The following is a 72,089-nucleotide window of genomic DNA, read 5'->3' as shown; positions in this document are numbered from 1 at the left end:
ATCACAGGACCAAACTCGCGCTCTCGGGACCTCTAATCCCACCAAACGAAGTGGTGAAACAGTCCCCTGAGCCCCCAAGCAAAAACCCTAAAAATTCTGAAAAACCAGGTTCAGAAGGCTGTGTAGCGCTAGACTCAGAGACTCAAACCCCCCTACAGAAAATACAGCCTAGTGCTGTAGCGCTCCCAACCTAGCGTGCTATAGCGCTACAACCAGAACATGCAAAATTCTGGGTTTTTCTCATCGAACTTTCCTGAGCCAAAGCTCCAAAAACCCACTCCCATCATCAACCAAACTTAAAATTGAACCCATAATTCACTATAGCTCACCCAAACACACCCAAATAATACAAAAATCTGTCTAACCACCTCATCAAACAAAGAAATCAAAATTGAGCTCTGAAGCTCCAGAACACTAACCAAAACCAGAAAACCTAGACAATTAAGGCCAGAAATTATTACCTCAAATGGATGAATCTGACCCTAGGTTGCACTCAGTGACCTTCCAAGCTTTAACTCCTCCAATTCCCAAGCTTAAGTCATTAAATTCAATCCAAAATCCAAACTAAAAAAGCATCCTCAACAAAACTCAGCAAACTCAGAAAAACCTTAAACGTTACCTCAACTTGGAAGCTAATTCCAGCTGAACTCCTTAGTTACTCCAAGGATCAAAGCCCCAAAGCCTAGCCTAGACTTCCTTTTGAGTTCTTAGCTTCATAATCCTCAAGGGAAAAATCGCAAGGGAGGGAAATGGGTTTGTTGAGTGCCTCTATTTTCCTTCCCTTGAGTCGAGCTTGACTTCAGTGGCGAGTGTACATGTCCAGCTAGTATATAGGAACTCTAAACCTTGCCATGCTCTGATACCAAGTTGTAATGCCTTGGTTACCCCAAGACCGTTACTGTGGACTTTAAATAGTGCTTAACTCACTAAATGAGTCATTAGGTTATAAACATGCATCTATGTGTTATTAATAGGCTAGGGTGAAAAATCTCGGTCAAAAGGAATGGATATATTTTATTTAGAACATTAAACTGTAAATGGGCCCATAAAAGTGTTTACAAAGTTATTTACAATCCAAAATGTTCATTACAATATAATAATTACAACCCATCGACCTAAGTGGAAAAAACAGGGTTAACCCTTAGTTCCTCTAGAAACACCTTGGTCGTGGTGGTCAAGTGGCCGCATATGTACACATTGCCACCTAAGCTCTCCACTCAAGACTAGGTGAGCTTTTCTTTCCCTTTACCTGCACCACATAGCACACGTGAGCCAAGGCTCAACAAGAAAAGTTATTACTGCATTTATGTAATATCAATAAATGATCATGTAATCATTCTGAGGCTTGCAGCCCTAATCAGATAGGAGACTAATAAGTCACTCCCTGAGCAGGTGACTAATGAGTCACATTCTGGATAGGTGACTAATGAGTCACACTCTGTATAGATGACTAATAAGTCACACTCTGTATAGGTGACTAATAAGTCACACTCTGGGGGTCTACACCCTAAGCAACGTGACGTTTCAGTCACTTGAGCCTTTTGGTCGTGGCTCTAAGTAACTAGCCTTTAGACTAGACAAACGCTTTAGTTTTCTTCGACCTTTAGGTCGGTCAAGCATTTCATGCTCATGTTGATTAGATCTAATCATTTTGGCCTGTGTTAAACACATTAATGATGTTCTTGACTCTTAAGCCAATACCATACGACCAGTGCTCAGTACTACCGCTGATCTTTACTGATAAGTCACAGCTTCACGATCAATACTAAAAACCAATGTCGTTCCTTGACTAATAAGTCAGTGCCATTCACAAGTAAGCAAAGCTTCTATGCATTTACAATGCAATCAATGTCCATATATAGAGAACTCAACATGCCTTATCAATAACCATGCATGTCACATATTGGGTACAGTTTTCTTACCTTTGGTTTGAGCGTGAAATAATAAAAGAACGACCCTTGAGAACAATCAGTCTTTAAGTCCCTTAGAAGTCACCTAGTCATAACCAAATATGAAATCTCATTAATAAAATAAATCATAAAATGTTCATGGTCTAAAACCTCATTCCTGGGACCTCGAATCGTACTAAAACGGTTAGTAGGTTCGATCCCGAGCCTTAAGAAATGAATCCCCAAGCCTAAAAACTCTTGAAAACCATCCTGTCACAAAAGGGAGAGGCGGGCCGTGGCGTGCCCCCAAGACAAAAGCCCCTCTGTCTGGGATACCAGGGACGGGCCACGACTTGACCCAGTAGGTCGCTGCATGCCTACAATACAGAGCCCAAGGGAGGCTCTGGAATGGGTCCACGTCGCGACTTGCATGAACTCAATCGCGACTTGACCCTGAGTTCCCCTGCCTTTCTCTTAATTCAAAACCAACCAAAATCTCAACAAATCAATCCCACAATTAAAACCAAGCATCAACACAACATATCCACCATTTTAACAACAAAACCTAAGCCTTAAAGAACTCATAACATCAACGCATACCCGATTCCAGGATCAAAACCTCAAGCTGTAAACTAAACTTAAAAACACAGTGAAAACCAGGAATTTAAACTAAGATCCTTACCTCAAACTTGAATTGAACCCTTTCCAATGGCTGAACACAACCCAAAACTCTTAAGCCTTAGTTCCCAAGCTTAAATCCTCAAGTTTAGCTTCAAAAATCTCAACCCGAGAGAGAAAGAAAGATGATCGAGAGATGGAGAGAGAAGAACTCTGTTTTGCTGCCTAAAACCCTATAGCCTTCTAACTTTAAAACATATCCTATGGTCAAAAGACCAAAATGCCCCTAAGCCCAATTAAAACCTTTACAAGGGAAAAACAGTCATTTCCCGTCTATTCCGTTAATTATAATTAACGTCCTCCAATTCCCGTTACTCCCAATATTCTCAAATAATAATTAAAGCATATCCCATTACCCATTCATTCCTGGTAATGTACTAAGCATCAAATTACCCCTAGACTTACCCCGCGCCTGGAAATTAATCTCGTTATGACCAAACTGCTAATCTTGCAACATAAGATCGTCTGATGCCGAATAACTTGAACATATCCACATAACAATGAGGTCTCACCCTTAAATCACCAACATGCATATAAATATACAATTATGCTCTTAACAGATCAAAATTACAAAAATACCCTTCTAATAAGATGTGGATCCACATGAATGCAATTATCATCATGTAATAATATAACACACATAATCATGCATATACTCACATAATTGCATAATAAACAAATTATGGCCCTCTTGGCCCCCTAATCCCAGGCATTATGCTACATTAGGGAATTTGGGACATTGCCTAGAACCACTGAAAACATCACCAAACATCCAATTACACATTCAAACATCAAGCTTATAAACCATCTCAAAAAGAGAGTATAACTCAAAATTTGAAGCTTAGAATCCTTACCCCAATCCTTGAATTAACAACTTTAGTTGTTGATCATGATCCTAAACCCTCATTCCTTAAATCCTTAAGCTTCAATTCTCTAGCTTGCTTCAAAATCCCAACCAAGAGAGAGAATGTAGTAATCGAGAGAGAAAAAGAACACAACTCTGTTTTTTGCCTTAAACCTTCTACAGCCATCCAACTTAAGCCTGTCTGAAAACCCAAATGATCAAATTGCCCTTAGAACTAATCTAATCTTTCAAAGCCATCCAAGGTATAATGGTCATTCCCCACCTATCCCGTTAATCATAATTAACGCCCTCCAACTCCCGTTACTCCAATATCCTCAAATAAATATTAAATCATATCCCATTACCCGCTCATTCCCGGTAATGTACTAAGCATCAAATTACCCCTAGGCTCACCCCGAGCCCAGTAATTAATCCCGTTATGACCAAACCGCTAACTTGCATCCTAAGATCGTCTCATGCCGAATAGCTCAAACATATCCACATACTCGCACATAAATATACAATTATGCCCTTAACGGGTCAAAATTACGAAAATGCCTTTCTAATAAGAAGTGGGCCGACATGCATGCAATTATCATCATATAATAATATAATTCACATAATCATGCATATAATCACATAATCGCATATTAAATTAGTTATAGACCTCGTGACCCCCTAATCCGAGCACTAAGCCACATTAGGGAATTTGGGACATTACAAATATTCCCTCCTTACAGAAATTCTGTTCGGGATACTGACTCTGCATATCTGACTCCACCTACTAGGTCGCTTCCTCAACTTTGATGTTCCTCCAATGTACCTTAACCAAAGGTATAATTTTATTCCCAAGGACCTTGTCCTTTTTGTCTAGTATCTGGACTGCCTGTTCCTCATAGGAGAAATCTGCCCCAAGTTCCAGATCTTCATAACTCAACACATGAGTCACATCTGATACATACCTTCGAAGAGCTGAAACATGAAATACGTTATGCACAACTGACAATGTCGGTGGTAAGGCCAACCTATAGGCCACCTGACCAATCCTCTCCAGGATTTCAAATGGACCTACAAATCAAGAGCTCAGCTTGCCCTTCTTCCCAAATTTTCTCATCCCTTTCCATGGCGAGACTATAAGGAAGACATAGTCTCCCACTTGGAACTCCACGTTCATGCATTTGGGATTTTCATAACTTTTCATTCTGCTTTGAGAAGCGAGCATTCGAGCTCTAATCTTCTCAATGGCCTCATTGGTCCTCCGAACTGGCTCAAGTCCCTTTCTCCTGTCTCATCCCCGAGGTTAATTAGTAAAGGCGGATTGGGAATTCTGTTCAAATTTCCTTTAAGCAAAAATTGCTTATGGTGAAAGGACAAGATTTATGTTTCTTTTTTTTTCAAGTAATTTTTCACAATTACACTAAAATATGATAAAAGACAAAGAAAAACAAGGTAAAATTAAATAAGACTATAAAAAATTAGGCAAGAGTAGGGAGGCATAGCATGCAATTAACCATAACAAAAATAAGGTAAAAATTAGGAGGCACAAGTGCCATCAACTAAAACATAAGATAAAGGACTAGGAGGCAAAATTGTCATCAACAAGCTAGGAGTCAAAATTGTCGTCAACTAGTAACTTGCAAAAATAAAATAAAATAAAAACTACAACAAGATAAATAAAGAAAGTTACAACAAAGGTTAGGAGACACAAGTGTCGTCAACTAACCAAGAAATATAAGGAATGAAAATTACAACAAAATTAGGAGGCACAAGTGTCATCAAATATAAAAATAAAAAAGATAGATTGATAGGAGGCACAAGTGCCCTCAACTAAAAAAAACAATAAATATAAATATATAAGTAAGTTTTTTTTATGAGTGGTAGAACCGTCCCAAATTTTCTTTTTATCTTTTTTTTTTTTTAGTTTTTATAGTTTTAAATATATATTTTTTTCTATTGTATATATAGTTTTTTTGTGCAAAAATTAAAATAACTAGTAGAAGAATTCACTAACCTTGAGATAAATTTTGTTTCTTTTCTTGCAACTCCACAGCAACGGCGCCAAAAACTTGATGGACTCAAAAGGGGTATGTTTTAAAAATTTATAATTCGCAAGCGCACGAATCGTATATAAAATATAGTGTTCGTGTAAGCACGAGATCGAACCCAAAAGAGTTGTCTAAAATAAAAAAGAAAACTATTTTAAACCAAAATTAATAAATTATAACCTAGCTGCAAAGATTGATGAGATTTAATGTCATGAATATAAAATAAAAGATTTAAAATAAAGCTATTTAAGAGAATACAAGTAAACCAATATTGATTTGAAAATAAGTGTTAAAAGGAAAGATTATTAAGATACTAGAATCCACATAATGTAAGTTTAATAATACTTATTAGTATATTGATTCCCAAGTTTTAGTGATAGTTAAAATAAGTCAAACTATCATTTTCCAAATAGATTTATAATTTTAAGCCCAAATTACTTCTAAAAAGATAGGATTTTTCTTCACTTTTCAAAAAGTATAATTTCAAAGTATTTAATGTGAATCAACCTAATGAAACCACGAAAAATCAAATAACATTATTTATAAGGCAAAACATAATATTTTTTATCTAAGCATTGGATGTGTACAATTTAATGACACATCTTACACAAAGAATATTATGTTTTGCAAAATGAAGAACAAAGTACATATTATCTAAAAATCCAAAATATGAGATATTAAAGATGAAAGACAAATATGATGAAGAAAAATCCATAAACTTTGTTGCATTACAAGGGAAATCAACATACAACATAAATATTATCTAGTTACAAGTTGCTTCATCATGATCTTAATAATCTTATGAAAAAGATTAGAAACACATAATTAGAATAAAAATTACAAAATAAACAAAATACATACTTGAAAATCCTCTTGAAAAACCCCAAAATGGAAGAGAGAATGGTATAGAGAAAATGGTAGAAAAGATGATGGTTATCCAAAAATTAAGCACCCCAAAATGGTCTTGAAAACCCTTATTTATAGCCAAAATGAGATTATTAAAATAATCAATTTAAATTAATTAAACAAAGTAAATATGGCATGTAGAGGTAAATTATAGGGTGTAATGATGATTTTTGTGGTGAAATATGTGGTAAAATTGGGTAAAATGTTGGCATTTTTAAACATAGGGGGACAAAAACACATTGTGGGCTCAAGAGGGGTGTTGGTGGCTGGGCAGGGTGGTTCAGGCGGCTCGGAGGCTGCTGAGGCAGCTGGGTTCGGTTGGGAGCTGGCTGGCCCAAGGTGGAGCTGGGAAGGGACTTCGTGTGGGCTGGTGAGGTGCTAGGCGGCTGGAGGCTTGATTGGGCCTGGGGAGGCAGGCGACCTGGAGGAAGCTTGAGGCATGTGGGCTCGGCTTTGGGCTGCTGGCAGCTAAGGAAAGAAACGGACCTAGGCCGAGGAGAAGCAAGCATGGGGGCTGGGCAGGTGACTTCGACTGGGCCAAGTAGCTGGGCTCGTGTGGCTAAAGGGAATCTACTACTTGGGCCTTAGTTTTCAGAATTACCACACATTTTTTTCCTTCTTTTTCTTGGCTTTCAAGAGCTAAATACAAAATAATCCCTACAAAAATAAATATAAATTAAGTCATGATAAATTATTTTCAATTATAAAATAAATCATATTAATTCTTTGAAAATATAACTTAATTTAATTAAACAATTAAGCTCAAAAGTGCATCTTTTTACTTCTAACTTAACAATATTAATTACAAATAATTAAACTACAACATATTATAATAAAATATCTATAAAAACATATAAAAATCTAAAAAATTATAATAAGACTAAGAAATTCAAAAATTACTTAAAAACTTAATAAGTTTCTTAAAAACTCAAAGACTAAACAACAATTAGCATAAAAATGTGGTAAAATAACTCTATTTTGTAGAGTTATCACCATTACCCGCTCATTCCCGATAATGTACTAAGCATCAAATTACCCTGTAATGCCCCAACTAATTCTAGACCTTGGACCATTAAAATCTACTAAACATAACTACTATTTTGGAATACATACATACATAAAATAGTAGAACTTTATTAAAAATCCAAAATACAGTATGAAATGCAAAATAAGGTTTGTTTAGTACTTAAAACATAAAAACATAAACGCTAATCAATTGTTTAAATACTAAGTACGGAAATACATAAAACATAAATTAAAAGACTTGAAAACAACGTCATCCTCGATCCTCAGACTTACTGGCCTCTTTCTTACTAACATTTTCCTGGAGCCTCTCCTCCTCTATAGCATTTCTAGAGCATTGGCGTAAGAAGTGGTTTTGGGATTTGCTAGCTTGACTCCTAGCTCAATCTTGGGTCTGAGTCCCTTAGTGAACTTGGTGACCCTCCAGAAGTCGGTTGGAACCAATTCTAGCACGAACTTGGCTAGTCAATCGAATTGTCGAGCATACTCGACTACTGTAAGATTTCCTTGCTTCTGACTGGCAAACTCTTCTACCCTTGTAGCGATGACTTCCGAGTTGTAGCACTTCTTGTGAAAGAGCTCCACAAATCTAGTCCACGTCATGGTGGCGACGTCGTGTGTTTACTATACTAAATCCCACCAGATTTTGGCATCCTTCTTTAGAAGAGACGAAATGCAAGATATGCGATCCGCTTTGCTGAGGTTCATGTGTGCAAGTATCGACTCTACATTCCTGAGCCATTCTTCCACTTCGAAGGGGTCGGTTGTCCCTTTAAATTTTGGAGCGTGCTGCTTACGGAAATGCTCATAAACTTGCTCTATGTACTGAGCTGCATAAGGTGCATAGTTCCCCATCGACCATCCCCCATATGGACCTACTTGTTGGGGCGCTTGAGCCGCTAGCTGAGGCTGTGGTTGTGGCTGGGGCTGAGTCTGAGGCTACGACTGAGTCTGTTATCATTGTTGCTGCAACAATTCTTCCACTTGTTGTCGTAGCCGGACAATTTTAGCAGTGTTTTTAACTGCAGGTGGCGGTGCATTTCTATTGGCAACAACATTGGTAGCAGGCGTTCCCCTTCTTCAGACTGGAGGGGCTTCATGAATCTCATTGGCGGTGCTGGAGGCATTGTCATTTGTGCATGCAGACCTAGGTTCTAAGGCAAAACTTAGTCTAAGCAAACATAACTCAGACCTATCAGTTATGATTTCTTATGAAAAAATTAGGTAAGCCTTCTTTATAATTGGGGTGTGTTTCTATACATAGAAAATCAACCATCTTTATTATTTTCTAAGTCTGTTTCTAATCATCCTATATGACTTAATTCTCAGGCTCAAAACTCGTCGTTGTTCCAAAGTTAACCATATTGAGGGTGGGCTGGGATCAGTAAAATCGTTCCCACTACTATGGCCCCCTAAACTCTCAATACAGGACCCGGACCATTGATTTGTATCCACCCTCACTGAACTCAGTCATTATTTATTTATTCCAAATTTATTATGATTATAAAAAAAACAAACTCATACATGTCATTCAAAAATAACAACTTTATTCATTTGGAAAAAGATTTTCACTAAGTACAATCATAAATTCAAATAGTAAATAAATAACAAAAATAAATAAACTAAACTAAAAAAATAACTAGGGTAAATATAAAAATCAGGATCTTCTACATCTGACCCTTCATCTAACATATCATCATCTATTTCTTCATAACCATTATTATCTTGAGCCTCAAAACTACCCCAGGAAGATTCATGAAGATGCTATGCTTATGTTCATTAATGAATTGAAATTCAAACTTAGAGGTGAACCTAAGTATGAGAAAATAATATCTCATGGCTACCGGTAAATCATCTTCATCATCTATTGTCTCCCATAATTCTTCTAATGTTGAAATTACAGAAGGAAAATCCTTAAAAAGCCTAATTACTAGGATATATTGTTCCGTAGCTCTCATCATAATTTGCTTAGTAGTTTGAAGGTGAACTATCTCCTTGTGAAATAAGATCAATCTTTGAGTGATTCTTTCTAACATTCCTATTGTATTCCTTGGCTCTCTAATCCTTTTCAATGCCTTAATGGCTCAGATATCTTGATAGGTCAAGGCTCCATCCATTCTTAACTGAAAACATTATGATTAAAACGTTAGCTATAAACATAAACATAATGAGCATAACATAAACACTTACATTGGCGGTTGGATCCGGATCATGTGCATGTGTATCAAGGAGAACTTCATGCATATGAACTGTGGGATCTAATACCAACTACAATGCCTCGACTAATTCTAGACCTCAGACCATTAAAATCTACTAAACATAACTACTATTTTGGAATACATACATACACAAAATAGTAGAACTTTATAAAAAATTCAAAATACGGTATGAAGTAAAAAATAAGGTATGGGTACCCATTGTTTAGTAAATAAAACATAAAAACATAAACTTTAATCAATTGTTTAAATACTAAGTGCGGAAATACATAAAACATAAATTAAAAGACTTGAAATCAACATCATCCTCGATCTTCCAGCAGTCCATTCAATCAATCCATCCTCAATACACATGCCAAGCTGCCACGAATCTGTGCCGCCTTCCAAGTTCATTTTCCTGCATCATCTAAAATAAAAGGAATGAGCCTAATGCCCAGCAAGGAAAGTCTACTAAAAAAATATATCATAAATCATAAGACTATATCATAAAACATAGGATGTAAAAACGTATATCATATAGGAATACAATGTTAATGGCCATTAACTCATTACTGTGGTATGTGATAAAACCATCTAGGTCCTCGGTCTACTAATCGGGGTAGGTTAGATCACAAAATAGTATATGATAACCCATCTAGCTCCTCAGTCTACTAATCGAGGTAGGGTAAATCATAACTCTAAAACACGATAATGATAAAAACCTTGGGGTTTGCTATCTAAGCAACTATAAGCCCCAAGTGACTACAAAACATATTCATATACATATATTAATAACACACACTATAACATATAAACATATCATAACACATCATATAAATACATATAATCTAACCTATTTTCCTTACCAAAAATTAGGATATGGAGACAAGAGCGAGATTGAAACACTCCTAAAACCAACAGTAAAAACCATGAGTTTCTAAAGATATAGAGATGAAACAGAGAACTAAACCATCAAAGTAGAAACTTACCAAAAAATCTTAAGTTTCAAGGAACTTAAACACCTAACTAAAAGGCATAATAATGAGTTAGGATCTGAAAGAAAAATGGAAGAAAATAAAAGAACTATGATGGATTAAACCTGAGGATAAGAATACCTTGGATGATCTAGAACTCCGATCTACACCTCGATATCGAAAACTAAAATACTACAAGCTACTACTATTACTATTCCTAGCTACTACTACTACTACTGCTATCTAGCTAAGTAAAATTCTAAGACGCTACAATTCTACCCTACTTAAAAGAATTTCATCCCCGAAATTTACTTACCAAATTACCCCCAGCCTTACCCCGAGCCTGGTAATTAATCCCGTTATGACCAAAGCGCTAACTTGCATCCTAAGATCGTCTCATGTCGAATAGCTCAAAAATATCCACATAATAATGTGGTCCCACCCATATATCACATACATGCTCAAAAATATACAATTATGTCCTTAAAGGGTAAAAATTACAAAAATGCCCTTCTAATAAGAATTGGGCCCACATGCATGCAATTATCATCATATAATAATATAACTCACATAATCACATATTAAATAAGTTATGGTCCTCCTGGCCCCCTAATCCAGGCACTAAGCCACATTAGGGAATTTGGGATATTACAGTAGTAGACTGAAAAGTGTGATTAAATCAAAAGAAAGACTTATTTAATGAAAATTAAGTATAAAAGAGTTGGTCATTCATTAAAATTATAAAAGTGTTACATTGGGATCCCAAAATATTGTTTTGAAATATATTTACAATCCAAAAATGTGAGCACGACCTAAGCGCAAAATCGAAGGTTTACAATGTGTCCCTCAAAATAACCACAGCTGTGGCAGCCTGTTAGGCCAAACATGTACGTACCGCTCCTTGCCCTCCAACTCATGGTTGATCGATCATTTCCTTGCCCTTACCTGCACCATAGAGCACCCGTGAGCCGAGGCCCAACAAGAAAACTTCACAGCACAACCTATAATAATTTTTTTAACAAATACATAATTAATCAAACACGTCAAACAATTTACAAGTTCCTATCTGCATTCGTAATAGCACAATAGAATAACAGCACAACATCATAGCAGCAGAACATCACATAAGCACAACAGTGGCCCTCGTTGATTAGGGTGCATTACCATGCACCAAGTCCACGGTATTAACTGAGCGGGTGAGTACAGTACCTTTAAGGTCTCACCTTGGCAGCCTGCATTCAACATGCTTAACACTGATCTCGGCCTTTGTCCTTCCCTTTGCGGGTCTCACCCTGGCGGCCTGCATTCATCATGCTTAATTTCGATCTCGGCCTTTGCCGCTCCCGGCCTTTGTCGTTCTCGGCCTATGCCATCTCCGACCTTTTCCGATCCCGACCTTTGCCAACTTCAGCCTTTGCTGATCCAGTCCTATGCCGTCTTTGACCTCTGCTGTTACAATGATAGTGCTAAGTGAGAAAGTGGGAAAACAAAAGACGTGGTGGAGGTGTGTGAGGTATCACCGGTGTTATCATATGGAATACTTGATTCAAGCTTTAAGCTACTAATGATTTCAATAAGACTTTGTGGTATTTTCAATAGGAAAAATTTCAAACCGAAAGTCACTTTATTTTATGCACCAAAATTGTTTAAGCTAGAGAATGTGGCTTGTATTTAACCAAGTGGGGGATTGTTATGATTGGTAAAATACAAATGATAAGTGTTAAAATACAAGCAAGGTATAAACACTTAGTAGAATTCACATATTGAATATGTGAATTTTAGTTTCAATTGTAGGCACTTATAAAATGAAAATCTGGGTCCAATGTGATACATGATTGTATCTAAGGGTTCCCAAAAATTTTGGTAGCATTTAGAGCAATTTTGGGACCTTTGGAAGTGTCCAAAGTTAGAGAGGATGGCGATACGTCGCCACCCAAGAGGCGAGACATCGCCTGAAAGCTAGGGTTTCCAGAAACCCTAGCAGGCGATGTGTCGCCTGCTGTATTACATGAAATATCGTAAATGCTCTAAACGATGTGTTTTTCTAGTCAAATTCTATTTGTTAGACATAATGATGATGCTTGTTGTATATAAGGGTCAAAATTAGTGTTTTGGGAGACTTGATCACTCTCTCCAATCTCTCTCTACCCTCTCTCTCTCTCTCTCTCTAGTTCCAAAAATATCTCTATGTTTTCTCCAAGAACTCTCCAAGAAAGGGCTTAACTTTGAGAGTTGAAGGCTTGTTCAATCTCAATCCTCATTTCCTAAAGAGATGGCCTCAAGCATCAATGGTGTCTGGGAAATAGAGTATTAGGACAACGTTTTGCAACGTGTCTAAGCCTTGGTTTTGTGTTTGGTTTGCTCAAAGTGGTGATTCTATTTAATTCTCAATCTTTTTTAAGTCTTCTTCAATCCAAATTTTGTGTAGATTCTATTTCTTATGGTGGTGTTATTTCACTCTCCTCCAACACTTATAATTTTATCAACCATCATAAAAGTAAATAATTTACCTTAGAAAATTAAATTAATGAATAAACGAATAAATAATATAAAAAAATAAATTGCTTTTTTTAATTCTTATTTTCATCATTTTTTAAATTCTTATTTACATCAACTAATAGTATATTTGTTTTGGAAAAAAAAAATATATTTTAACAAACTTTCATTTAATGTTATTATTAAAAAAAAATAACACAAAACCATAACAAAACTATATAAATTTGGAAATTCTTTAAGTTTTTTCCAAGTCAACATTTTCCCCATTTTTTTAACTTATAGCTAACAAATACATTAATAACATTATTGTTGACCCGATATTTGGCCAACGACACTGAGTCAAGATGACGATATAAATTATGAGAATTGAATTAAAGCAATATAAAACACACTGATTTATAATGCATCGGCCTCGCTGATTGGTAATGTAACGCCCTAAACTCCAGGGATTGTTACGGTGTGCATTTTTAAACAGTGCTAAACTCGTTAACCGAGTCATTTGGCCATAATTGTGTAACTAAGTATGATTAGTGGTTTAGGATTAAATTTTTTGGATAAGATATAACGTTTCACTAAAACGTTTACTGTATACATTGGGATCCCAAAAATATAATTTAAAGGTTCATTACAAGAAAATATTTACAACCAGCCGATCTAACCGGCAGGGTTAAACCCTAGTTCCTCTTCAACCCTCGGTCGTGGCGGACGAGCAGCCGCATATGTACACATCGTCACCTAAGCTCTCCAACTCAAGGATGGTCCAGCTTTATTTTGCCTTTACTTGCACCACATAGCACCCATGAGCCGAAGCCCAGCACGAAAACTCAATATGCTCATGAACAGTAATATCATGTCACAAAATCATAACTGGCATGCCTAGAATTTATAGCCTATTCAAGCATGGAAATGAGTTTAGACAATGCTGGGGAATCTAGGATAAGAAATCATGCCCTCCTAATTGGATGACTATCAAGTCAATCCTAATCAGATGAGTGATTTAACACTGGTGGTTCTGTTAACCATAATGAGTGACTGATAAGTAAGTCACCACGGGGCTCAGCACCCACAGCCATGTGAATGATGATTCTTATGATCATACAGAGCTTATAGCCCTGGACAAATGAGTGAATATCACTTTGAGGTTCTGTTAAACCATAATGAGTGACTGACGAGCAAGTCACTAGGGGCTCAGTACCCATAGCCATGTGACGAAGCAGTCACCCGGGCTTTCTGGCAATGGCTCTAATCAGATGAGTGACTGACGAACAAGTCACTACGGGGCTCGACCCCCACAAACATGTGACGAAACTGTCACCTGGGCTCAGCACTCATAGTCATGTGACTAAACAGTCACTGGGGCTCTTTGGCCCTGGCTCCAATCAAATGAGTGACTGCTGGGTAAGTCACTCGGGCTTAACACCCATAGCCATGTGACTAAACAATCACTGGGGCTCTCTTGCCCTGGCTCTAAGTGACTAGCATTTGCCTAGACAAACGCTTTTAGTTTTCATCGAACTTGGGGTTGGTCCGACATTAATGCTCATTCGAGTCATTCAATGCAGATGTCGAATAGATCTAATCTTTGTCGGCTTGCGTTAAACACACTAAGACCGTTATTGACTTTTTAGTCCATACCATGTGACTAGTGCTCAGTATTACTGGCGAACTTGACAAGTAGGTCACAACTTCACAATTAATACTGACACCATTGCCAATTCTGACTAGTTAGTCAGTGCCACACACAAGTAAGAAATGCTACCAGGCATATATCATATGTCAAATATCCAAATGTAGGGCATTCAGCATGCTTACTTAACAATTGCTAGCATAATTAGGATCATGCACAAACACAGAGACTCAAGCTCTGATCAATCTCATATTCAACATTCATGGCATGCCCTAATCACATGTTTCTCGTGCATCACATGCATCACATACTAGGTGCAGTTTTCTTACCTCTGGTTCGAGCAACAAATAACAATTGAACGACCCTTGAGAACGATCGATCCTTTTATCCCTTAGCGGTCACCTAGTCATAACCAAATATAATCTCCATTAATGAAAATCAACCATAAAAGGGTCTTGACCTAAACCTCACTCCTGGGACCCCGAATTGTACCCAAACGGTGAGTAGATTCGATCTTGAGCCTTAGGAATTGAAACCCCGAGCCAAAAACCCTTAAAAACACTCAAAACGAGAATCCTGAAAAATAGGGTGGCGCTATAGCACTATCCCCTAGCGCTTGGGTCCTACAACCAGAGCTAAATCTACCCTGGCTAGCGCTGTAGCGCCCATAGGTGGGCGCTACAGCGCTAGCCAGGGTAGATTTAGCTCTGGTTGTAGGACCCAAGCGCTAGGGGATAGTGCTATAGCGCCACCCTATTTTTCAGGATTCACCAGCTAGAACCGCCCTGGTTCTTCCCTCCTTCGATTCCGCCATTTCCAACCTAATTCAAAAGCTTCCAAACACCATTTAAATGCCCAATTGAACCCAAATATCATCTACACATAACCTAGGCATCATAACCCAAGCATCCCTTGCCAAAACTCTCATTGAATTCTCATTATCCAACCCAAAACCGGCTGAAACTCAAATAGAAAAATAGAGCAAGAACAAGAGTTTTAATGGATAAAAACTCACCTCAATCTAAGAATCACACCCTCTTCAATGGTAGAGCTTAACCCTAGATCATCAAGACTTGGTTCTCTGGCTTGATTCCTCAAAAAGAGCTTGAAAATTCAAAGAGAAATGGGAGAGAAAAAACTGTCGGGAGAAGGAGGAGGTGGTGCTCTGTTTTTTCTTAGCTTTCCACAACCTTCTAATGGTTAAATATAAATTTAGGGTGAAAAGACTAAAATGCCCTCAAGTCTAAAATAAAACCTTAACAACCACCAAGGGCAAGACCGTCCTTTCCCTCCTATTTCGTCAATTATAATGAACACCCTCCAATTCCCGCTATTCTCAATATTATCGAATGCAAATAAATCATATCCCATTACCCTTTAATTCCCGGTAATGTTATAATCACCAAATCACCCCGAGACTCACCCTGAGCCCCAAAACTAATCCCATTATGACCAAACTGAAAACTTGCATTCCATGATCGTCTCATGCCGAATGGCTTGAAAAAATTCACATATAATGTGGTATTATTTATAATTCACCCACATGCATGGAAATACACAATCACGCCCTCAACGGGCCAAATTTCCAAAATGCCCTTATATTTAAAAAATGGACCCATATTCCTGCATTTATCATCATATCATAATATAATTCACATAAACATGCATATAATCATTTAATGGCATAATAAATCAATTATGGCCCTCCCCACCTCCTAATCAAGGTCCTAAACCTTATTAGGGATTTTGGGGCATTACAGGTAATGACCTACGTCCACTTAGTACTCTTATTTATGTAAATTCCCAAAACCTACAATCAGATGACTAGAGGCAACCAAGTTTCACAAGCTAAGAGAGAGGATACAAGAATGTATATAACAACACTAGATTCATATAATTCTCTGAAAGTAAATAATTACAGCGTAAAAAATAATGAATCCTTGAGTCCTCTATTTATAGGCTCAAGAATGTACATAGATGGGTCATAGGCCTTGCGTAATTTGTGCAACAAGTAATAATAAAATAATATGTAAATAATACACTTTATATTTAAAATAACAGATATTTCGCAAATATTTATACATTTAACTAAATTTGAGCTTTAACTGTATTCCATCGAGCAACTTTGGTCGCATGCCTTTTGTCAACTTCTTTTCCTGCTGATCTGCATAAATTTTGAATGTGTCTGATAGCATGTTTTCTTCTCCCATCTGGTCGTGAGTTGACCTATCCTCTATAAATATCTTGTCATGTGTCTTTCACGTTCCTTATGTTTGTGCCATGTCATCATTCTGATTTTTTTGGAAAACAATTATTATAAATAATTCATCTTTATTCAATTTTTTCTAACCATTTAATTAATTATATAATTGTAAATCCTAAAATTGGCATATTTTATAGAAATATCTTTTTATTTAAAAGATAATTTTTACTTTCCCTTTATTGTGATTGTCGGAATATCACTTTCCCATTATTGTGATTTTCGAAATATTAAGATTCCTTATTTAGCTTAATTTTATCACAATATGATTATAAAGGGAAGTTGTATCTTAGTTATATAAAGCAAATATTCGATACTTACTCGAAATCATTTATGGAATATTTGTCTTTAATTTTTCGTACAACTCAAGATAATAAATTTCAAGAAACTGAATCTTTGATGTAATTAATCATTATTTCTATCTTGAGAAATTTGATCTGACACAGGTATTAGCTATCCTCACCAAATTCATATCTGTCGGATCCGAATCTTCTAAAAAGGAAATTCTTCATCAATCAAGAATATCTTCAAATATTCTTGCTTTTATTAGGAGATTCTTTCTCAACCTTTCTGAGCACGAATTGGACTCTATAAATAGGCTTCTAAGGCATTGAGAAAAAGTGAACTCATTACTGCATAATTTGTGAGTGTATTGTAATATTGTAATATTCACGTGATCTTGTAGAAAAATAAGTGTTTAGTTTTTGTGGTGAGTTTATACCACATTCATGAGTGAGTACACATTATAATTTGAACACAACTTTTATAGTCTTCGGGAGAGAATTTTTACAAGTCTTGTGTCAGGAGGATACAAGCACTCGCTGGCCATTGAAGGAATTTCAAGTGGTTGAGCGTTTCAATCAGAATGAGATTAGTGAAGAGAAGTACAACAATGTTACGGAAAATCTCAAGAGGGAGTCTTGTTTTGTTTAAGTCAATATTTTGTACTTGTGATTCTTTATTAATTGATTTTATTCTCTGGGCGTGGCCCCAAGGAGTAGCTTATCCGAAAGGGTTTCTGAACCTTGTAAAAAATTGTTGTGTTCTTTATTGTTTTTGCACTTTCTTTTTATTGTGTTCAGTTTCTGTCATGACAAGTTCAGATTCTGTACTAATTGAACTAAAATCTATGTCAGATTAATTACCATTCCGTACCTTAATTAATTCACATGGTTTAATTAATTTGGTAATTATTAAAAACAGAATTTCAATTGGTATTAGAGCGGGTCACTCATTTTTGAGTGTGATCTTGGTTTATTCCGTTTGTTGTTCTTGTTCATGCAATGTCTTTTTTCACAGAAAGAAGCTCCATAACTCGCCCCCCTTTTCTCAATGATTCTAATTATCCATATTGGAAAGTTAGAATGAGAGCCTTCATCAAATCTCAAGATGAAAAGGCTTAGAGAGCTGTTTTGAGTGGTTGGACTCCTTCAGCAGAAAGAAATGATATAACTAAGGTGAAATCTGAACTTGATTGGACAGATGTTGAAGATAAACTATCCAATTACAATAATAAAGCATTACATGATATTTTTAATGGTGTTGGTGAAGGTTACATTAAATTGATTTCTTCATGTGTTTCAGCCAAAGATGCTTGGCAAATCCTTCAAACACAATTTGAAGGAACTGTTGATGTCAAGCGTTCTAGGCTTGTTATGCTCACAACAAAATTTGAAAATGAATGAAAATGAAACCCTCACTGAATTTTATGAGAAATTGCCAGATATTGCTAACGAATATTTTGCTCTTGGTGAGAAACTTGAAGAGAATGTTTTGGTTCAAAAAATTGTTAGAGTTCTCCCTGATAGGTTTCAGACTAAACTAATTGCAATTGAAGAAGCAAAAGATCTGGACAAAATAAAAGTAGAAGAATTGAACGGTTCACTTCGAACCTTTGAACTAAACCAACAAATCAGACAAAAAGGTAAAACAGAAGAAATCAAGGAGAAATCTATTGCCTTGAAATCTTCCAGTAAAAAGAATGGAAGTTCGGATGATGAGATGGCTTTGTTAACAAAAAAAATTTCAAAAATACATAAAGAAATTGAGAAACAAAAAGGCCATATCCAAAATCCCAAAAGGTAATTTTTCTAAACCCTTTGAAACTAATAAAAAGGGTATTCAGTGCAGGGATTGTGAAGGATTTGGACACATTCAATCTGAGTGTGCAAATACCTTAAAGAAAAAGAAAGTCATGGCAGCCACTTGGAGTGATCAAGACTCTGAACAGAGTGATGACGAAGAAAATAGTGTTGCCTTAACCTCTATTCACAAAGGTATATTTTTTTCTTCAGTTGATTCCAAGGATTTGTTATGCCTTAATAATTTTGTACAGAATAATGAGAAATATGATATTGACTCTGATGATTCTGACTTAGATGAGGAGTCATTGAAAGAGTCTTATAAAATAATGTATGATCAATGGCTGAAAGTTTGCTCTGGGAATCGATTAATGGCTAGCAATAATAAAAAATATGTTGAAAAAATTAAAGAACTTGGGATGATTATTGCTTCCAAAAGTGATATAATTAATTCTTTGAGTAAAGAATTTGATCTTATGCAAAAAGATGTCAAAATTCCTAATCCAAGATCTGGAATTTTGGATGATATTCTCTTTGCATGAAAAAAGGCTGGTGATTACAGTGGATTAGTATCTAATGGATATGAATCTTCAAGGAAAATGGTTTTTGTAAAATCCATGAATTATCCGTCTGTTGTGACAACTAACCGTTTTGCAGGAACAAGTAACTCCTTAGAGACCACACAGTTGTCATCTATTCTAACAGATCTACAACTAAAGAAAATTTCTCTGAAGAAAAACATTGGACAATTTGTACCATTTTGTCATTTTTGTGGTATGAAAGGACACATAAGACCTAAGTGTTTTTCACTGTTAAGTTTGTTTAAAAAGAATTATGTTAAACACTTTGGTAGTATGAATCAATTCTTGACCAAAAGAAATTCAAAATAAAAAAATATGGGTCAAGAAAAATAACTATGTTTGCTTGGCTACCTTTACTTGTCATAAAATACATTCATCTAGTTCATGGTACTTTGATAGCGGTTGTTCAAGAGATATGACAGGTAATGCCAACATACTCACAAACTTCAAATCCTTGAAGTGTGGAGTAGTCACATTCGGGGATGGAATGACAGGAAATATTTTAGGTAAAGGTACTCTAAACATTGAAGGGTTACCAAAACTGAAAAATGTGCTTCTTGTTGATGGGCTGAAAGCCAAGTTAATTAGCATAAGCCAAATTTGAGACCAAGGTTTTCTTGTTAAATTTTCTCATGATGAGTGTAATGTTGTAAAACAAAGTGGTGACATTGTTCTTAAAGGTTCTCGCTCTTAGGATAATTGTTACACACTCACACAAAAATTCAAATGTCATGCATCATCATCAAGTTTTAATAATACTGATTTGTGGCATGAAAAACTTGGACATATAAATTTCAAAAACTTAAAAAAGATTGCTAATGTAGGTCTCATCCGTGGTATACCCAAACTGGGTAAAGAATCACTTGGTAAGTGTGAATCATGTAAATTGGGAAAACAGTTGAAAATTTCCCATAAAGCACTATTTGATATTAATACTTCAAATGTGTTGGAATTATTGCATATGGATCTCATGGGTCCTATACAGGTTGAAATTATTAATGGTAAGAGATATATTTTTGTATGTGTGGATGATTTTTCTAGATTTACTTGGGTAGATTTCTTAAGAGAAAAATCAGATACATTTGAAGCTTTTCAAACTCTCTGTACAAGACTAAGAGTTGAAAAAAATTGAAACATTGGAAAAATTGTAAGAATACGAAGTGATCATTGTAAGAATAGGAGTTTGAAAATTCTGTTTATGATGAATATTGTAAATCTTTTGGAATTCTGCATAAATTTTCTGCACCTGAAACCCCAGAACAAAATGGGGTAGTGGAACGAAAAAATCGTACCTTGCAGGAAATGGATAGAGTTATGCTGAATAGCGAATAACTCACAAAGAAATTGTGGGCTGAAGCAATTAACACTGCTTGTTACACAATGCAATTACCCAACTACTCTAGACTTTGGACCATTAATGAAAACTACACATAGACCCTAATCCTTAATAGAACATACAAGTGAAAAGATCATAACTTTATTAAAAACTTGTAAAAATAAAGGTTAAACTTACATAAAATTTAAGTTAGGATATGGGATCCCATTGTTTTAAAATCAAAACATAACATAATTGTAATTAAAAGAGATTACATAAATAAGTGCGGAAAAATACACATAAAAATATAAGTAAAGACTTCATCCTCGAATCGAAACTCTCGGCTCTTTGAATCCATTCCGCCTCAATACACATGCCCAAAACTACCAAGAACCTTTCCCGCCACTAAAGCTATTTTCCTGCACATATAAACAAAAAGGAGTGAGCCTAATGCCCAGCAAGGAAAATCTAACACATAAACCATATACATAAATTTCATAAAGAAACATAAAACATATCATAACACTTATGTCACATACATACTATAATGGTCATTATTACTTGGGGTCCCATAAACTAAACAAGTCATATGTCCATTAGATTAGTAGGGCTTGCTAGCTAAGCAAGTCATATGCCCATAATCTATTTGGGGCTTGTTAGTTGTATAGGTCATATGCCCAAGTCTACAAACATACTTAGCATAGCATATTACATAACATAAAATCATAAGATAACATATAAAATCATATAACACATAAATCCTATCCTATTTTCCTTACTAAATTACCGGGATATGAGAACAGATTTTGGGACTTTGGAACACTCCTAAAAACCATAAATGGGAGAGTGAGTATACTAAAGAGAATGAGATGAAAAGAATGGAAGAACTATACCATTGAGAATATACTTACCAAAAACTTATGTTCAAGAACTTAGGTTTCCTAACCAAGAATAAAGAATAAGGTTAGAATGCTGAGTAGAAGACTATAAGAACTTAAAGAAAATAATACCAAATGAACTAGAGTGTGAAATACCTTGAATGCTTCTATAGCCAATCTAAACCTTGAACCGAAGTGCTATAAAACTTACTTCCCAAGTGTTTGGTAAGCTTATAATGATCAAGCTTATAATTCCCAACCCAAGTGTTTACACTCTCAATATAATAACCTAGCAACTTGCAGCCTCTGAACTTAGAGTAATAAATGAATAAATGGCTGGGTACTAGGTCCTATTTATAGAGTTTAGGAATGAAAAGATCTTCATTTAACTTGAATAAAAATAATGGCTTTTTAAGTGAAAAATATTTGAATTATCGTTCAGCAGAGGCTGAAGACTCGTTCAGAAAGATGCTGGAATTATCCAGAGGTTGAAGATTTGAATGGAGAATATTTTCAAAATGCCCTGAAGGAGGCGATATATCGCCTGGGCCAATATGCCCGAGGCAATCGTGCGACGTTTTTTTTTTTTTTTTTTTTTTTCTGTGCTGCGATATATCGCCCCCTATAGCTGCGATATATCGGCATACGCTGAATATTTAAACACGAAATTACACATTTTAGCTTAATTTGAATTGAGTAAACAGCCTTGACTAAGCCCTCTAACGTTTTCAAAGCTGCTGACTGATCCTAGGATATTCAAATTTTAACCTTAATAAATTTAATCCTCAAAATACTCAATCATTATTAAACATACACATGACATGTGCTATTATCTTATTGGGTCTTATCTAAACCTTATAATATAATAAATATTACCCTCAATATCAGTCATATTAATCAAACCTTAGGTTAAAATTAATATTCCTAGACTATAGGTTAAACTTAGAAAATCTACAAGTGTTACTATGAGTGTCCAAATAAATCCCGGTCTGAACCAATAAATCCACAGTCATAACAATAATACTACTATTACTATTATACTACTATCTAACTAGCTAAGTAAAGTTCTTGGACTCTACACACAATTAATCATGTTTTTCTGCGTCCATGTACAAATAAAACTCCATATGAGATCTGGAAAGGTAGAAAACCCAATGTCAATTATTTTCATGTATTTAGGTGTCTGTGTTATACTCTTAGAGATCATGAGAATCTGTGCAAATTTGATGCCAAAAGCGATTTGGGAGTTTTTCTTGGATATTCCACCAATAGTAGGGCCTATCGTGTTTATAGCATGAGAACTCAAACTGTTATGGAATCTGCTAATGTGGTTGTTGATGATCTAAAAGATTTTTCTGAGTAATCCCATGAGGAGGAAATTGACAGGTTCATTGATGTTCAACAACATAAAGGGATGTCAGACCTGACAGCAAAACCTTCAGAGGCGACATCTGCTACTGATGATGTATCAAACACTGATTCTATCGTGACAACAACTGAACGAACAGAGAAGGAAAATCCAGTTATTTCTTCTGACTCCGTTCAAAAAGAACCATCAACCAGAGTAAAAAGGAATCACCCTTCTGATCTCATTTTGGGAAATCTTGAAGAGAGTATGGTCACTCGAAAGAGGTACGTAAACTTGGTTCAATTTGTTTGTTTTACCTCTACATTGGAACCAAAAAATGTGAAGGAAGCCGCAAATGATGAATCATGGATTAATGCTATGAAAGAAGAGCTAGATCAATTCACAAGGAATGAGGTATGGATCCTTGTCCCTAGACTGAGTCATGCTAATGTTATAGGTACAAAGTGGATATTTAAAAACAAAAAATGATTGGGAGTCTCCTATACTTAACCGCTAGTCACCCAGACATCAGTTATAGTGTTGGAGTGTGTGCACGTTTCCAAGGGAACCCCGTGGAGTCTCATGTTACTGCTGTAAAAAGAATTATTCGTTATATCAATAATTCTCTTGATTTAGGCATTTGGTACTCCAAAGAAACAAACCCCATGCTGTAAAGCTTTGTATGGGTTGAAACAAGCCCCATGGGCTTGGTATGAGAGACTAACTCATTTTTTGGTCTCAAAGGGGTACAAGAGAGGGGGAGTAGACAAAACACTTTTTATCAAAAATGTTGATGCAAATATTATGATAGAACAAATATATGTTGATGATATAGTGTTTGTTTCCACTAATGACTCTCTAGTACATGAATTTGTGAAACAAATGCAGGAAGAGTTTGAGATGAGCATGGTGGGAGAACTCAATTTTTTCTTAGGACTCCAAGTTAAGCAGTCAGACAAGGGAATTTTCATTTCACAAAGCAAGTATGCCAGAAATTTGGTGAAGAAATTTGGACTCGATGCATCTAAACCTGCTAAAACACCCATGGGAACTACTGTCAAACTATATAAAGATGAGAATGGGAAGAAAGTCGATCCAACTCTTTAAATGAGTATGATTGGGAGTCTCCTATACTTAACCGCTAGTCACCCAGACATCAGTTATAGTGTTGGAGTGTGTGCACGTTTCCAAGGGAACCCCGTGGAGTCTCATGTTACTGCTGTAAAAAGAATTATTCGTTATATCAATAATTCTCTTGATTTAGGCATTTGGTACTCCAAAGAAACAAACTCTAACCCTGTGTGTTATAGTGATGTAGATTGGGCAGGAAACACTAATGACCGCAAAAGTACAAGTGGTGGTTGTTTTTACTTAGGAAACAATTCGGTCTCCTGGCATTGTAAAAAAAAAAATCCATCTCCTTGTCAATAGCCAAAGCTGAGTACATAGCTGCTGGAAGCTGTTGTACTCAATTTTTGTGGATGAAACAAATGTTGGCAGACTATGGGTTCGATATTAAAACTTTAACCAGTTTTTTGTGATAATACAAGTGCTATTAATATCTCCAAAAATCCTGTTCAGCTCTCTCGTACAAAACATATTGACATTTGTCATCATTTTAATAGGGAACTTGTTGAAAATAAAATTCTGATTTTAGAATATGTTGAAACTAACAAACAAATTGCAGATATTTTTACTGAAGCTTTAGACGCGGTAAGATTTGATTCCCGTAGGAAATCCTTGGGGGTTTGTTTTATTTAAAATTGCCAATATTTTATTATCTTGTCGTGCATATGTGTTTGTGTAAATCTCTTGTCCTGTTTGGAAGAAATTTGATAACCATTTCTTTTTTCAATTTTTAAAAAATGAACGTTATAATTCTTATACTTTGTGAGAAACAATAAACCATATTTGAAAAATTATAGACCATCCAATTTATATTTGATCAAATCATTGTGTCTGTTTTAGTATGAGCATTCCTTAATCCAGTTTCTTTTTCAGGCTCCATTTTGGAAAAGAGCTACCTATACTTATGTGTGAAAGCCGACACTAAGTTAGTTGGTACCAGGTAATTAGCAATTATATTAGAGGATACTCTACAAAAGTAAAGGGCTACCATCAATATAAGAGTTATAGCCTCCAGTATGGTTACAATATGAAAAAGGCTACAATGGCCAAACATGGGCAATGACCCTAGCCTTAAAAGGCCAAAAAGAAACGCCAAATTGATTACACATGCACACACATATGCTTATTGACTAGACTGTGTAAGAATGTTGTAAGACTCATACACATAATGAATTGATTAAAATATTTTTTGTGATTGGTATATTCTTTTTCGAAATATGGTTATCGTTATCACTTAGTATTTTAATTATAATTCATTATTCTAATTTGTGAACAAAATGGTTATCTTGTTTCTCTTGAACAATACTTGGCCTTTATATGGACACATATGGTATGGAAATTTATATTTTTATTTTCGGAAATTTAAAAAAAAATAATAAAAAATAAAATCATTTTTTCTGACCGAGTACTAAAGAAAAAATCAAGTTTGAAAAATAATTGATGCAATTTATCTGTTTTATCTCATTATATTTAAAATCATGCAAAACGTTTCCAATTTTGAGGTGTGAATTTTTTTTTTTTAAAAAAAGGAGATATCTTGGCATTTATCACATTAAATTCGGTTACCCATTATCGAACTTGCCTTATTTGTGCACCGAATTCTCTATATATTCAGATTCACTTTGGCTGTTTAATTCTAAGTGTTTTCTTGTTTTTCTCTCTCACTTGTAACCAAAGTGTTTAGGGTTTTGTTCTTTGTGTGTTTCTGTTTGTTTCTCTCCTAGCAGCCATGAAGACCCGAGGCTGTGGTTCTACCTCCAAACCTGTGAAGTCTCAGAAAGAGACAGTTCCCTCTACTACTCCGCCTGTTCCAGTGTCAATCCCCGTTGTCTCACCTCCTACAGGCCGTCGATCCAAAACCACAGCAAGAAAGAAGGTTCTTGCTCTTCCGGATTCTGAAGGAGTTACTTTGATTGGGGCTACGAGTAGAGGAGTTACCTTTCCCAACCTTGTTGCTCAGCAATACCAAGCCTCAGCAGTTCGTCTCGCCTCACCCGAAGGTCAAGTAAGATCCAAACCTGCCTTGATTACAAGTCCTACACAATCTATCTCCACTGAAGCCGTATCTGATCCGTCTGAACATGACTCTGAATCATCGTTATCCCTTGATGTGTTGACGCCCAAGGCAAAAAGCAAACGCAAATCCAAAGTCGCTGGATCAAAGAGAACCAAGAAGGCCAAAGTGGCTCCAGCAAAAAGTACTAGCTCCATCTCTGATTCATCTCCTTTATCCAAATTCAAATTGAAGGCAAAAATCAACCCACCTTCTTGCACCTCATCGGAGGGTGTCTTTCCTGAAACGGAAGACTCACTGCCTGAGTTGGACCCTTCCTTGATCGAGCCAATTCTTGAAGATCCTCATGAAGATTTGGAGGAGGAGACTGAATCTGAAGAAGACCCATCAGAAACCACTCTTGTTGCATCTGACCCTAAGGGCACAACACCATTGGTATTTCTCGAATTGACTACCAAACTCACTAAACAAAAAAGTGCCCCTGTCCATACTTCAAGTTCCTCTCTCAAAGCTCATTCTCTTACTTTCTATTTTAATGGTAATGAGAAAAATATGCAATTTTATGAGCATCGTCACTTTATTAGTGAACGTAATTTCCTTTTTGCTCCTCATCGTGTTCTTGGGGTTTTACTTACTTTAGAGGAAAGGGGTTGGTTAGAATCTTTGTCTGGCTTTGATGGGTTTGTGCCTCAGGTAGTTAAGGAATTTTATGCAAATTTGAATGATGAGTTGTTAGATCAGACTTCTTTAATGTTTCATAAGGTTTATGTTAGGGGTCATTGGTATAGATTTAGTCCTACTTAAATTTCTAAGGTCCTCAATCTCGTTCCTGTTGAGATTGATGATTCTATTGAGTTTGCAAAGGATCAAGTTTTGTCTGAATTAGTTGGCCAAGCTATGGTGTGGGAACCAAGCGCATCTCTCCGGGTCTCGGACCTTACTCACTATTATGGTGCACTTTTCAAATTCGCAATGTTCAATTAGATGCCTACCACTCATTCCTCGACCATCACTCAAGATATTGCCTTTTTATTGTTCAAAATTGGGACTGGTGTTACTATTGTTCTTGTTGCTGCTATTTTTTATCAGATCATGTCTTGAGTGGTGCCAAACGCAAGGGTCAACACTTGATGTTTCCGCAAGTCATTTACAAACTTTTGGACTCTCAGCATCCTTTGAAGAAGTCCCACGAGACCTTGACTTATCCTCTGGTTGGACCTACATACACTGTCAAAGATGACCATGCTCCGACCACAGCTCAAAAGGTCAAAAGCATTAATTTGGCTTGTTCTGGGACTGGCGATGTCGAGTCTAACACCCCTGCTATCCCAACTGCTCTTGCTTCTGTTCAAACAAGCATTGCAAGTCTCTCCAAGCGGTTCACTACCATCAATTCATCTACCACTCCAGCTCCATGACGGTTATCGTTCCTTTCGATCTATTTTTATTTGCTTTTGATAAATGTAAAAGAACACTAAAAGTGTCTGTGTTTTGTTTTGGTTTCGTTTGTTCTTTGGAATTTTCTTAGACAATGAGGGGGAGAGAGAGTAACTCTTTTTTTGGTGCTTTGATTATGTTGTTTGACCTGCAATTATTCATTGGTTTTGTTAATTGTTTTAGTCTTGTGCTTTGGCTATTTTTGGCAGGGGGGTCATTTTGTGACTCTTGTGAATTTAAGCACTCACTTGTTTTATGCATGATCTTTTAAAAAAATAGATATGCCTTGTCTATAAAATTGCCAAAGGGGAAGATTGTAAATCATAAAATTGGCATATTTTATAGAAATATCTTTTTATTTAAGAGATAATTTTTACTTTCCCTTTATTGTGATTTTTGAAATATCACTTTCCCATTGTGATTTTTGGAATATTAAGATTCCTTATTTAGCTTAATTTGATCACAATATGATTAAAAAGGAAAGTTGTATCTTAGTTATATAAATCAAATATTCGGTACTTACTTGAAATCATTTTTGGAATATTTATCTTTAATTTTTCGTGCAACTCAAGATAATAAACTTCAGGAAACTTAATATTTGATGTAATTAATCATTATTTCTATCTTGAGAAATTTGATCTAACACAAGTATTAGTTGTCCCCACCAAATTCGTATCTATCAGATCCAAATCTTCTAAAAAAAGCAATTCTTCATCAATCAAGAATATCTTCAAATATTCTTGCTTTTATTGGGAGATTCTTCTCAGCCTTTCTGAGCACACATTGGACTTTATAAATAGGCTTCTAAGGCATTGAGAAAAAGTGAACTCATTGGTGCGTAATTTGTGAATGTATTGTAATATTTGTGAGAGTTCCTTATTTGTATTTAAGATCATAGTATTCGCGTGATCTTGTAGTAAAATGAGTGTTTAGTTTTTGTGGTATGTTTATACCACGTTCATGAGTGAGTACACAGTATGATTTGAACACAACTTTTATAGTCTTCGGGAGAGGATTTTTACAAGTTTTGTGTCGGGAGGATGCAAGCACTCGCTGGCCATTGAAGGGAGTTCAAGTGGTTGAGTGTTTCAATCAGAATCAGATTAGTGAAGAGAAGTACAACAAAGTTGCAACAAATCTCAAGAGGGCATCTTGTTTTGTTTAAGTCAATATTTTGTACTTGTGATTATTTATTAATTGGTTTTATTCTCTGGGCTTGGCCCTAATGAGTAGGTTATCCGAAAGGGTTTCTGAACCTTGTAAAAATTCGTTGTGTTCTTTATTGTTTTTGCACTGTCTTTTTATTGTGTTTAGTTTCTGTCGTGACAAGTTAAAGTTTTGTCCCGACTGAACTGAAATCTATGTCAACATTTAATTACCATTCCACACTTTAATTAATTCACATGGTTTAATTAATTTGGTAATTATTAAAAACGGAATTTCAATAATCCAACAAAAAATTACATGACCAACTCCTATATATTATTGGTAAAAATTGAAAAAAAAAAATTGTTTTAATTTAGGCAACAGTTAAATAAAAATAAAATCAATTGTATGATCAAATTTATAATAAAAACAAACTTTAAGGGTAAAATTGAAATCACTTTATCATGTATGTGATATTTAATGATGGATAAAAAGTTTGGGGGTAAATTCATATTAAGAGAAGTAGTTATAGGATAAAAAATACCAACTTTATCATTTAAGAAGCATTTGTAGATAATAACAAAAGTGACGGAGCAAATGTATACTACTAACAAAAATAAAGGGGGGAAATGACAAAATATTCTTTATTTTTAGATGTCTTAGCTAGTGAGACAAAAAGAAAAAGTTGTATTTGAAAAAAAGGAAAAAAAAAAGGCTATTTAAGAATATGATATTTCTTCTCTACCTTTTAAGTAGGAATAATATACGAACGATGAAATTCATATACATGATTCCAAGGAAACATTAATTCATGCAAAAGACAACAATAAAAGAATGTAACATATCATATAACAATTATTCTATTCCATTTCATTCCATTAATATTTGATTAAACATCAAACTAAACATAGAAAAATCATATATATAGTGACTGGGTGTTGACAAAAGTTAGTTTTGACGTGTGGATAGTATTTTGTCGTAAAACTACAGTGTTGATAGTATTTTGTCAATATTGGTGTTGATAAAAGTTAATTTTGACATGTGGATAGTTATAAATTTTAAATTTTTACTACTATTGTGTATATTATAGTCATTTAGAACATCCCACAAATTTTCAAGAAATTCTAAATAATTTACGGTGCCGAAAATAAGATTCAAATAGTCAAATTTTCCACGCGTGTCTATTTTTGAGTGCACGCATGCAACAAGCTATTTGAACCATGTTTTCGACATCGCAAATTATTCAGAATTTCTTGAAATTTTGTGGGGTGTTCTAAATAACTACAATATACAATGTCATAATGACAAATTGAAATTTATAACTATCCACATGACGAAACCAACTTTTGTCAATACATGTGTTAATAGGGTGCACTCTTAATGGTTAGTACCCATGAATTGTTACTTTAATATTAAGCATTGGATTAAGATTAATTATCTATATTTACAGGTGTTAATAATATTTCTAAAAATAAATTTTGATTTTTCAAATTTTTTTGAAGAGTTGCCTGATGAAAAACATGTATTTATTATGAAAATATAATATTGTAAATTTTTTATTTTCAAATGCATGGCAATTTCTAAATATAGGTAGTGTTTCTCATTGGTTGGAAACGCCATTAATTATGACAAAAAAATAACTAAATTCAAAATTAATGTAAAAAAAATATTTACATGTTAGTGACTTGCTCCCACATCATCATAATTGTTAGTACACATCTACGGGTAGTAACCATTGAGAAGTCTTCCATATATATATATAAATATATATATATAGGGGAATTCTCCTATAGGGGCTTCACTTTAAGCCCTATCGGTAGGACTCTCAGTGTTCTCAACTCGTTAACAGTTTTCGGCGCGACTTTTTCTATAACTGTGTATATTGTAGCTATTTAGAGCATCCTGCAAATTTTCAGAAAATTCCGAATAGTTTACAGTATCGAAAGCTAGGTTCAAACATGTTGTTGCACGCATGACTATTTTTTTTATGCGCGTGGAAAACAACATGTTTGAACCTAGTTTTCGGTATTGTAAACTATTCAGAATTTTCTGAAAATTTGCAGGATGCTCTAAATAGCTACAATATACACGGTTATAAAAAAAAAAAGTCGCGCTGAAAACTGTTCACGAGTCGAGAAACACTGAAAGCCCTGCTAGTATGGCTTAAAGTGAAGCCCCTATAGAAGAATTGTCATATATATATATATATGAGATAACAAAAATGTAACTATATATATCTATACGTAATATATATATATATATCTTTTTTATATAATGTAACGACCCAACTATTCTAGACTTTAGACCATTAATGACTACTATACTAATCTTAAGAAAACGTACATATGAAATAACCATAACTTTATTTAAAAACTGCAAAGTAAAGGTTAAATACATAAAAATTCATTTAGGATATGAGATCCCATTTTTTTGAAAACAAAACATAACTTAAATAAAGTGGTTACAAAATTAAGTGCGGAAAAATAATACATAGAAAACATAACTAAAAGACTTAAAAACTTCATCCTTGAATCGAACACGCAATCCACCGATTTCATCCTGCCTCAATACACATCCTTAAGCTGCCAAGAATCTTTCCGCCGCCATAACTATTTTCCTGCACATATAAACATAAAGGAATGAGCCTAATGCCCAACAAGGAAAAACTACTAACCACATAAACATACACATAAAATCATATCATAACATATGCTAGAAACATATCATAACATATACTATATAAGACTATACTAATAATGGTCATTATGACATGTGATAAACCATCTACGTCCCCTGTCTAATATCTGAGGTAGGTTAGATCACATGTAGTGTATGATAACCCATCTACGTCCCCTGTCTAATATTTGAGGTAGGGTAAATCATAACATAACATATAAAAACATAAACTTATCATAACATATTAAACATAACATAACATATCATACAAACATACAAGATTTAGCCTATTTTCCTTACCAAAAATACCAGGATATGAGAACAGTTTTGGGACTTTGGAACATTCCTAAAATCCATAAATGGAAGGGTGAGTATAATAAAGAGAATGAGATGAAAAGAATGGAAGAACTATACCATTAAGAATATACTTACCAAAAACCTTATGTTCAAGAACTTAGATTTCCTATCCAAGAATAAAGAATAAAGTTAGGGGCTGAGTAGAAAACTATAAGAACTTGAAGAAAATAATACCAAATGAACTAGAGTTTTGGAATACCTTGAATGCTTTATGACCAATCTAAACCTTGAACTGAAATGTGTTATAAACCTTACTTCCCAAGTGTTTGGTAAGCTTAAAAATGATTAAGCTTATAATCCCCAACCCAAGTGTTTACACTCTCACAATAACCTAGCAACTTGCAGCCTCTGAACTTAACTTGATGAATGAATGAAAAATGCTTGGTGCTAGGTCCTATTTATAGATTTCTAGGAATAAAAATCTTCTAATTATAATCCAAATTTAAATTTAAATTTAAAATAGAATCCTAAGGAATAAAAATCTTCTCCAAATTTAAATTCAAATTTAAAATAGAATCCTAAGGAATAAAAATCTTCTAATTATAATCCAAATTTAAATTCAAATTTAAAATAGAATCCTAAGGAATAAAAATCTTCTAACTTTCTAAATCCCGTAACTCTAAACTAACCTACAGTAAAATCAATATATCTGGAGCTGTAGGACTTCGATTTAGAATATCTTTATACCGTTAGAAAGATAATTAAATTATCTACAACTTTATAGAAATACTATTTTTCAAAATTCATAACACAACTGGGTCAAAAATAGGTCAGAAGTTACAGTACCCTAAAGTTACGAAAAATCTATTTAATTATCTAAATCACAAATAAATAAAATATCTAAATCACAAATAAATAAAATTGTGAGTCTAAATATCTAAATAAATATCATGCTCCTAACAGATTATGGTGAAGACTAAGTCTTATATTTCCTTTATTAAAATAATGACTCCTTAATAATCATGCATATGACAAGTGTCATAATCCTATTGGCTCTATCTAAACCTTAGGTTATAATAATCATCATATTAATAACCAGCAATATTAATCAAACCTTATGTTATAATTAATATTCTTAAACTATAGGTTAAACTTATAAAATCCATAACTATTGTTAGGAGTTTCCTACTAAGTCCCGGCTTAAACCAAAATCCACAGTAATGAACATACTATAACTAATGCTAGCTATTACTACTACTATCTAACTAGCTAAGTAAATTATGGGACTCTACATATAATAAGTGTGTAGATAACGGAAAATCTTGGTTTTAATAGTTTTTTATTTTTTTTCTGTTAACTTTAACATAATATTCTTATATTTAACGGTAGATTATAAACATGACTTAAACTTAAATAAAATTAAATAAATAAATAATCAAACAAATTAAAATAAGATATTTTTGAGATATTTTACAATGATGTTTATTTAAAAATACTAAAACCATATATTTTATAACTTAAATAAAATTTAATTAAATTTAAACTTAATATTATATTAAACATAAATTTAAACAAAAACAAATTAATTAATTAATTGAAAAGGGATATTTTTAAGATATTTTATGATAATTTAAATTATTAAATTATATTTATTTAAAAATAATAAAGACATACATTATTTTTTTATCTTATAAATTTATGTGATAGTTTGTTTTTTATCAAGTAATTGAAGCTCTTTTTCTTCATCAAATTCACCAAATGACATTGTGAGATACATTAGAAACTAAAAATAGTTTATGCATATATATTACTATCTACGTACAATATGTTTTTTTCTATTATTAATTTCTGTTTAAATATTATTGTATTTTATATATATGTCATGTAGCCATATAAATATATATTTATGTCAACGTTGTGTTTATATGTCATATATGTAGAGATTATTGAAATAAATATTTATATATACTAAAGAATTATAATTCATTCTATTAAAAACAGTAAACCAGTTTTTATTAAAATTATAGACAATATTTACAACTTTAAAACTAAGCAAACGTACATTGCACGTTGTTTCTACCTAGTATATATATATAAATATATATATGGGTTTATACTTTTTTGAACCATGTGTTTTGTCCCACTACCTGTTTGGACCATGTGTTTTGACAAATTACTTTTTAGACCCTATGTTTTGTAAAATAGTTAATATAGAACTCTAAACTCAATTTTGATGAAGAAAAAATTGAATATAACAATACAGTTTTTAAGCAGAATAGTTTTATTTTTGTTCTGAATTGTTAGTTTGGTAAATTATTTGTGATTTTAGTTGAGAAAACATTGATAAAAATTGGGTTTAGAGATCTATTTTAACCATTTTACAAAACATAGGGTCCAAAAAGTAATTTGTCAAAACAAAGGATCTAAACAAGTAATGGGACAAAACACAGAGTTCAAAAATATATAAACCCTATATATATATTTTCTATATAATAAGTGTGTAGATAACGAAAATTCTTTGTTTTAACGGTTTTTTATTTTTTTAATGTTAACTTTAACAGAATATTTTTATATTTAACAGTAGTTTGTAAACACTTAAACTTAAATAAAATAAAATAAATAATTAGAATAGAATATTTTTGAGATATTTTACAATGATAATTATTTAAAAATAATAAATAATTAAATAAATTAAAATATGATATTTTTCCAGATATTTTACAATGATAATTGTTTTTAAATTATAAATAATTAAACAAATTAAAATATAAATTTTTTGAGATATTTTACAATGATAATTATTTTAAAATTATAAGTTTTATAACTTAAATAAAATTTAATTAAACTTAAACTCTCTTATTAGAATAATGTCATATTAAATATATATAATCTACTGTGAATTAACAATTTTTTTTTTAAAACTAGCAAGAAATTAAAATTTAAAATCTACGTATAATATTTAATATTACATTAAACATATAATATATAATCTCTTATTGTCATTCCCAAATTAAAAATCTAGAACAAATATAAACTTAAAAAACAAATTATTTAATTAAAATATGATATTTATTTCAAAATTTATATGACATTAATATAAATTTAGTAAAAATAATTAATAAATTTTATAAATAAAACTAAACAAACATGCATATTGCTGCTGCTAGTATCTAGTATATATATATATAAAAGTTTAGAAAGTAATCCCTTTCTCGGACCAATGTATTGTATGTCACAAATAATTTAAGAACAAAATTATATAAATGATATTTTATATTACTACAGTATATGTACCAGAACCATACGAGAGCGGGACTACATCCGTCCGCAGTATAGCCCCCCAAATTATATATAAATGAATAAAGATGATAGTAAGTAAGTAGGGTTCGGAGTTTGGAGGAGAGTGAGTGTGTGGTCGTTGTATGGGATGCATTGGGGAATGGGGAGGCATATGGGGTGGGGGGACATGGACATATGAGAAAGAGTACGATGAATGCGGGCGATTGAAAAGAAAGATGATAAACCATAACCAAACAAAACAAGCCCACCACACTATACATGCACACTAGTACTACACTATATACTATACCATTACAGTATTACCCATTTTTCTTTTCATTTCATTGATTAAAGTCATTCAACTACTGATCTGTATACTCCTCCACACAAATATATATATATAAGAATATTATATACATTTACATAAATATTTAATTGCAGAGCAGCAGAGCCCAGTGAGTGTTCCTGTGTTGTGTTTGTCAAGCTCTCAGTGGTTCAGTACCAAAAGTAACCGGCATAACTCTCGAGGGCTCAGTACTCTCTCTCTCTCCATCAGAATTTATTGTAGTTTATATTTAGTTATGTAAGTAATAATACGACAGAGACTTTATGATATAATAAAACAATGTCATTTATAAATATATATATATCTTATTTAGTAGTAAAAATAAAGGGAAAGAAAGGGTTTGTTTGGGGTATTAAATACTATCAAATTGAAAATATAATAGAATTTAGCATAAATGCTTTCTTAATTTCAGTAGTTTTTGTGTAATTCACTCTTTAAGAATTTTTTTTGGCTTTGATTGCCAAAAAGAAAGTTCTTAAGAACTAAATCGCCTTATAATGAAAAACTCGAGAATATTTATGCTAAAAATCCAAAAATATTAATAATTGATATTTTATTTTCACTTCATAATAACTGATCATTTTCCCTATAGTTGATGTATGTATATATGCATGTTATGATTTTTGTTTTAATACACGTACACAAAAACAGACGACACAATCTCCTAGCTCTTTTACTGTTCATATATCTATATATAAATAATAAATATATTTATTCTTTATTCGTGGGATGAAACTTGTGCTATGCCTTTAATAAAGTAAGCTCGTAATTATATTAAGCGACAAATAATGGGTGTGACATCTCAGTATCTGAATCATAATGTTACTTTGCTTTCTTTTTGGAAATTAGAAAGGAAAGAGAGAAAAGTAAAATAATAATATAAAAAGACATGAAAAGTAGTGGAGTGAGTGAGAAAAAAAATAACTATACAAATTAGAAAATAAAAAATCAAAAGCCCCACCCTACGTGTACTTTCCAATTGGGTGTAGTTAATAGGTTGTGTTAGTTCTTAGGTTATCCTCTCCTAATTAATTAACATAATTATATGAACCCTCAACATTGATCTCCTTCTTTATAACTTATCATTAAACTTATTTACAATTAAAAATTCAAGATAAATTATCTCTCTCACACACACACATCAATAGAATCCTCTCAAACTTCATAAACCCTATTCAAAGCACATCGGCGCAAGCATGTGGTGCTTAGTCGAGAGGCCTTACCTTGCAGCAGTGGGTCTCTCTCTCCAGTGGTGTTCGACTCTATCCTTCCCTTTGGTTTCTTTGATAAGTTATTCTCCTTCCGCTCTGGTGGTGTGCATTTAGTCGGCGGGGTTATGTTTGACATATCTGGTGGAGTTGGTGGCTCTTGAGGCTTTGGGGTGGGTTGTCCCTTCGTCTTCTTTGTCAGTGTTGGTTTGGCAATTTGGAGTTGAGGTGGTCTTCGGGAGTCGATGGAGGTGTGTAACATCCCAAATTCCCTTAATATGGCTTAGTACCTGGATTAGGGGACCGGGAGGCAATAATTATTTAATTATGTGTTATTATAGTATGAGCATGTCATTGTGTGAATTATATTATAATATAATTATGCTTGCCTGTTTAGAAATATTAAATGTGTGTGTGGGCCCGTTTCTTAAAAGAAGGGCATTTTAGGAATTTGACGTGTTGAGGGTATAATTGCAAATACGCGTGTGTGTGATTGAGACCACATTATCATGTGGATATATTTGAGTTACTCGACGCGGGGCGATCCTGGTGAGAAAGTTAGCAGAAAAGTCACTACAGGGTAAAATATCCGGCTCGGGGTGAGCACAAGGGTATTTTGGTGATTTAGTACATTGTCGGGATTTATCGGGTAATGAGAGTGTTGATGCTCATAATCTCATCAAGAGAAAGTATGAGGCCGAGGCAAGGCCCTTAGGCCACCGTCGTCTCGGGAAGCCATCGCGCCATCACAACACGAGTCTGGGTTCGTTTCTCGTGGAGTCGATGCCAAGTGGCCCACGTTGGCAAGGCATAGGTGCCAAGGCTCAGTAGCCTCGCGAGGCCCATCTCGCCCATGCACTCGGCCCCACGGCCTCGCCCCATGGCCTCGCCCATACACTCGGCCCCACGGCCTCGCCCCATGGTCACGCCCATGGCCTCGCCCCATGGCCTTGCCCATGGCCTCAGCCCCATGGCCTCGCCCATGGCCTCGCTCCATGGCCTCTCCCATGGCCTCGACCCCACGGCCTCGCCCATGCACTCGGCCCCACGGCCTCACCACATGGCCTCGCCCATGCCCTCGGCCCCATGGCCTCGCCCATGCACTCGGCCCCACGGCCTCACCCCATGGCCTCGCCCATGCCCTCGGCCCCATGGCCTTGCCCCATGCCCTCGGCCCCATGGCCTCACGCCCATGGTCTCGGCCTCATGGCCCCGCGCCCCATGGCCTTGCACCCATGGCCTCGCCCATGCACTCGGCCCCACGGCCTCACCCCCATGGCCTCGCCCATGCACTCGGCCCCACGGCCTCACCCCCATGGCCTCGCCCATGCCCTCGGCCCCATGGCCTCGCCCATGCACTCGGCCCCACGGCCTCACTGCATGGCCTCGCCCATGCCCTCGGCCCCATGGCCTTGCCCCATGGCCTCGCCCATGGCCTCGCCCCATGCCCTCGGCCCCATGGCCTCACGCCCATGGTCTCGGCCTCATGGCCCCGCGCCCCATGGCCTTGCACCCATGGCCTAGGCCCCATGGTCCCGTGCCCATGGCCTTGGAGGTGAGAATACTCACAAGGGGCAAGGTACTCGCAGGAATATGGAATGTACCTACAAACCTAAAGAAGTCAGAGTACGGATATGGTACCCCTACCAGACAAGTAGTGGGAACGCCAGGAGTGGGTATGAAAGGATAGGAGTTATGGCCCGTACATCTATGGCCAGGAGTCAGAGTCGACACCATTACCACCTGCACCACTACGCCTGCCACCACGCATCAGACATGGGTACAGACAAGTAGTGGAGACATCCTCATGACACCTGCTCCTGTACGGGATGTACGACCACAACCTCTGAAGCCACTCCCCTGACACAGTACATATGTACCACTTGGTCCCCTGGACCACTATGTACCTAAGGCCATTAGAGCCTACTATAAAATGAACTCTAAGACCACCTGAAAAGGGGTTGGAAATTTTACTGTAGCAGAGGCTTAAGTGTGAATGAAAGACTGAATTCTCCATTATTGTTCTATCATTGTTCTTGAGTTATTGTTCAAATTTTTACAGTTTTCCGATTAGTGATCTTGATTTGATAATTTTTCCAACTCAACTTAGTTGACGAGTTCTCACCGTCAACAGAGAGATTAAATGATTATTATTTTGAGATAGTTGTGGATTTAGAGGAACACTCAGGGATTCACGTGAAGTGGCAATTGACGGAATTTCCCTTGAGGTTATTACAAGATTTAAGTTAGTGGTAAGGGCATTTTGGACTTTTGGCAAAGGAGATATGCTTTGTTAGGTAGTTGGGATTTTTAGAAACACTTAGAAGGGAAAGCTCCCTCTCTCCGGTAGCTCTCTCTCTCTCCTTGATAGCTTGGATCAAGAGTGAAGATATCTCAGAGGTAAGGATCTTAACTCGAATTCCCCTATGTTAATTCAGTTGTTTTTGTAGAAATTTTAGAGTGTGCATGTGAGGTAGGTTTGAAGACTGAATCTTGTATTTTTATGGGTTTTCAATCAAGTATTTAGCTAGGTTTTGTTGCTAGAAAAGTGTTAAATTTGTTTTGAAGATTGAATTGATGTTTTAAGTATAACTGGGTTGATTTTTATTGGATTCGGCTAAAGGAAAAACCTAGGAATTTTGGGTTCGCAGGGGTCGAACCGCGACCCTGTTCGAAGGGGTGTCACGACCCTCTTGAACCAAAGGGAGCCAAGGAAGGCTTTGTCGCGAGGGCACGCCGCGGCGCCTCTTAGGCAGGGTCGCGGCGCGTGTTTAGTTAAGTGGGGAGGTTGAGCCTCTGACTTGGGGCGGGCCTCGGCGCGAGGGCATGGGGTCGCGACGCTTAAGGGGTTTTTGGACCCCGAGAGGGTTTTGAGTGCGGGAACTCAACCTTAAGGGCTCGGGATCGATCTTACTACCGTGTTTAGTGGAATTCGATGTCCCGAAGGCTAGGACTTGGTCTGAAAGACTTTATTCACTCATTGTTGACGAGATTCTTTATTATGGTTGGGACTAGGTCAATGCTCGGGGCTCGGATCAGGGATCGTACTCCAGAGTTGTTCATTGATAGCATGCACTTGGACCGAAGGTAAGAAAACTACACCCAGAATATGATGTACATGATTGGGGCTCGACTCGAATGCTGAATATAATCTTGATTTGGACGTTGGGCCTGTGAATGCGTATGATTATGATTATGCCTATGTATGCTATTTAAATGTGTTATAATGCATTGTATATGTATATATGTGATAAATGGATTACGTGATTGTTTGTTGTGACTAGGGGACTCGGTTTATAAACCAGGGATTTGTTGTTGTATCTAGTTAAAGATCAACTTATTAGTCAAGGGCATATCTGATTTAAGGGGCTCGACTTATAAGTCGAGAATCCCCGAAGCTCAGCTTAGAAGTCAAGGGTCTTTAAACTTCAACTTATGAGTCGGGGGTCTGTGAGGCTCGACTCATAAGTCGAGGACCTGTAAGACTGGGCTTATGAGCTGAGACTAACATTATGCACGTGGAGTGCAGGCCACTATGGCTGGGCCACCTTGGGGGTGCGCCAAGCACCTGATTGGCTTAGAGGCAAAACAAATTGAAAGGGAGTGCAACACACACTTGTGCAACTCTATGATTGCTGATCTATTTAATGTTTATGCTAGTTTCAGTTATTACTGCTTAGTCTGATGTATTAATCCATGAATTATTGAATATGTTTTCTTGCTGAGTCTTTTGGCTCATGGATACTTTGTGGTGCAGGTAAGGGTAAAGAGAAGTTTGGTTAGCCATGAGTTGGAGAGCGATAGCAGTGACGTGTACATATGCAATCCGCTCAACCGCCACGGCCAAGAAACTCAAGGAAGCTAGGGTTGAACCCAGTTTTGCAGCATAGGTCGGCTTATTTTGTAACCTTGGTGTTGTAACCGACTTTTAAACTTGTATTTTTTGGATCCCGTGTAAATAACAAAGCTTTTGGTTTAATTAAAATGTTTATGACTTTACCCAATTTTGAATACCTGAACTCGTAGTGGCTTAATCACATGTTTAGTCCAAATGACTTGCTTAGCAAGTCCAGCACTAATTTTAAACACACTTGGTAACGGACCCTAAGTAGCAGGGCGTTACAACTTGGTATCAGAGCTGCCAAGGTTTAAGGGTTCCTGATTTTGGACTGGGCATGTACACTCACTGCTAGAGAAAAGCTCGACTTAGGGTTGGGTAATTATTGATATAATTATGTGTGTACTTGCTTAAATGAACTGTATATACCTTACCTGCTAGCTTAAATAAGAAGCATGAGTTATTCTGATAGGGCCTGGCCCTTGACTGTTGTATGCAGGTTGAGGATGTGCTTATTAGCACAATAAACCCTTGTAAATGTTGTAGGATTGCTTATCAGCATCATTATTGCTGTTGAATGTCAGAAACGCTTATTAGTGCAGTTGTATGTGCGTGTATGACAACAGATGTTTATCAGCACCATTGCATGTTGAAAGAAAATGCTTATTAGCATCATTAAATGTCTATGCATGCTGGGAAATGCTTATTAGCATTAATCTGGCCTTGAGTATTGGAAATGTTTAATAGCATTATGTTATGTGTATGCATGCCAGAAATGTGCTTATCAGCATCTTGTTCAAATATGATCATGAATTCCTCTGCTTATTAGCATGATTGTTATGTGTGAATTACTGGGATGCTTATTAGCATTGTCAATGCATGTGGATGCTTATTCGATCGGTTTTGAACTATGGGTTCGTGTGAGATATTTTTATTACTGCCTGATAAACTGAGTCACTGATTGTAGATAGACTTAGAAGTATGTTTCCAGGGCAATCTAATGAGCCAACTGGCGTTGAGAATCAGTTCAGAAGTAATGACCAGGGTCAGAACCCTCTGCCAGCCCCTGAGAACTGGCAACAGATGCTTGCAAATATGCAAGCTAGGCTGCAGTGACAAGATGAAGAGTCGCCGATTGAGGCAACAGTAGGTTCCGACTGGGAACGCTGCGACAGGGGTCTCATCTACTGTTCCAATACTGGCAGTACAGCATCAGACAGAATTAGAGAACCGTTGGGAGTTAGTGTATGAACGGTTCAGGAAACAACACCCTCTAGTTTTCAAGGGTAATGTAGATCCACTTAACGCGGAACATTGGATGGCTACGATTACATCCATCCTCGATTTCATGAGGGTTGTGGGAAATGAGAGAGTGGCCTGTGCCACGTACATGTTTCGGGAGGATGCCCGAATCTAGTGGGAGGTGGTGTCCCAGACTAAGGATGTAACCACAATGAACTGGGAAGAGTTCAAAACCCTCTTCAATGAGAAATATTATAATGATGCCATTAAAGATGCAAAGGTCGAGGAGTTTAGTAGAATGTTACAAGGGAATATGACGGTGACCGAATGTGCCCTAAAATTCAACAGACTAGCCAAGTTCACTGCAGACTTGGTGCCCACTGATGGGACAAGGAAGGAAAGATTCCTTCAGGGGCTACATCCTATGATAGCTCGGGACGTCAAAATTACTACAGTGCCCAGAGTGACGACATATGCTCAGGTAGTAGACAGAGTCCTTACTGTAGAGGGTGCTGGTAATAATAGCTGGCGCGAGAACGCGGCCAGGAGGGATATGCGGAGGACGGGACCTCTCTTCTTAGGATCATGTAGGGGCGGAGGCCCTAGTGACCAGAAAAGGAAGACCCCATATGCTATTTTGGCTCCTAGACCTGATAGGAGGCCACAGGGTGTACAGATTGGCCGCTAGGGCTGCAATGAGAACTGGAAGACATATCTAGAGTGTGCCAGATGTAGGAGACGTCATCTGGGAGAATGTCGAGTGGAGGCCTACTTTTTATGTGGGATTGTGGGGCATCTCAAGAAGGACTACCCAAGAATGAAGAAAGAGGAACCTAAGAGGACGGATAGCTCAACTCCAGCTTGAGTATTTGCATTGACACAGGCTAAGGTTAAGGCTAGGCCCTCAGTGGTCATAGGTCAGCTTTCTAGTGCTGGCATATCGTATACTGTGCTGATTGATTCTTGTGCTACACAATCTTATGTTTCTAGTAGGATTATTGATAGACTGTGTAGGCCCTGTGATTTTTATGCTGTGGGGTTTGGGACGTTACTATCCACTAGGGAGTTAGTGGTTTCCAAGAGATGGGTCAGATCCTTGCCAGTGATGGTAGACAGCAGGGAGTTGTCGGTTGACTTAATAGAGTTAGTTATGACTGACTTTGATATGATTTTGGGGATGGACTAGTTAACTAGATATAGGGCGACCATTGATTGCAAGAAGAAGATAGTAACCTTTGAACCTGAGGGTGAGGAACCCTTCGTATTCATTGGGATTGTGCATGGACCCCGAGTACCTATGATTTTAGCATTGAGGGCTAGATATCTACTGCAAGGGTTGCATAGGATTCCTATCCAGTGGGAACAGAAGAGACTAGGTTGATTTGTGAGTTCCTAGATGTGTTTCCAGAGGAGTTACCAGGGTTTCCGCCACATAGGGAGATCGAGTTTGTTATTAAGTTGGCACCAGGGATAGAGCTAGTGTCTAGGGCACCTTATAGAATGGCCCCAACAGAGTTGAGGGAACTGAAGGTATAGTTACAGGAGTTGTTGGGTCTGGGTTTTATCACACCCAGTTTCTCACCGTGGGGTGCGCTGGGTTTATTTGTGAAAAATAAGGATGGTTCTCTAAGGATGTATATAGACTATAAAGAACTGAATAAGTTAAATATTAAGAATAGGTATCCTTTACCAAGGATAGATGACTTATTTGACCAATTGCAAGATAAAATGGTATTTTAAAAAATAGATCTTCGATCTAGTTATCACCAGTTGAGGATTAAGGAGGAAGACATACCAAAGACAGCTTTCCGTACCAGATATGGGCACTACGAATTTCTCGTTATGTTGTTTGGGTTGACTAACGCCCCAGCAGCTATCATGGACTTAATGAACAAAGTGTTCAAAGACTATCTGGACCAATTTGTGATTTTCTTCATCAATGATATCTTGATTTATTCGTAGTCAGAAGAAAAGCATGAGCAACACCTCATATTGGTCTTGCAGAGACTGAGAGAGCACAAGTTATTTGCGAAGTTTAAAAAGTGTGAGTTTCGGTTACCGCATGTGACATTCTAGGGTCATATTGTTAGTAGAGATGGGATTAAGGTAGACCTAACTAAGATTGAGGTTGTTAGGAGTTGGCCAAGGCCAAGGAATGCCTTCGAGATTAGAAGCTTCCTTGGATTGGCAGGCTATTATAGGAAGCTTGTGGAAGGATTCTCAAGAATAGCTACCCCACTGACAGAACTAACACATAAGAATCAAAAGTTTACGTGGTCAGACAGATGCGAGAACAGCTTCCAAGAGTCAAAGCGGCGTCTGATTACTGCCCCTGTCCTGAGTCTTCCGATAAATCAGGAGAAGTTCATGGTTTATTGTGATGCTTCAAAACAAGGGTTAGGTTGTGTCCTTATGCATGCAGAGAAAGTAATTGCTTATGCGTCACATCAGTTGAAAGATTATGAGCAGAGACATCCAACCCATGATCTGGAGTTGGCAACAGTGGTCTTTTCATTAAAGGTATAGAGACATTACCTTTATGGAGAGAAGTGTGAGATATATACAGACCACAAGAGCATCAAGTACTTCTTTACACAGAGGGATTTGAATATGAGGTGAAGGTGTTGGTGGGAATTGGTGAAGGATTATAATTGTGATATCCTTTATCATCCAGGGAAAGCCAACATGGTGGCAGATGCCCTAAGTCGGAGAGGTCTAGGGCAGTTGTACAGTGCGAGGTAGATATCCATGAAATTAACAGAGGGTATGACTAGAGCGGGGACTGAGTTAGTAGTGGGCCATATGGGCAACATTACCTTGCAATCTGCTCTTCTAGAAAGGATAAAGGAGGGTCAGTTATAAGAGCCACAGTTGGTGAATATTAGAGAGGACGTCCTAGCTGGAGTGGCTAGGGACTATACAATATTAGATATGGGTTTGCTAAGATATAAGGCTCAGATTTGTGTTCCGATGGATGTTGTTATTAGATGGGAGATTCTGGACGAATCTCATACCACTCCGTATTCCTTGCATCCCGGCACCATGACGATGTACCAGGATCTGAGAACTTTGTATTGGTGGCCAGGGATGAAGGGTGATGTAACAGAATATGTAGCCAAGTGTCTGATGTGTCAGTGTTAGGATTTTATGCCCTAATTAAAACTCAATTTCTTTGTAATCTCACTTTATTATCAATAAAAGAATAGAAATAATTTTTTGACTTGGTCAATCATTTTGCTCACATGTTTTATTTTCATGATTATTTGTTTAATATAAAGTTCTATTAAATCCCGAGCATATAGCTAATCGTATTTATAGTGATGTAATTACAGTGGAATATAAATATGATTATATGTTCAAAATAAGTTAGTCCTAAGATTAGTCAGTGCATAGGATTTACACTGACTTGCCAATCTACGATATGATCTACTTACACATTGTAGTGTTATGTTCTTTCCAGAACATTAGCAAAGTAGATAAGATCGGATGTATTTGTTACATCGGACAAGACCGATATTGAAAGTTTATAAGATAAGTAAACATATCGTTATTATCTATTCTAGTCATATCATATAGTTGACCATAGGTCAATTCAATCTCAATTCTGAGTGTTTAGTATTCTAACTGATTGTATTATTTGAGTTCTTTGACTTGTTCATTACCAGCTTACCCTACAGACTAGCCCATACTTACATATTGGGAACTCAGTAGTATAATTGAGTGGGAGTGTTAATCATAGATATGAACACCTATAGCTTCTAATGAAGAAGTGAAATGATGGTTTCCTTTTAGTTTGGTTCAAGGTGTTAAATGATAGAGATCTCATTTCAGTAATAAAAATAGTTTGCTGAAATATCATTTACAAGGAACTAAGTGTTTTAAGGATAAAATACAATGAGGGGCAAAACGGTATTTTAGTCCTATCTCATTGTAGACCATCTATAGAGGATTGAGTGAAAATTATGGTTGTAACAATGGATAATTAATAGTGTATCTATATTTGTTATAGAGTGTTCTATGAATTCAAGAGTGCAATTCCGAGTCTATAGTGGAGTCACGAGGAATTAATAAGTTAGTAAATTTATTTGTTAGATTTATGATAACTTATTGGAGCTTGATTTCATAGGCCCATGGTCCCCATTGTACCTTGAATAAAATCATCTAGATAGTCTCAATTAATTGATTTAATTATCAATTATAATTATCAAAGTTGACCAGGTCAATTTTGGATAGTTTCACAGAGTTATGTAATTTTGAGAAGAAAAGAGAAATTATGGCAGATTTATTAATTAAGATAAATTTGTATGTAAATTAATAAATAAGTTTAAATAAAGGTTCAAATTATAAATAATTAATTTGATACAGAATTTAAATAATTATTTAATTAATTAAATCAATAGAAAATAATACAGGCCTTGATTTTAAGTCCAATGGACTTATAATCAAATGGGAAATTTCACGGGCCTAAAGCCCATGATAATTTTGACCTAGGGCTATTAATTGACTATTATTTTATTGATTTTTAATTAAATTAAATGGCCTAATTGAGTCTATAAAAAGAGTGCTTAAAGAGAAGTCAAAACATAAGTTTGACAAGTCACAAGTCATATTTTCGGATAAGTTTTAGATTATCTCTAAACATAAGTCATTTTCTAAGCCTCTTTGTTATTTTCTCTTCTTCTCTTTGTATTTATCTCATGTGTTGAGAATTGTCCACACTAGTCTAGGTGATTCTAAAGATACATTGGAAGACTGTGAAGAAATTAGAAGAACGGTTCAGTTTCTTGATAATACTCTGTGACAGAAAGGATACAAGAGTTAGAGAAACTGAAGGAATGACTCTTTCATTCTGCTGCGTATACTGTAAGTATTCTTATCTTTGTTTCTCTTTGAATTCAATTTTAGAAACATGTTCTAGGTTATCTCATATTAATTTGTTAATATTAGATCTACATGAAAATAAATAAAGATCATGTATAAGTTTCCTAACAACTGGCCTCAGAGCTTTTAGTAATCTTCATTTTCATGCATGAACATGTTAAAAATTGGATTATTTGACGTGTTTGAATAAATTGATGGTTTTCATGTTTTTATGAAACATATTGATTTTATGTGATTATTAGCAAGTTTTAGGTTATTTTGTTGTGTTTTCTATGCTATTTATTTTTATATATGCTTTTTTTTTTTGTAAAACATGTTAAAAATTAATTAGAAAATAATTTTGGTTTGAAAAATTGCTAAAAATATTTTTTTTTGGAAAAGTTTGACCTAGCTGCCCATGCCCGCGCGCCTAGTCCAGAATTTTTTTTTTAAATTAAAGAAAAATAAAATTTGTGAAAATAAATTATTTATAATCAAAGCCAAAAATATCATATTTGTTTTTGTATTTAAAATTGTTTTTTTAATAATACATTTTTGTTAGTTGAGATTTAAATAATTAGATATTTTCTACAAAGATTTAAATTCAAATATAAAAATAGACTAACAACTTAATTTTGAATCTTTTAATAGATTAAAATATTAGAATTATAATATCAGATATTTAATATATTTTCATTTAAATTCTTGATATTTTTATTAAATCTTTATTTGAAAATATAAATATCTTTTTATTATATAGTTTTTAATATTTAAAGTATTTGAAACTTGAATATTGTTAGTTAGATATTTTTATGTATATTTGAATTTGATTATCTGTATTGAGATATTTTATGATTGTTATAACTATTAATATATTTTTTTAATAGTTAAAATATTAGCTATAGTTGTAACAACACAAGATAGTTTTGAAAAACAGTTAAGAAATTGATTTTAAATTTTAAAATTTGTTAAATTTTGAAAAATATCATTTTTTTTCTTCAGCCAATTAATAAAATATTTTTTTAATAAATGGGATTTATATTAACTTTGGTTAATTGTTGATAAATTCTATTTAAATTAAATTAATATTTTTTTTTCAAATTAACCTAAAACAAGTTGATTTTTGATAAATGAAATTTAAATTAACTATTGTTAATTGTTGATAAATTTAATTTAAATTGACTTATTTTTTGTAAAAAATTAATTAATTTGATTTTTTTTATAAATTCTAGATAATTAATTGTGGTATTTTGGCAAATGAAATTAATTGTGGTATTTTTGCTTAAATTCATAAGATTTCTCATATAGTAACATGATTAGGCCCATCCAATTATAACATGTCTGTTTGCACTATATGTTGTAGTTTTGCAATTGGACTTAGATGCATATAGTGACCCATATGTTTGTTAGATATATGGATTTTGCCAAATAAAATATTCATAAAATGATAGGTTTTATTTGGGCTCATTAGAAAATGTAAAGTTTAAATTCCTCTCTTGTGGGTGATTCCACTTGTGAAGGCTCATTTTCTTTGCATGACTATAGTTGGCATAATCAATTAATAACAATTAATAAAATGAAGGTTTAAATTCCTGTCTTTTGGACCTTGTATAGAAGATTGGGGGCCTTTGTAGTGGGAACGACATACAGGACCCAACCCTCCCCCATACAAGCCCAATTGTTAAGGCCCATTTACCTGAGTTGGACTTAATTGTATAGGTTCATTATATTAGTTAGACCTAAATATTTATTAGCAATAAATTAATTCTAAATTAATTGAATTTATTTCAATGTGACACTTTAGAATTAATAGGAAATTATAGGACTTTGGTTTTAAAAAAAAATTAATCTGTTTATTTTTTTTTTTGAAAACCATAGTCATTAATTTTCTAAAAATAAATAATAAAAAATATTATTTTTTATTTAATAATGATCTTATTTTAAGAATTTTATTCGATCTCCACCGTTGGTTTAACATAGTCAATAGCTTAATGGGGCCTCAAGGCGCTTTGATTCGTCCCTCTATGGAAGGTGTTCATTAGTTATTTTAACAAGGTTAGATCTCGAAAGATAGATAATTATAGGTCAAATTCTACTAGACTCACCCCTACGGTGACTACTAGGACTAAATCTATGATTGTCGAAACGGTGGGTCTAGCTCATAAAATAAGAGATTTTGTTTTCTTATTTTGATCGAATAGTAGGTTGTTAATAGTGGTGTCAATTATGAAATGAGTTTACAACTCTATTTTACTAGTGGTATTTTTGACTCTCACCAACCGGGATAAGGATATCATAGATTAGTTAAAAATCTAAAGAAATATATATATGATTTTTTTGGTATTTTTCTCATATCTTACATATTTTTGGTATATGTTGTGCTATTTCTTGAAATTTGTGTGAATAGAAGTTTTATTGAGCAAATGTGATTGATTTCTATTTTATTGGTAATTTGTAGTTTAATTATGGCTGTGTCTACTCCCATCCTTTCACAACTTTCGATGGAGAAACTCACTGGAGAAAACTTCCTTAAATGGAAGCAAAATATCAACATAGAGTTGATTGGTGAAAACTCTGAATTCGTCATGATTGAGGAATCCCCAGAACGAGCACCGTGTCCGCACGTTTGTGATGGCACCGTCAGTGCTCATGATGGCACCATAAATGCTTGGATAGCACCGTCCCCGCACGATCGTGATGGCACCATAAATTCTCGAATGGCGTCGTGTCCGCACGTTCATGATCAACTCAACTATGGTCTGACGCAGCTCATGAACGAGCTTCATACTTTTAAGTATATCATGGGTGAACCTAGTAAAAGAGGAGAAAATAATACTACTGCTGCTGCTGCTGATCCAGCTAAGGCTGAAGCTAACCAAGCTTCGTCTTCGAAAGCTGAAAACAAGAGGAAAGGTGGAAAAAACAACAACCCCAAGCTTGCAAAGGCAACAAGGACGAGTGCACAACCAAGTGCACAGACGCCTAAGGGGAAGAACAAGAAAAACAAGAAAGGTAAAGGTAAGTGTTTTCACTGCAAAGAGAAGGGGCATTGGAAACAGGATTGCCCCAAGTTTCTAGCAGCTAAAAACAAAGGTAATGATTATAGTTCATTTATCTTAGAAACATGTGTTTTAGAGAATGATAAATCCGTTTGGATTATTGATTCTTGATCTACTAACCATGTTTATAACTCTTTACAGCTTCTTGAATCGTGGGAGGAAGTGGACAAAGGCAGCTTAAAGCTTAGAGTTGGGAACAGAGCGTTCGTTGCGGTCCAAGCTAGAGGAAGAGCTCGTCTGAAGTTGGAAAATAAATTTTAATTTTAAATGATGTACTTTTTCATTCCGAATTTTATTAGAAATTTAATTTCAGTTTCCATGTTGCAATTAGAATAATTTGTTATGACTTTCACAAGTTTTAATATACCTATTTCTTTCAATGGATCACAATTGTGTATTGCATGTTTGGAAAACGGGCTTTATATTCTGCGACCTAACGAACTCCTTGCTCTTAATAATGATTTATTCAAAGTAGCTAAACCTAGGACCAATAAATGTCAAAAGACCGATAACGATAATATGACGTATTTATGGCACTTGAGACTAGGTCACATTGGCTATGATAAGATTCAAAGACTTACAAAGGACGGGCCTTTGAGGGAACTCACCTTAGGTGAATTACCTGTCTGTGAATCTTGTCTAGAAGGAAAACTGACCAAGCATCCATTCTCTGCAAAGGGTGATGGGGGCAAAGAACCACTTGGACTTGTTCATTCAAATGTTTGTGGATCTTTGAATGTACAAGAAAGGGGTGGTTTTGAGTATTTTGTCACTTTCATTGACGATTACTCTAGATACTCATGTATTTACCTAATGCATAGGAAATCAGAATCATTTTCAAAGTTTCAGGAATTCCTAGCAATAGCTCAGAACCAATTAGGTAAAATGTTAAAGATCTTGCGATTTGATAGGGGTGGAGAATATTTGGATATGCAGTTCCAAGATCATTTAACTGAACTTGGGATATTATCACAACTTACTGCCCCAGGTACTCCGCAACAAAATGGTGTAGCGGAACGCCGGAACAGAACTTTATTAGTAATGATTAGATGCATGCTTAGTTACTCAACTCTACCAACTTCGTTCTGGGCACATGCAATTGAAACCGCAAATGACATTCTCAATATCGTGCCTTAAAAATCAATCCCCAAAACACCTTTAGAACGCTGGAATGGTCGTGAACCTAGTTTATGCCATTATAGAATCTAGGGGTCCCACTCACGTCCTGAGGAAAAAGGCGGGAAAGCTAGAACCGCGAACTGAAGTTTGCATGTTTGTTGGCTATCCTAAAGGTACTCGGTGTGGAATTTTCCATGGTCATTCAGAAAAGAAAGTGTTTACTTCTACAAATGCTACTTTTCTAGAAAATGACTATGTCCAAAACTTCAAACCTCACAACAAAGTAGTTTTAGAGGAGATGGTTAAAGATCTGACTCCAACCAATGTTCTACCATCATCAACGCAAGTTGATAATGAAATTCCCACTCTTCATGTTCAACCAATGCAAGTCGATTTAAATGAAGATAGTACCACTGTTTTGGAGCAAACAGTCACGGAGCCTCGTCATAGTGGGAGGGTTTCTAGGAACCCAGTTCGCTATGGTTTGGATGGTGAAACCAATATGGTTGTTCGTGACACTAGTGATGATGATCTGTTGTCTTTCAAACAGGCAATGGCTAGCCCTGAAAAGGAACTATGGCTTGAAGCCATGAAACAAGAAATGGAGTCCATGTTCTCAAATTCCGTCTAGGATCTTGTGGAAGCACCTAGTGACTTTAGGGCCATTGGGTGCAAGTGGATCTACAAGAAGAAATGAGGTGTTGATGGAAATATCGAGACTTATAAAGCTCGATTAGTGGCAAAGGGTTATACCCAAAGAGAAGGCGTGGACTATGAGGAAACTTTTAGTCCGGTAGCCATGCTCAAGTCCATTCGCATCCTCCTATCCATAGCAGCCGCTCTCGACTATGAGATTTGGCAAATGGACGTCAAGACATCTTTTCTTAATGGAAAGATTGACGAAGTCATTTATATGGATCAACCATAAGGATTTAAAGTAGCTGGACAAGAAGGAAAAGTTTGCAAGTTGAATAGGTCCATCTATGGACTTAAGCAAGCTTCTCATTTCTGGAATCTTAGGTTTGATGAAATAATCAAAACCTATGGCTTTGGACAAAATATTGATGAGCCCTGTGTTTACCAACTGAAGGAAAATCAAATAGTGGTATTCTTGGTTCTTTATGTAAATGATATCTTACGCATTGGAAACAATGTTAAGAAATTATCAGATGTGAAGAATTGGCTGAGCACTCAATTCCAGATGAAGGATTTGGGTGAAGCATGTTATGTTCTAGGTATCCAGATCATTAGGGATAAAAAGAACAAACTTTTAGCTCTATCTCAAGCAACTTACATTGATAAAGTGCTTGAATGTTTCTCAATGACAAATTCCAAGAAAGGGCGTCTACCGTCCCGCCATGGAATTCATCTTTCAAAGAAGCAGTCTCCCCAGACTCCTAAAGAGGAAGATGCAATGAGAAAAGTTCCTTACGCATCTGCAGTTGGAAGTCTGATGTATGCTATGTTGTGTACTAGACCAGATATCTGCTATGCAGTGGGAGCAGTGAGCAGGTATCAGTCAAAACCAGGATTGGAACATTGGATAATAGTTAAGCATATCCTGAAGTATTTGAGACGGACTAGGGATTATATGTTAGTTTACAAGGGTGGTGTTCTGAACCCTATAGGCTACACCGATTCAGATTTTTAGACTGATGTCGATGATAGGAAGTATACTTCTGGAATGGTGTTTACTCTTGGGGGTGGAGCTGTGATTTGGAGAAGCGTAAAGCAGTCTGCAATCTCATATTACACCATGGAGGCTGAGTACATAGCCGCGTCAGAAGCAACTAAGGAAATAGTCTGGCAAAAGAAGTTTTATTCGGATCTTGGTGTTATTCCAGAAATTGATAAACCACTTGTGTTGTTTTGTGAAAATATAGGAGCGATAGCCAACTCGAAAGAACCTCGAAGTCACAAGAGGAGTAAGCATATAGAAATGAAGTATCACATTATTCGAGAATATGTGGCCAGGGGAGATGTGCAGGTTATGAAGATTGCAACTGAAGACAATCTTGTGAATCCATTTACAAAGACACTACCAGAAGCTACATTTGATAAGCATATCAAGGAAATGGGATTAATAGAATTAAGGCATTAGTTTCAATTAGTGCAAATGGGAGTTTGTTAGGGTTTTATGCCCTAATTAAAATTAATTTCTTTGTAATCTCATTTTATTATCAATAAAAGAATAGAAATCATTTTTTGACTTGGTCAATCATTTTGCTCACATGTTTTATTTTCATGATTATTTGTTTAATATAAAGTTCTATTAAATCCCGAGCATATAGCTAATCGTATTTATAGTGCGTAATCACAATGGAATATAAATATGATTATATGTTCAAAATAAGTTAGTCCTAAGATTAGTCAGTGCACAGGATTTACACTGACTTGCCAATCTACGATATGATCTACTTACACATTGTAGTGTTATGTTCTTTCTAGAACATTAGCAAAGTAGATAAGATCAGATGTATTTGTTACATCGGACAGGACCGATATTGACAGTTGATAAGATAAGTAAACATACCGTTATTATCTATTCTAGTCATATCATATTGTTGACCATAGGTCAATTCAATCTCAAATATGAGTGGTTAGTATTCTAACTGATTGTATTATTTGAGTTCTTTGACTTGTTCGTTACCATCTTACCCTACAGACTAGCCCATACTTACATCTTAGGAACTCAGTAGTATAATTGAGTGGGAGTGTTAATCATAGATATGAACATCTATAGCTTCTGATGAAGAAGTCAAACGATGGTTTCCTTTCAGTTTGGTTCAAGGTGTTAAATGATAGAGATCTCATTTCAGTAATAAAAATAGTTTACTGAAATATCATTTACAAGGAACTAAGTGTTTTAAGGATAAAATATGATGAGGGGTAAAACGGTATTTTAGTCCTATCTCATTGTAGACCATCTATAGAGGATTGAGTGACAATTATGGTTGTAACAATGGATAATTAATAGTGTATCTATATTTGTTATAGAGTGTTCTATGAATTCAAGAGTGCAATTCCGAGTCTATAGTGGAGTCACGAGGAATTAATAAGTTAGTACATTTATTTGTTAGATTTATGATAACTTATTGGAGCTTGATTTCATATGCCCATGGTCCCCATTGTACCTTGGATAAAATCATCTAGATAGTCTCAATTAATTGAGTTAATTATCAATTAGAATTATCAAAGTTGACTGGGTCAATTTTGCATAGTTTCATAGAGTTATGTAATTTTGAGAAGAAAAGAGAAATTATGGCACATTTATTAATTAAGATAAATTGGTATCTAAATTAATAAATAAGTTTAAATAAATGTTCAAATTATAAATAATTAATTTGATAAATGATTTAAATAATTATTTAATTAATTAAATCAATAGAAAATAATACAGGCCTTGATTTTAAGTCCAATGGGCTTATAATAAAATGGGAAATTTCACGGGCCTAAAGCCCATGATAATTTCGACCAAGGGCTGTTAATTGGCTATTATTTTATTTATTTTTTAATTAAATTAAATGGCGTAATTGAGTCTATTAAAGGAGTGCTTAGAGAGAAGTCAAAACATAAGTTTGACAAGTCACAAGTCATATTTTCTTATAAGTTTTAGATTCTCTCTAAACACAAGTCATTTTCTAAGCCTCTTTGTTATTTTCTCTTCTTCTCTCTGTATCTATCTCATGTGTTAAGAATTGCCCAGACTATTCTAGGTTGATTATAAGGATACATCGGAAGACTTTGAAGAAATTAGAAGAACGGTTCAGTTTCTTGATAATACTCTGCGACAGAAAGTATACAAGAGTTAGAGAAACTGATGGAAGGACTCTTTCATTCCACTGCGTATACTGTAAGTATTCTTATCTTTGTTTCTCTTTGAATTCAATTTTAGAAACATGTTCTAGGTTATCTCATATTAATTTGTTTAATATTAGATCTACGTGAAAATAAATAAAGATCCTGTATAAGTTTCCGAATAGTCAGCAGATCAAAGCTGAACATCAGATACTAGTAGAACTGCTACTGTAGCGTCCCAAATTTGCTAATAAGGCTTAGGGCCTTGATTAGTGTGCCTGGAGGGAAATAATTGAATTAAATATGTTATTAAGTGAATTTGATGACTATGTGATTAGAAATGCATGTTTATGTGAATTAAATATGCATGTGGGTCCTATTTGGCTATTAGGGGCATATTTGTAATTTTAGCCCATTGAGTGCATAAATGAAATATTTGTGTATATTGTGAATGATACCACACCTGAGTGGTGACATATTTATGATGCACGATCTGAGACGGTCTTAGGGAGCAGTTTAGCTAGAAAATCACAACATGGTCAAATACTCGGCTCGGGAGGAGACTAGGGGCATTTTAGGAACGTAATCTGTGTTCGGGATTTGTTGAGTAACGGGTAGTAATTTAGTAATGATTTGGACATGTTGGGATTAAATGGGGATTTATAGGAATACTCGGGGACTTAACGGGATTTGGCAAAGGACTAAATTGCCCTTGGATTACTTAAGGATTGAGGATAAGTTTAAGGGGTATTTTAGACCTTTGGCAAGGGATAAGCTTATGTATAGGTAGCTGTCATTCTAGGATCTGGTAGAAGAAATCAGAAGGAAAGAAACAAAAAGAATTCTCAATTCGTTCCCTCTCTATCTCTCGGTTCTCTCTTTCCCTCTCATGGTGTTTGCGAATTTGATGAAGCTTTGTGGATATTTTAGGCTAAGGGACTAAAGGATTAAGGGCTTGAAGTGTATAGGAATTGCTCAGGCCGAAGCTAATACAGAGGTAAGGGTTTAAGCAAGTTTTCAATTTAACTTTCTCTGTTTTTTTTTTTGGAATTTTGGGAGTTGAAACTTAGATGATTGAATTCAGGTGTTTATGAGATTTTCTATTGGAATTCTGGGTGAATAAACTAGTTATGTAGTTTCGATATGAATCCTAGGAAGAATTCTAGGATTAGGGCTCGGAATTGGTGATTTTTAGGGTAGGTGGCTCGTAAAATTTGCATGGGATTTCTTGGTTTTGGGCTTGCATCGCGACACTGTTCATCAGGCGTCGCGGCACGCTTGAGTTTATAGGCCAGGGGACCTCGGAAAATTTCCCAGGCGCCGCAGCGCAAGGTTTGGGCATCGCGGCCCGTGTTGCCCAGCAGAGAGGCATTCTTGCCTCTAACTTGTGTGCGTCGCGACCCTTAAAGGGGGCTGGGCTGCGGCCTAGATGCTAAATTTTTGCTGTTTGAGGGTTTTTAGCTCGGGAACTTGAACGTTAATGCTCGAGAAGGTTTCTACTACCCAGTTTGGTAGAAACCAAGGTCCCATAGGCTAGATTTATGTCTCGATGCTATTTATTGGGCTAGAATTTGATGACTGGCTATTATGATTATGTTGTGACTAGGTTATCAGCGAGGCTTGTGTTAGAGGACTGTGCTCAGGATTGCGGTGCTCCGATAGCTTGGGACACAGGTTAGAAAAATGTTGTACCCGTAGAGCAGGATGTGGCCCTATTGCTTATACTGCAGGGCATGAACCTATTGGTTGAATTGCGGGGCGTAGCCCTATTATTTTTGTTTAATATATGTTTATATATTTGTTGATTTTATGCTATGTAATGCATATTTTTGAATGAACGGCAAAGGCCAAGAACGACAGATAGTCGAGTACGGCATGGGGCTGGGAACGACGTTGAGCATCTAGAGTGCAAAGCTAAATACGGAAAGAGGTCAGGAACAACGTTGAGCACGCGGAGTGCAATTCATTAGGGCGAGACCCTCCTAGGATGCTGGAATCATCCTCTCGCCGAAGACCGCGAACCCAGGGCCTGGTAAAGTATCTAGGACGACATGGCCGCTATATGTTTAGCCTGTTGGCTGTTTTGTTAAATGCTATTGATAAATATGCATATGTTATTTGTTTTGTGTTGAGTTTTCTTGCTGGGCTTCGGCTCACGGGTGGTCTATGGTGCAGGTAAGGGCAAGGGAAAGGTCGACCAACCATGAGTATGGAGAGCGTGGAGTGTTGGGTACATGTTCGCCCTACTTGGCCGCCACGACCATGGTCATTTTGGGAAATTCTGATGTAATGACTTGAATTTTGTCGCCTAGTCAACCCTAAATGTATTTTGAGTTGTAAAGTATTTTCTAAACAGTATTTTGGGATCCCAAATGTTTAACTCTTATTACTTTCAATGAATGACCACATTTTGATATAAAATGCCTTTAAACGACCTTCAGCACAGTTTAGCTACACTTTTAACCTAAAACCTAGATTAGCGAATAGATGGCACATTTTTAAACTCACCTAGTAACGACTCTAAGGAGGTAGGGCGTTACAACTATAGCCCTTAGATATTCCAGAGTGGAAATGGGAAGACATCGCAATGGACTTTGTGGTGGGATTGCCCAAGATAGTGGGTTAGTACAATTCAGTATGGGTGATTTTAGATAGATATACAAAATCTCTCACTTTCTACAGTGAAGATGACTTATACCGTTGACCAGTACAAAAATCTCTATGTAAAAGAGATAGCATGTCTTCATGGAGCCCCGAGGTCGATCGTGTCAGATCGAGACCCCACATTTACTTCCAAGTTTTGGGGAAGTTTGCAGAAGGCAATGGGCACGCAGCTGAAGTTTAGTACAGCCTATCATCCTCAGACCGATGGTCAGTCTGAAAGCACTATCCAGATACTGGAGGACATGCTGAGAGCATGTGTACTAGACTTTGAGGGGTCCTGGAGTAAATATTTACCCCTGATAAAGTTTTCCTACAACAACAGCTACCAGGCGACCATAGAAGTGGCTCCTTATGAGCTGATGTATGGTAGGAAGTGCAGATTACCTACTCACTAGGATGAGTTGGGTGAGCGCAAATACTTGGGTCCTGAGGCAGTTCAGAAGACCAATGAAGCCATTGAAAATATCAAAGCTCAGTTGCTTGCATCACAGAGTAGAATGAGAAGTTATATGAATCTGAAGCGCAGGAACATAGAGTTTCGGGTGGGAGAATATCTCTTCCTTAGAGTGTCACCACTCAAGGGGGTGAAGAGATTTGGGAAAAAGGGCAAGCTAAGCCATAGGTTCATAGGACCTTTTGATATCCTGGAAAGGATCGGTCAGGTGGCTTATAGGTTGGCATTACCTCCAGCATTGTCGGTCGTGCAGTATGTTTCATATTTCGATGCTTCAAAAGTATGTATAGGATGAGACTCATGTACTGAGTTATGAAGATCTGAAGCTCTAGACATATTTGTCCTTTGAGGAGCAGCCAATTTAGATATTAGATAGATATGACAAGGTCTTGAGGAATAAAACCATACCTTTAGTGAAGGTATTATGGAGGAATAGCAAGGTTGAGGAAGTGACCTGGGAGTTGGAATCAACCATGCAGGACCAGTATCCTGAGCTGTTCAGGTAAAATTTCGAGGATGAAATTCCTGTAAGGAGGTGATACTTGTGACATTGCAAATTCCCTAATATGGCTTAGTGCCTGGATTAGGGGGCCGGGGGGCAATAATTATTTTAATTATGTGTTAATATAGTATGAGCATGTCATTATGTGAATTATATTATAATATAATTATGCTTGCTTGTTTATAAATATTAAATGTGTGTGGGCTCGTTTCTTATAAGAAGGGCCTTTTAGGAATTTGACTCATTAAGGGTATAATTGCAAATATGTGTGTGTGATTGAGACCACATTATCATGTGGATATATTTGAGTTACTCGACACGAGGCGATCTTGGTGAGCAAGTTAGCGAAAAAGTCACAATGGAATAAAATACCTGGCTCGGGGTGAGCATAGGGGTATTTTGGTAATTTAGTACATTGCCGGGATTTATCGAGTAATGGGAGATTAAATGATTATTATTTTGAGATAGTTGGGGATTTAGAGGAACACTTAGGGATTCACGGGAAGTGGAAATTGACGGAATTTCCCTTGAGGTTATTAGAGGATTTAAGTTAATGGTAAGGGCATTTTGGACTTTTGGCAAAGGAGATATGCTTGGTTAGGTAGCTGGGATTTTTAGAAACACTTAGAAGGAAAAGCTCTCTCTCTCCCGTAGCTCTCTCTCTTTCTCCTTGATATCTTGGAAAATTTTGAGAAGATTGAAGGACAAAGCTTAGGAAATTGAAGGGTTTAACTTGTGGAACTTAGGGATTAGCTCAAGAGTGAAGATATCTCAGAGGTAAGGATCTTAACTCGAATTCCCTTATGTTAATTCTGTTGTTTCTGTAGAAATTTTAGAGTGTGCATCTGAGGTAGGTTTGAAGATTGAATCTTGGATTTTTATGGGTTTTCAACCAAGTATTTATCTAGGTTTTGTTGCTGGAAAAGTGTTAAATTGGTTTTGAAGATTGAATTGAAGTTTTAAGTATAATTGGGTTGATTTTTATTGGGTTCAGCTAAAGGAAAAGCCCAGGGATTCTGGGTTCGAAGGGGTCAGGTTGTAGCTCTATTCTTGGGGTGTCGCGGTGCCCAAGGAAGGTTCTGTCGCGAAGGCGCACTACGATGCCTCTTAGGTAGGGCCGCAGTGCATGCTTAGTTAAATGGGGAGGTTGAGCCTCTGACTTGGGGTGGGCCGCGACACTAGGGCATGGGGTTGCGGCACTTAAGGGGTTTTTGGATCGATTCTACTACCGTGTTTAGTGGAATTCGATGTCCCAGAGGCTAGGACTCAGTCCGGAAGCCTTTATTCACTCATTGTTGACGAAATTCTTTATCACGATTGTGACTAGGTCAATGCTAGGGGCTCGGATCAGGGATCGTACTCCAAAGTTGTTCATTGATAGCGTGCACTTGGACCGAAGGTAAGAAAACTGCACCCAGAATATGATATACATGATTGGGGCTCAGCCCGAATGCTGAATATAATCTTGATTTAGGCGTTGGGCCTGCGAATGCGCATGATTATGATTATGATTATGCTTATGTATGTCTGTTTAAATGTGTTATAATGCACTGTATATGTATATATGTGATAAATGGATTACGTGATTGTCTGCTGTGACTAGGGGACTTGGTTTATAAACCAAGGATTTGTTGTTGTATCTAGTTAAAGATTGACTTATTAGTCGAGGGCATATCTGATTGTAGAGTCCCAGAACTTTACTTAGCTAGTTAGGTAGTAATAGTAGTAGTAGTAGTAGCAGCAGCATGAGGAGTAGTAGTAGTAGCTAGTAGTTACTGTGGATTTTGGTTCAAGCCGGGACTTAGTTGAACACTCGTAGCAACACTTATAGATTTTTAAGTTTAACCTATAGTGTAAGAATATTAGTTATAACATAAGGTTTGATTAATTTAGCTGATTATAAAGATGTTATTTATTATACTATAAGGTTTAGGTAGAATTAATAAGATCATGACACTTGTCGTGTGCATGTTTATCTAAGGATTTAATTATAGTTTAAATAAAAGAAAGTTCAAAAAAGCTCTAGAATCTTCCAAGACCATTAGGAGCATGACATTTGTCACAATCTTGTTTATTTGAGGATTTAAGAATTTTAAGTGGATAATTAAAAAATAGAAGTTTCTAGAAGCTCTAGACTCTTCTAGAACTTCCTGGAATCTCGTATAACTCAGTCAAACCTAATTAATCAATTCAAATTATGCTGAAAAAGTGCAATTATGTGTTTAATATATTCACGTATGCCGATATATCGCAGCATAGGAGCTGATGTATCGCCACACGGGGAATACGAAAAACACGTCAACTTCGCACAAATGAAACGATGAGCACTCGGGACATATGGCCATGCGATATATCGCCTACGATGGGAAATATATCGGCCCTAGGGCCATATTTTCAAATGATGTTGAAACCGAGCCTGATTCATTTCCTAACCTCTTGACTAGATTCTGAATGTTTTGACCGAGTCTTCAGCACCTGCTGAACGAATATTCAAATATTTTTCAATTAATACTCATTATTTTTATTCAAGCTAAAAGGAGATAGTTCACTCCTTGAACTCTATAAATAGGACCTAGTACCCAACCATTTTTCTCATTCTTCAAGCTATGTTCAGAGCTTTCAAGCTGCTAGGGTTACTATAGAGTGATAAACACTTGGGTTGGGATAAAAGCTTTATGATCTTAAGCTTTATAAACACTTGGGAAGTGAGATTTATATTGTGTTTTCAATATCAAGGTGTAGTTCGGTTCTAGTACATTCAAAGGTATTCCTAATCTTAAGTTCATTTATGTATGGTTCCTTAGTTTCCTTTAGTTATCTTTACTCAAATCCTAACTCGTTGTTTCCATTCTTGGTTAGGTATTTAAGTTCTTTGAACTTAAGGTTTCTTGTTGGTAAGTTTCATCTTGGTGGTTTAGTTCATTTCTTTGTCATCTCTTTCTTTAGAATTACTCACATTCTTATTGTTGGTTTTAGGAGTGTTCCAAATCCCGTCCTTGTTCTCATAAATCACGGTATTGGTAAGGAAAATAGGATAGATTTTGTATGCTTTTATGTTTTAATATATGTTTATGTTATGTGTATGATATGTTTTTAGTTGTTTTAGTATATGAATTGTTTAGATAGCAATCACATAATTTGTTTAGATAACAAATATATAACTTGTTTAGATAACAAGTCCCAACAATTTATTCCTTGGGCATATGATTGTTTAGATAACGAGCCCCATAAATTTATGACTTGTTTAGATAACTAAGCCCCGTAAATTTATGGGCATATGATTGCTTAGCTAGCAAGCCCCAAGAAGTATGATGGCCATTATAATGCATGTTTTATACTCATATGCTTTGTAGTCTTATGTTTATGTTTTATGATATATGTGCTAGTAGATTTTCCTTGCTGGGCATGAGGCTCATTCCTTTATTTTTATGTATGGAGGAAAATAGTTATGGCGACAGAAGGATTCTTGGCAGCTTGGTTTGTATATTAAGGATGAAGGGATTCGATGGACTGCGTGAATGATTCGAGGACGTCATTTTAGTCTCTTTAAATTATGTTTTTATGTATTTTTCGCATTTAGTTTTGTAAACAATTTCCTTTAGTTTAAAGTTATATTTTATTTTAAAACAATGGGATCCCATACCCCTCATTTATGTATTTCAATATTTACTTTGGAGTTTTCAATAAAGTTGTGAATATTTCTTATGTACGTTTTCTTCAAAAGTAGTAGCTAAGCCTAGTAGTTTTTAATGGTCCAAGGTCTTAGAATTAGTTGGGTCATTACACTGATTTAAGGGGATCGACTTATAAGTCGGGAATCTCTGAAGCTCGGCTTATAAGTCGATGGTCTTTATGCTTTGACTTACAAGTCGGGGGCCTGTGAGGCTTGACTAATAAGTCGAGGACCTGTAAGTCTGGGCTTATAAGCTGAGACTGGCATTACGCACGTGGAGTGCAAGCCACTATGGCTGGGCCACCTTGGGGGTGCGCCAAGCACCTGACTGGCTCAGATGCAAAACAAATTGAAAGGGAGTGCAACACGCACTTGTGCAACTCTATGATTTCTGATCTATTTAATGTTTATGCTAGTTTCAGTTATTACTGCTTAGTATGATGTATTAATTCGTGAATTGTTGAATATGTTTTCTTGCTGAGTCTTTTGACTCATGGGTGCTTTGTGGTGCAGGTAAGGGTAAAGAGAAGCTTGGCCAGCCATGAGTTGGAGAGCGATAGCCGTGACGTGTACATATGCAATTCGCTCGACCGCCATGGCCGAGAAACTCAACGAAGCTAGAGTTGAACCTAGTTTTGCCGCCTAGGTTGGCTTATTTTGTAACCTTGGTGTTGTAACCGACTTTTAAACTTGTATTTTTGGGATCCCGTGTAAATAGCAAAGCTTTTGGTTTAATGAAAATTTGTATGACTTGACCAAATTTTGAATACCTGAACTCGTAGTGGCTTAGTCACATGTTTAGTCCAAATGACTTGCTTAGTAAGTCCAACACTAATTTTAAACACACTTGGTAACAAACCCTAAGTAGCAAGGTGTTACAAGGTGGGTCTGGGGTGAGCTATTGTGTCATGTGGAGCTATTGTTGGGGTGTCGTTGCTAGGCTTACTTTTATTTTTCTTATGTTGTTTATTCTTTTGTTTGTTTCTGCTTAGGTTTTTTTTTTTTTTTGTAGAAATGTTGCTTACCACCTTGTTCTCTGAGGATCTTTTGCCCAAAATCACTTTTGTTAGATCTTTTTTCTTGCCTAGTTTGCATTTTGGTAGTGAAGCTAATATGGTTTAGAAAACAATAACTATAACGACCCAAAATTACTAATAAGGCTTAAGGGCATTGATTAGTGTGCCGGGAGGGCATAATTGGTATATACGTGTGAATAAATGATTAAATGCATGATTTTGTGGCATGCACGATTATATGATTATATGGATATGATTAAATGCATGTTTATGAGCATTAAATATGCATGTGGGCCCTGTTTAGCTTAGAAGGGCATATTTGTAATTTTTGCTTGTTGTGGGCATAAATGTAATTATATGTGATAAATTGTTGAGACCACATTATTATGTGGATATATTTGCAGTATATGGCTCGAGACAGTCCTAGTGAGTGGTTTGGCGAAATAGTCACTGTAATGCCCCGAATTTCCTAATAAGGGTTGGGACCTTGATTAGGAGGCCGGGAGGGCCATAATTGAATAATGATGCTATTTAATGATCATATTCACGTTTATGTGAATTATATTATAATACGATGGTAAATGCATGCATATGGGAGTATTTATAATTATGAGGGCATTTTGGTAATTTGGTCGTTGTGGGCGTAATTGCGTATTCTGGTGCATGTTTGTGATTAATTAATATAGCCACATTATAAGGTGGATTGGTTCGAGCTATTCAGCATGAGACGATCATGGAATGCAAGTGTTCGGTCTAGTCATAACAGGTTTAAGTTCGAGGCTCAGGGTGAGTCTCGGGGTGAATTTAATGATTAGAGCATTACCGGGAATTAAAGGGTAATGGGATATGGATTATTGGTGTTTGAGGTTAATGAGAATAGCGGGAATTGGAGGGTGTTAATTGTGATTAATGAAATAGGTGCGAAAGGACGGTTTTGCCCTTGGTGGCTGTTAAGGTTTTATTTTAAACCTAAGGGCATTTAGGTCTTTTCACCCTAAGAGATTTATATCAGCCATTAAGGCTGTAGAAGAGTAACAAAAACAGAGTCTCTCTTTTCCTTCTCTCCCGATAGATTTTCTTCTTCATTTCTCTTTGGATTTTCAAACTTCTTTTGAGGAATTAAGCCAAGGAACCAAGCTTTGCCATGTTAGGATTATGCATCACCATTGAAGAGGATGCTAAGCTGAGATTGAGGTGAGTTTTTAGCCAGTAGAACTCTTGATTTTGCTCTATTTTATTGGTTAGTTTTCAACTGGTTTTTGGGTTGGAAACTTTGGAATTGGTTGGAGTTTTGGCTAGGGTTCTTGGGGTTGTGGTCCCTAGGACATGTGGAGGTGGTATTTGGGTTCATTTGGAACTTAATTTGATGTTTGGAAGCTTTCGGTTTGGGCTAGAAATGGTGGAATCGAAGGAAGAGAATTATGGGATTTTGCTGGCTGAAGGTAGCGCTACAGCGCCCAGTGTAGGGCGCTACAGCGCTACCTGCAGGGAGTGAAAGGCAGTTGTGGTTCTGTCTTGAGCACTGGGGTGCTAGGAGGGCAGTGCTGTAGCGCTACCCAGTTCCTTCAGAACCCTGTTTTGGGTGTTTTTAAGGGTTTTTGGCTCGGGGTTTCAATCCTTAAGGCCCGGGATCGAATCTACTCACTATGTGGGCATGTTTCGAGGTCCCGAGAGTGGGGTTTAGGTTAAGACCCTATCTTTGTTAATTTTCATTAATTGGAGATTGTTTTGGTTATGACTAGGTGACCGCTAAAGGATTAAGGATCGATCATTCTCAAGGGTCGTTCTTGTTCTAACTCTCACTCGAACCGGAGGTAAGAAAACTGCACCCTGTGTATATATGACATGCATGGTGGTACTTGATGCATGTTGGATGTTTATATGTGATGCATGTAATGCACAAGAAACATGTGATTAGAACATGCTTTATATACTGAGTATGATATTGTTCAGAGCTTGAGCCTCTGTGTTCGTGCATGGTCCTAATTGTACTAGTACTTGTTAAGTAAGCATGTTGAATGTCTTGTAAATGGATATTGGATATGTGATATATGTTTGGTGGCATGGCTTACTTGTGTATGGCACTGACTTATTTGTCAGAATCGGCAATGGTGTTAGATTCATCTGTGAAGCTGTGATTTAATAGTCAAGTTCACAGTGGGTTGAGCAGTGGTCGTGTTTTACTGACCTAAGAGTCAGAAATGGCATAGCGTCATGAACGCCGAGCCAAATGAAGATTAGATCTAATCGATATCAGTGTTGAATGGGTCTAAGGCATTAGCACTGCACCCACCCTAAGGTCGATGAACTTATAAGCGCTTGGCTAGTCTGAGACTAGTTATTCAGAGCCAGGGCATATGGCCCCGGTGACTGTTTGTCACATGGCTAGGGAACGTTGTTCCAAGGTTATGACTCTATGGTCATGAGGAAGGTTATGTTGGCAACTACTCACCATACACCTATCCTGTTTAAACTTATGAAAGGTTCATTTATAAGTTAAGCCCGAGTGACCCTATCGTCACATGGCTATAGGGGGTTGTACCTGCTTTTGTGACTTTTACGACTGTCACTTATTTGTTTGGACTAAGAGTCCTGGATGATTATTATGATCATTGGTTGGTGTATTATGCTAAACATTGCATTTCTATATTGGGACTAAGAGTTCTGGATGATTATTACGATCATTGTTGATATTATACCATGCTCTATTGTGTTTTCTTGCTGGGCTTCGGCTCATGGGTGCTATGTGGTGTAGGTAAAGGCAAAAGAAAGCTGGACCATCTTTGAGTTGGAGAGCTTAGGTGATGATGTGTACATATGCATCTGCTCGACCACCACGGCTGAGGTTTGAAGAGGAACTAGGGTTGAACCCTGTTTTGTCGCTTAGATCGGCCTGTTGTAAATATTTTCTTGTAGTGGACTCTGAAATTATAATTTTGGGATCCCAATATATATATATATTATACGTTCTAGTGAAATGTTATATCTTATCAAAAATTTTAATTCCTAAACTGTTAATCATACTTAGTACACGATTTTGGCCAAATGACTTGATTAGTGAGTTTAGCACTATTTAGAAGGCACACCGTAACGGTCCCTGGAGTTTAGGGCGTTACAGTCACGGCGGAGATTTATACCCGGCTCGGGGGAGCTTGGGTGTATTTTTGGGAAATTTAGAAAATATATCGGGGATTATTAGACATTGGGTAAATAATTGGTGATTCATTGGATGACGTGATTTAAGGGGTAAATAATAGGAACACTCAAGGAATTAGCGCAAATTGGGAACAAATGACTAAAATACCCTTAAGCACCCTTGAAAGATGGATAAGGTTAGAGGGGTAATGGGTCTTTTGGATATTAGAAGATAAACTCAACATTATTAGGACAAAACAAAAAATTATAGAATAACCCAAGGAAGGAAATAGAAATCTCTCAGCTCACTCTCTTTCATCTCTCATGTTATCCCTTCCTTTCCATCACCCTTGTGAAATTTGAGACTAAGGAAGAAGGGATGAAAAATTCAAACTTGAGGCTGGGGTTTTGGAAGGGAATTCATCTGGGTCAAGCTGAGGGAAGGCAAGTTTATCACAGCCAGAAGATTCAGGGAAGGTTAGGCCATCATTTCAGGTAAGGTTTTTACTTTGAATTCACTGAGTAGTTTGAGCTTGGAGCATGTATTTATTCTGGGATTTTGAAAGGATTGAAGATGAGTTGAAGCTCTAGAACTAGGGAGGGTTTAGCTGAGACTTAAGCTTAGAAATTGGAGGTTGAAGATTGTGAGAAGATAGTCACAACTGAGGTAAAATTCTTACTGTTATCTCTTAATTTTATGAGTTCTTACTCTATTTTTATGGTGTTTGGGGCTTGAGAGCTTGGATTTGGGTTTTAGGGATTTGTTGGAGTTTTTGGGAAAAAAAATTGGTTAGGTTTTGTTGCCTATGATGAGTAGGGTGTAGTTATATAGTTAATTTTGAGTTTGACTGATGATTGGGGTGGATTTTTGGAGCTTTGGTTCGGGGAGATTCGAAGGGAGAAACCCAGAAATTTGCATTTCTGCAGCGCTGTAGCGCTAGGTTGGGAGCGCTACAACGCTAGGTTACTGGTTTGGGGGGCTAGAGTCTCTAGCGCTGTAGCGCCCAATAGGTAGCACTGTAGCGCTACTCAACTTTCAGAACTTGATTTTTGGGTAGCTTTTATGGTTTTTGCTCAGGGGCTCGGGGGATGGTTTCACCACTTCGTTTGGTGGAATTGGAGGTCCCGAGAGCGCGAGTTTGGTCCCGGGGTTGTTCTTGGGAATTTAAACTCATCGAAGTACCATTTATGGATTGTGACTAGGTTTATCGCCAAAGCTCGAAGCAAGGGATCGTGCTCGGAACCATTTCACCTTCTCCGCTCGAAACTAAATGTAAGAAAATTGCACCCTATTGTGTGGTTGTGATGGGAGTAAGGGTTCCCTATATTTGAATACATATATTGTATGATTGTGATATGTTAAGTGAGCATGAAATAAACGACCTAAGAGGGCCGGAACTGATATTTGCGCACAGGACGCGACTCGGCCATTGGTAGCTGAGGACAGCTAAATAATCGCTGAGCTTGGCTTAAGCGGGTCAGAGTCAGTGGGTTAAACACTGGGCTCGGCCTAAGTGAGCCGGAGACAGTGGGTTAAATAGAGGGTGCGACCTAAGGGCGTCGACCCTGAGTATTGTATGATGATTTTGATAAACTGTTGATTATGAATGTGTTTACTGTTATTAATCTGATGCTTGTGGCTTGTTGAATACCTCGATAATAAACTGATGATTCTTTGTTTATTGTTACTGATTTTGTGCCTGTTATGGCCTGCTTAATATCTGGTTAATATCTTATGAATCATTTGATACTCTGGATTTTTTATGCTATGCTATATAGTTTTCTTGTTGGGCCTCGGCTCACGGGTGCTACGTGGTGCAAGTAAGGCAAGGGCAAGATGGGTCAACCATGAGTTGGAGAGCTCTAGGGGCAAGGTGTACATTGTCAGCTGCTCGTCCGCCACGGACGAGAGATTGTACAGGGACGGAAACCTAAAATGTGTTTTTGCCATTAGAGTGGCCTTGATTGTATATAACTTTTGGAATTTTGTAAATCTATTCTTTAAACCCTATTTTTGGGATCCCATGTACTAAACATTTATTTTAATGAAAATTTTCCGTTTATGACCAAAATCTTTTAATCCTAACTTTTTTATGACTTTAGGATCACATTTTCATTTAAATGACCTGATTAGCAAGTCTTGCACGATTTTAAACACACGATGTAACGATCTTGGTTATCCAGGGCGCTGCAATAAATCAATTGCAATATCTTTTATAGGCGACTCACTATGCATCTGTGCTTTAATTTGGACCTGGGGGAGGAACTTTATCTGTGTGTCCTTCTAGGGATAGTCTTAAGTTCTTGGTTTAATCTGTTCTACAAGTGTAATCAGCTTGGCTAGTTTTTAGTTTGGTCATTTCTTTTGTGAGATCTGTATGGCTCTTTGGACATTGTCTGGCATATATAGATGTGGTCCATTTTACACATTGAATAAAAGTTATATTCCCTAAAAAAAAACTTATTTGCAATTTAATTAATGCTAGGATGACCGAAAATTCACACATAAAAATTAGCACCTAATTTTTAATACAAATTGCACCCATACAACATAATTTATTTAAGGGTTCATACATTTTTGGACCCTGTGTTTTGTAAAATGGTTCAAATAAACCCCTAAACTCAGTTTTGAAGAAGAAAAAATTGAATATAACAACACAGTTGTTAGGCAAAATAATTTTGTTTTTGTTTTAAATTGTTAGTTTGATGAATTATTTGTAATTTTAGCTCAAAAAACTTTGACCAAAATCGAGTTTAGGGTTCTATTTGAACCATTTTACAAAACATAAGGTCCAAAAAGTCATTTATCAAAACACAGGGTCCAAACAGGTAATTGGACAAAACACAGGGTCCAAAAAAGTATAAACTCTTTATTTAAAGTCGGAATATACAAATCATGGTTAAAATATATATGTCTCAATTATTACTAAAAAAAGTATATAGTAATAAGCAATTCTTTCTATCTATGGAATATATAATTTTAGTACATGCCTTAGAACCAACGTAATCAACAACGGAGTGAAAATATTTTTGTAGCGTAGACAATGTATGAAGTAGAATTTCAAAATATATATTAGGGTAAATAGTGGCATAAACACCCAATGTTTAAATTTTATTGCGATTATGTACCTGATTTTTTTTTTCTGGCAAAAATATCCAAAGTCGACTTCTATTAGCATCCGTTGGTACCCACTCTAAAAGATCTGTTAACTGCTGATTCAGTAAACACATGGCGCAATGTAATTGGTTCATTTCATAATATTTTTTAAGAATAAATTAATTGAAAATTAATTAATGAAAAAATATATTAATTCTAATTTTTTTAAAAAAAATAGCAAGAGTTTTAAAAACTAAATTAAATTAATCTTAAATTAAAAGGTTTTAAAAAATGTATCTGAACAAAATAAAAAAACTAAAAAAATTCAAATTGAAATGTGTTTAATTAATAAAGTAATATAAAAAAAATTTGAAAAATAAAAGTTTTATACAAAAAATGAAAAAAAAAATATTTTTTAAAATTTTAATGAGCTTCCATTGAAGCACCAAAAACTTAAATGGGTATCATCATCATCATCACCATCATCATCATCATCATCATCATCATCACCATCATCAATGTTCTTCCAAAAACTCCACAACCACATGAATCCACTTAAAGAAACAACTCATATCAAATGTAAATCAACATTCAATCCAAACTCCCCCACTCAAGCCAGAATCTCAAACCAAAAATTTTCATTCTAAAAAATCAACATCCAATCCATCAAGAACACAAGAAAAAAAATCAAGAACATATGAATATGAACTCTGAAAATTCATCCAAAAATACCCAGATCCCCACCCTTGCTGTTGTCAACCACCCACGAAGTTCGACGCCTTGCCCTCGTCAACCACCCATGAAGTAGTTCTGAACCCAGATCCCAATCCTTGCCATCGTCAACCACCCACGATGTTCGACCCCTTGCCCTCGTCAACCACCCACGAAGTAGTTCTGAACCCAGATCTCGACCCTGCCCAAGCTTCAGTTCCAAACCCAGATAGACAGAAGAGAATAAACCCATATTCAAAAAATCAATCTCAGACCTAAACCCATAATAACAAACCCATATTAAAAAACTCACATGTTGTCCATATTTTCACCTCCGACACGTGGCAATCTCCAATGTCTGGCTCGGACATTCATAGACATCGTTGGGGCATGTTATTGCTCGAGGCCTCTAGTCGGAGCAACACTCCTCCTAGGTGGTACTTTGCCTTTGACAGTGGGTCATTGGTGCCTTAGTAGGTTATTTCCTGAGGTTCTCTAACTCAAGAAATTAAGGCGAAGGCTCTCGTCCCCCAGTCATTTCCGAGGTCCGAGGTTCTGGTTCTCGGACCTAAGATAGGGTGCAACGTGTCAGCAAGTGCAAGTTTGCAGAGCCAGATGATTGTATGACAACCTTTGTGGGCGATCCGTCAACAGTATTATCGAGTGTACGACTCGAAAATTCACACTCCCACTACGTCGTCTGACATGGAGGTACTTACAGCACCCCCTGACAGTACTAGGGCCATGTTCCCCATAAAGTAGGTACCTTTCTGCAGTGGGCCCCGCAAATCTTGCTTGGGCCATGGTCTCTATTCAATGCAGCTCAATGCATTGAATATGTATTAATCCCCCAATAATAGGAAGAATGTGTGTTAATTTCTGATGATTAGTATTAATTACCTCAGCCTCTATAAATAGAGCTGGGAGTCTCTTTGTAAGAGGTTAAGTTTTTTAAAGAGAAAAAGACATTGACACTGCCTGAGAATACTCCATGACCTTGTACTCAAAGCAACCTAAACACTGCCTGAGAATACTCCATTGAAGCTTGCCCTCACAAGCTTCCAAACTTTTTAATACCAAAGACTCGTGGACTAGGGTTCTTTTACATCCTGAACCATGTAAAAATCCTTGTGTTCTATTCGCTTATTTCATTAATCTCTCTTCTTAGGGTTGATTGTGAAAAAGGCAGTCAACATCACCCATTTTTTATATGCCTAACTCGGATTTGTTGGATCGTCTTCGTTGGAGCTAGTCGCCGGAGGGGAAGAGTTGCAACTGAAGGAAGAAGAAGAAGAACGTCTCTTCCTTTTCTTTTCTTTTTCCATTTCTTCCTTTTTTTGTTTCTTTCATATTTTTTGTTTCTTCCTTTTTTTAAATGTTTATTTTGTTTTAATTATGTTTGGTTTAAGTTTCAAAATTCTAATTTAGATTTTTTTCTAAATCAGATTTTACTTAGATTTTTTAAGTATAAATTAGTTTTTTAATTTTTATTATTAAAGTTAATTTATATAATTTTATATTTTTAATTATTTTAAATTTAATTAATTTTCAAAAATATTTATTAGTTGGATGAATGAGGAGGTGACACATGTATACTGAATCAGCAGTTAAGGGATTTTTTTAGAGTGGGTACCAACATATGCTAACAGAAGTCAACTTTGGATACTTTTGCCACAAAAAAAATATTGGGTACTTAATCACAATAAAATTTAAACATTGGGTACTTATGCCACTATTTACCCTATATATTATTACACAAAATTCACCAAAAAATTATTATAATAATATTTTAAATTACTTAAATAAAGTGCATTATAATTGCTCCTCACAAGTTTTCATATTTTAAAAGTATTGTATAATAGTCTCATTATCAATTTTATTAAGAGTAAATGGCAGCTAAAATGTCTAATATTTTCAAAAAGTTTCACTTCTATACCCAATCTTTTTTTTTTTGCAGTAAATATATTCAATATCTTCAAAATGTTCCACTTTTATACCCAAACTTTTTTTTAGTGGTAAATATATTTAATATTTTTAAAATGTTGCACTTTTATACCTATTTGTTTTATTATTTTGATAAATAATAAGAAAGTGAAGGAAAAATATATGATTTTAATTCTTTTTAAAATTTTAAATTATTTTCTCTCTCTTATTCTTTCTCAAAATAACTATTTTGAATTAAAAATTGTTGACCCTGATTTTAGTCAACTCACACGGAGTCAAAAATGCTTGATGTGGACAATATATGAT

Source organism: Humulus lupulus, chromosome 7 (assembly GCF_963169125.1).
Source record: "Humulus lupulus chromosome 7, drHumLupu1.1, whole genome shotgun sequence".
Classification (NCBI taxonomy): Eukaryota; Viridiplantae; Streptophyta; class Magnoliopsida; order Rosales; family Cannabaceae; genus Humulus; species Humulus lupulus.
Note: the sequence above shows the minus strand (reverse complement) of the source record.